Source organism: Sarcophilus harrisii, chromosome 1, assembly GCF_902635505.1.
Source record: "Sarcophilus harrisii chromosome 1, mSarHar1.11, whole genome shotgun sequence".
Classification (NCBI taxonomy): Eukaryota; Metazoa; Chordata; class Mammalia; order Dasyuromorphia; family Dasyuridae; genus Sarcophilus; species Sarcophilus harrisii.
Window position 1 is genome coordinate 218,926,558 of NC_045426.1, and position 72,089 is coordinate 218,998,646.

Below are 72,089 nucleotides of genomic sequence, written 5' to 3' on the forward strand. Positions count from 1 at the left end.
GGCCTCTGTTCCATAATTCACTACTTCTACCTGACCCCTTTCCTTCTCTTTGAAAACATTTCATGAAGACATTAAGAGTGGACATCACTATAAACAACTAAGCTTACCTTATGGCGACTTAAAATTATTTCAGTACATTAAATATAACTTTCATACACTTACTTCCCCTGGGGCCTCCTTTGCATTCTTTGCCTTCTTCACTATTCCCCTTCTAACGCCAAGTTAGTGTATGCTCTATTATTCTTCTGCCCACTTCTCTGCTCTTTGACATCAGACTTCATAGTTGCCAATGACACTTAGAAGTCCTGGGGTCATCTTTGTACTAATGTGAATTGCAATATCAGCCCTGGGAGAAAATGCCATGGGATCCCTTCCTGCTACTCACCTCAGATGCCCATCCCAAGCCCCTGAGATGTGGGAGGGAAAATGGAAAGGTTTTACAATAAGATCCCTAATTCTAAGCAACTTAGGATAGGGATGTAGACCAGTTATAAGTGAAAGTCATCTCCCTTATCTGGCAGTAACAGCAGCAGAGATGTATGATGACATAGACTCCTCTGAGAATGAATACAAGTTGATAAGTTATTTCTATTGCTTCAGATGATACTAGAGATATCAGTAATATCTAATCTATATCTAAAAGCATAATTATAAACTGTATTCAGGTTTTCTACAAGTCAGATTTGGGGAAAATACAATCGGCATTTGTACTGATATGATATTTATAATCAATTCCAAAGTTCTACTTAGAAAATGAGTTAGCTAGTTATCAGGGCATTCCTTGATTTTCACCACATTGTCTTCTCAGAAACAATATTTTATTATTTTTAAACTTGCATGATGTGAAGACCGAGTTAGCACCCTTGGATACCTTAGAATCAGCTGGATTAGATAAATAGCTGGATAAGCAAAAGTTCTTGGTCTTTTGGGATAGCAGTCAGGGATGGACACAGGAATGAACACACCTTCTTTCTTTCTCCCCACAGCCAAAAAGTCACTCTCACTTGTCTTACTCCACCCTCTAATTTCCTCTTACAATTCTCTATCTACACCAACAGATAGAGCCAGCACCAAATAGTGGAATGGGCCATTTTCCAAGCATATGCCAACAGAGTATTGTCCAATAAGTAATTAGCCGTAAGTGCTTGGTTGTCCAAGTGCATCTGCTCGGAGTTTTCAGGCCTTTACAAAATGATTGCTATTTTATTTTTTTTATTACCTTCATTTCTTAATATTCACCTTCTACCTCCCTCTATCCAACAAGCCATCCCTTGTAACAAATATTAGAAAAGGAAAAGTGGCAATTCAGCAAAACCAATCAATATATAAATCAATTGTCTTATAGTGTATGTAATATTGCATAACCATTGTTCCATACCTTTGCAAAGAGAAGTTGTCTTTTCTCAACTTCTCTAAGATCTAGTTAAGTCATTATAATTACAGAATGTTTAATTTTATTTTTTCATTTACATCATTGTAGTCATGGTATATATTATTTTCCTGGCACTGCTAACTTAATTCTTCATTAATTCATCCAAGTCTTCTGATTGTCAATTCAGAGCTTCATTGGATGTATTTTCTCCATGCTAACAGTAAGGATCAAGGCAATATAATATAGTGGACAGAAGACCCACAAGATTTGAGTTCAAGTCATATTCCTGACACATACTGCCTTTATGATCCTGGGCAAATCACTAAAATTATAAATTATAAAACAGGTGACAATCTGTATTAGTAGAGGGAACTTCTTTATTAGGAATTTCTTATGCCAATGAAATCACATATCTGTACCAATTTGAGGCATAGAAGAGCCAGGCATTAAGTTGGGAGAAATTTGAGGAAGAAGAGGCAAGTAGATTAGTGTTATAGTAGAGTAGTAGGCAAGAGATCAGGGCTTAAACTAATCAAGTTAATTTAATTAAACAAGCATTTATTGAGTATTTGTTGAGTGTCAGACACATGATCAAAACCTCATAGCCTCTGTCCTTAAGGAACTTACAATCTAGTTGGTTGAGGACAAGAGAGGATTTTACTAGGATTGGGGTTGTTTCAATAGGAGTAAAGAATGGGTCAAATGCAAAAGACTGTGGAAGTACAAATGACAGAATTTTTTCCATATACTTTATATGTGGAGTTTTAGGGGAAAGTGAAAGAGGAGCATTAAAGTTAAAAGCTAAATAAATCCCTGAGGTAAAAAAACCAGAAACTTCCCATAGCAGCATTTTTGTGGTAGCAAAGAATTGGAAACAAATTAGGTGTCCATCATTAGGAAGAGAGAGAAATGTTGTATTTACATACAATGTAATAAATTATGTAACATAAATGATGGGTATGAAAAATTCAAAAAAGCATAGGATTATTTATATTTATTTATGGTTTTCATACACATTTCTTCATAAATCATGTTGGGAGAGAAAAATCAGAACAAAAGGGAAAAACTATGGGAGAGGAAAAAACCAAAAATAAAAAAGAAGTGAACATAAGAGATTTACATTCAATCTCCATAGTTCTTTTTCTGGATGTAGATGGTATTTTCTATCCAAAGAAATATTTGCACATGTGGGTCCTTTTCCCTCCTTTATGATTTCCTTGAAATACAGACTCAGTAGTGGCCCTATAGGGGTCAAAGGTATGCACAGTTTGATAGCCCTTTGGGCATAGTTCCATATTGCTCTCCAGAATGGTTGGAACAGTTCACAACTCCACCAACAATGTATCAGTGTCCCAGTTTTCCCTCATCCCCTCCAACATTTATCATTATCTTTCCTGTCATCTTAGCTAATCCGAGAGGTGTGAGGTGGTACCTCAAAATTGTTTTAATTTGCATTTTTCTAATCACTACTGATTTAGAGCATTTTTTCATGTGATTATAGATGGATTGAATTTCATCATCTGAAAATTGGCTTTTCATATACTTTGACTATTTATCAACTGGGGAATGATGTCACATTTCTTTTATATATTGTAGAAGGAGACCTTTATCAGAAACACTAGCTGTAAAAAAAAATTTTTTCCCCAACTTTGTACTTCCTTTTAATCTTGTTTCTGTTGGTTTCCTTTGTGCAAAAACTTTTTAATTTAATGTAATCAAAATTGTATTTTACATTTCTGTAGTTCTTCTTTGGTCATAAGTTGTTTACTTCCTCAAAGATCTGATAAGTAAGTTATCCCTTGCTTTCCTAATTTGCTTATAGTACCAACCTTTATGCCCAAATCATGTATCCATTTTTACCTTATTTTGGTATGGTGTGTGAGATGTAGGTCCATGCTGAGTTTCTGACATATTATTTTCCAGTTTTACCAGAAATTTTTGTGAAATAGTGAATATCCAGAAGATAGAGTTTGGGGGTTTATCAAATACTAGATTACCATAATGATTTTGTTGTATAGGGGAATATTCCATTGATCCACCACTTCTTAGCCAGTACCAAATGGTTTTGACTACTGCTGCTTTATAATAGAGTTTTAGATCTGGTACTGCTAGGCCACCATCCTTTGTATTTTCCCCCCAATAATTCCCTTGATATTCTTGATTTTTTTGTTCTTCCAGGTGAATTTTATTATTTTTTCTAGTTCTATAAAACAATGTTTTGGCAGTTTGACTAGTATGGCCCTGACAAGTAGACCAATTTAGGCAGAATTGTCATTTTTTATTATATTAGCTCAGCCTATCCATAAGCAATTGATATTTTCCAGATATTAGATATTACTTTGTTTGAGAAGTGTTTTGCAATTTTGTTCATATAGTTCCTGAGTTTCTCTTGACATGTAGACTCCCAAATATTTTTATATTATCATCAGTTATTTTAAATGGAATTTTTCTTTCTATCTCTTGCTATTGGGCTTTGTTAGTAACATATAGAAATGCTGATGATTTATGTGGTTTTATTTTGTATCCTGCAACTTTGCTAAAGCTGTGAATTGTTTCAAGTAGATTTTGGATGATTTTCTAGTATTCTCTAAGTTTATCATCATATCATCTGCACAGAGTGATAGTTTTATTTCCTCATTGCCTATTCTAATTCCTTTAATTTCCTTTTATTTTCTTATTGTTAAAGCCAACATTTTTAGTACAATATTGAATAATAGTGGTGATAAAGGGCATCTTTGTTTCACCCCGATCTTATTGGGAATGCATCCAGCTTCTGTCCATAACAAATAATGCTTGATGTAGGTTTTAGATAGACACTGCTTATTATTTTAAGGAAAATTCCCTTTATCTCTAACATAGAAGGATTTATATGAATTAATGCAGATTACAGTTAGCATTTACAGCACAACAATATATACAATGTGATGGAGTTATTATTGTGCTGTAAGAAATGATGAGGGGGATGTTTTCAGAAGAACCTGGGAAGACATATATGAACTGATACAAAGTGAGCAGCAGCATAGTAATTAATATTGTAAGGGTGATCAACTGTGAAAGACTTAGCTACCCTGATGAAAACAATTATAAGATTCTCATGATAAAAAAAATGCTATCCACTCCAAAGAGAGAACTAATGAATTCTATATACAGTTTGAAGCATATTGTTTTTTACTTTATTTTTTTGCCCTTTTTTTGGTACAACATATACATATGAAGTCATGCAAAACCTATTTCTTTTTTGGCTAATGGGTGTCATATTGCTTGCCTTTTCAAAGTAGAGGCCAAGGTTACAGGGAGAGAGAGAATTTGGAATTCAAAACTTTTATAATTTTTTTGAAAATTCAAAAACCAATATATACTATGTAAACAGAAGTAATAATACATTGAAACCAGATGATGTGTAATTATAATGGCAAGTTACACTTGAAGAAAACCTAAGAAAATGTATTTCCTCTCCTTCAGGACAAAGGTAGGGAACTATGGGTGTGTAATATTACCTATACTGATAGATGTAGTTGATGTATTGATTGGTTTTACTGAACTGCCTTTTTCCCCCTTTCTTTTCTAATTTTTATTGGCCTTCTGAATTATAAGGGAGGGAAGAATATATCCAGAAATGAATGTGATAAAACAACAAAAGGCATCAATAAAAATTCAATTTTAAAAGAGGTAATAAATTGTATACTTGGGAAGATGATAGTACTAATAATAAAAGGAAAAAAGGGTTAAGTTTAAGTGGAAAAATGACAATTCAATCTTAAGATGTCACTACAGATTTATTAATACTATATATCTTCCTTCTCTCTGTCTCCGTCTCTCGCTTTCTCTTATCCCCACCTTCCACCTTTTTTTCTACTCTCTTTTCTTTTCTCTTTTCCCTCTCTTTCTCCTCTCTTTTTTGTGTCTCCCAAAATAGAAGACCTTCTCTTAGTGGAAGGAATGTCAATGAAAAAAGAAGAAACTGTTAGTGCTCATCATCTCATTCAGGCAGCTAAACTTGGCAATGCAAAAGCTGCTAGTATTCTTAGAACAGGTAAGAGGCTATACATCTTATTGGGAAAGGTCTTCAAAATATTGCTGCACAAGTTAATATTTTTATAAAGTGTAAGGCATGGTTTTTAAATTCAAGTTAATGTCCTTAAGAAATAGTCAGTTTTGATTCTGTAACTAACTTTGAATTTCTCACATTTTTTTTTTTACTATTTCTTGACTATGATTTATTTTTGTTTCTCAAATCAACTTGTGATTTTGTCTTTGCATTTTTTAAAATTGTGGTATTTTGCTTTTTTTATAGCAGGGACAGCTTTGGGCCTCGGTGTTGTGAATATTCTTCACACAATGAATCCTTCGCTTGTGATCCTCTCTGGAGTCCTAGCAAGTCACTACATTAACATTGTCAAAGATGTGATCCGACAACAAGCTTTGTTTTCAGTTCAAACTGTGGATGTTGTTGTTTCAGACTTGGTAGATCCTGCCTTGCTTGGTGCTGCAAGTATGGTGTTAGATTATACCACACGCCGAGTACAGTGATGGACTTAGAGCTATGGAATTGAAGGAAGATCTTAAATTTAATAGTCTGTTGATTGTCTTTTTAAAGTGAAATTTTAAATGAATAATTTTAGCTACCAGTAATTTTGGCATACAAATGTGCACCTTTGTTCTTGCCTTCTATTTCTTGTCTACATTTATTGTCCTTGTATTTATAGAGCTAGATCTCAGAATATTTAGAAACCAGTCTCCTCTCTCTGTGCCAAAGAAAGCAGCATAATAGATTTGGACTCATTTTTATATCATAGTCCATAATGTCTTTTTTAAGTTCTATATTTTGATATGGTAGCATAGATGTAGGTAACCCATTACTTTTCAGACCTGCTATCCTCAGATATTTTAGTATAATAAAATCTTGCTTAAGGCTTAAGCAATTCTGAATCAACAAATCTCTTCTTTAAAATTTATATGACCTGCCTTCTAATTTTTTTGTTTTTCAGTTACATACATTTGTTTTCTCCCCTTTGCCCTCATGTAAAAGGAAAAAAGGAAAAAAAAAACACACAAAGCCTTCATTACAATTATGTATAGTCAAGCAAAACAAATTAATTTTGAATAACTTTTTTCTTTTACTTATTTTTTAAATTATCAGATATTAGTGGTTTATTTTTATTGTATTTTTAAATGAAATGAAGTTTCAAGAAACATGGGAAATGTTCATGTGTGATTGTGTGAGTTAATTGTATATTAAGAGCATTACTTAAATAAGGTATGAAGGGAAGTTTCTGCCTTCTTAGATTGCAGTGAGCACAACAAAACAAGATGCTGCCTAGCCTGAGAATTAAGTCCTTATTTGCCTCAATTTTTTGGACTCCTTTATCTCTATCTTTGGGCGGGGTCATATAAAATAAATGGAAATTTGTCCATCAAATTATATAACTTTGTGAAATCATGAGCCTCAGTGGTTCATTTCAGCCACAATTTTAGTATTTGAAACTTTAAGTGTAACAAAGCAACAAAAGAAATCAGATCTAAATCTATGTGAATCAGATCTAAATCCATATGATGATACTTATGTTTCTATAGCACTTTGAAATTTTTATTGAGAAGATGTAACATCAGTTTGGGGATGGCTCAACTTTTGTAGCACTTGGAATAAGATTGTATCTTTACTTGGAGAATATACTTATCTCCTATTAACATCAGAGAGGTAAATAATTTAATGAACTATATAATTCCCAAATCAATTGCAAGGCTTAAAATGCATTGTTATATGGTCGATGTTATACCTGCCTAATAATGTTTTATTAGATGGACATTCCCAGAATGTCTGGGTAATAAGGAGATGTGGCCCGTGAGCATTCTGAGTGTCAAATACAAAGTTCAGGTCAAACACAACACTGTCTTATAGAGGAATAAGATAAATACATAATAAATGTATTAGAGAAATGCAAAACAAAGTGTGATGGAAATGAGGGCTGGTACATTTAATGAGTGAAATTGAGGCATTTCACTTAGAATTATGGTTTTTCTCAAAATATAACATCTGGGTTAAAACAAATGATTGATTTGAAGAGTAGAAAGCTAACTGATTTGTGAATCCAATAGTTTCCCTCTTGTGGAAATCAGTTAGTTTTTTTAAATATAACATATATAAAACAGTTATTTGCATTTTATCAGTTCTCTTATTTTTTTAATAAGTGCAAACTTTTTGTCAAATTATGTTTATTTCAAGTTTAGGATAATGTTAATGTCTGAACCTATCAGTTCTGTACTGTTTTCTGTATTGAATGAAGATAATATTTTACCTTTAATCTTGTTTTATATTTAATAATATGTAGTTAGATGATATTATAAAATGGTACTTTGAAAAATCTTAGGTCTTATTTTTATGACATTCCATGGTGGCTTTGTACTGGAAATGAAGACCCAGTAGTGACACCATTTGTGCAAAACATGAGCAATTTATACCTGCTGCATACACCAAATGATTAGGTCTAATTTAGTCAATCAAATATTTATTAAGTGCTTATTATGTGCCAAATACAGTTGACAGATAAGAAACATTGAATTCAAAAGTGATTTTGAATAGTGCTCCGATGCATATATGTACATTAATTCTGATCAATTTAATTTATTCTTAAATATCATTATTTTAAAAATATCTGTACAATGCATTTAATTTATTTTAATATGACCAGTTTTGTTTTAATAGGCTGACCTAAATTCTAAATAAATGACACTCTTTATATGTAGTCTTGTTTCAATCCTGTTTTCTTGTTCTTTTTTTCCCTCATTCCAGTCATTCCAGTAATGACTTATATTTTACATTTGTCACATTTGAAATGTTATTTCTCTAAAGCTAAATATTTCTTGCTGTTTTGAGGTTTTTTTAAGTATCAAAAAGAAGACATCTTGTTTGGTGTAATATTTAGGCTGAGATCAATTTTAAAAATCCTAATATCATAAAGTAGTCCAGAAATGTTTATTTTTGAAACTACATTGTTTTATTTTAGCATTGTGAAATTGAGGGGACTCATGTATTTACTTGTATTAATTTACTTGTCTTCATTGTTTACTTTGATTATTCAACATACATACCCATACATTTAATTAATCTATCATTAATTTTTGTATAGAGCATTTTGCTTGGTCCTGGGAAAAATACTAAACATAGATAATAATCTAATAATCTCAGAAAGGACCAAAATACTAACACAATTAAAATGAGTTGTCCATAAGTATAAGGGGCTATATCAAAAAAGATGGTGGGTTTTCCTCCTCATTATAAATCGTATAGGGGGGAAGGGAAGGGATTATGCATTTACATAATACTTACATGATAGGGACTTCTGGCCAAGATGGTGGAGAGGACACACACATCTATTTAAGCTCCTTCTTGCTCTCAGACTACTTTTTTTCATAATACAGCCTCGGAATTAGGACTTGACTGAAAAAGCCTACAAATACATTACCAGCAGAAGATATCCTCAAAATTCACCAGAAAAAATCTGGTTTTGCTCACAGGCGGGGACAGTTAGATCAGGCGCAGACTGAAGGCAGGCAGCGAGAGCACAGCAGGCAGCTCACACTGAGCAGACTAAAGGGGGGTGGGATGTGATCTCAGCCATTTCAATGGAGAGAACTTTACCACAGTGTGGCTACTTTGCCCTGGCAGCAAACCAGTAGATCAGCAGAGAAGTTATAAACACAGGGGGTAAAGACTATAACCCTGAAAAGGTAGTGTCTCTTGGGACCTGGCTACACCCACCCGGAGTGACTCAGCCCACTCTCAGTGTCTCAGAGCTCAGATGCAGCGCAGCCATTGCTGTCCTGCTAGTGCCTTGCCGCTGCCCCCACAGTCTGTAGAGGAAGCTCGGTAAAACTGTCCAGCCTCTCCCACCCCCAAAAAAAACAGACTGCATTTGTTTTTGTTTGTTTTCTTTGATTCTTTTTTGTCAAAATAAGCAAAAAATTTAAACGGACCTTAACCATTGATAGCTTCTATACAGATAGAGAGCAGACTTCAAACCCTAGGGAGACTAAAACCAGACCGTCTCCAGATGAATTCCAAAGCGGGATATGATCTGGTTCTCAACACACAAGACTCTCACAGAAGAAATTTAAAAGGCTCTCACAAGAGAGCTAAATGGGAAAAGGAAAAGGAAGCTTGGCAAGAGGGTCTGGATAAGTCATCCCACTCATTTAAAGATAGAGTGAATAAAGAAATCAAATCCTTGAAAAACAGAATTAGTGAGTTGGAAAAAGAAAATATCTTTCTAAAAAATAAAATTGGTGAAATGGAAAAAAATTCCATAGAACAAAACAACTCACTTAAAAAATTGGACAATTAGAAAAAGAAATTTAAAGAGTGAGTGAAGAAAATAATTCATTAAAAATCAGAATTGGACAAATGGAATTGAATGACTCAAGGAGACACCAAGAATCAGTCAAACAAAACCAAAAAAATGAAACAATGGGAAAAAAAAGTCAAATACCTTCTTGGGAAAACAACAGAGCTGGAAAATAGATCTAGGAGAGACAATTTCAGAATTATTAGACTCCCTGAAAAATATGATGAAAAAAAGCCTGGACACCATTTTCGAGGAAATCATCAAAGAGAACTGTCCAGATGTTATAGAAACAGAGGGTAAAATAGACATTGAAAGAATTCATTGATCACCTACTGAAAGAGACCCCAAAATCAAAACTCCAAGAAATATTGTGGCTAAATTCCAGAACTATTAGACCAAGCTAAAAATACTACAAGCTGCTAGAAAAAATCAATTCAAATAGAGAGGAGCCACAATAAGGATAATACAGGATCTAGCAGCATCCACATTAAAGGATCAAAGGGCCTGGAATCTAATGTAAGGAACTTGATATGCAGTGAAGAATAACTTACCCAGCCAAAATGAGCATTTTTTTCCAGGGAAGAAGATGGACATTCAATGAAATAGGTGAATTTCATCTATTTCTGATGAAAAAAAATGGAACTAAACAAAAAGTTTGATCTCCAAATATAGGACTCAAAAGAAACCTAAAAATGTAAAAAGAAATCTTGGGAACTATATTTCTATTATGAATATACATAAAGAACACATGTATAATTTGGTTTTACAGTTATAATATAAAAAAGAATCTAAAGGTGGAAAGGAAATTGTACCAGAAAAAGGGTAAAGTGGGGGCACTACATCTCATGAAGAGGCAAAGGAAACCTATTATATCTAAGGGTAAGAAGGAGGGGTGATGAACATAGAATATTTACTCATCAGAATTGGCATAAAGAGAAAAATATTAGACATATTCAGTTTACAGAGAAACTTCTCCCACCTCATTGAAAAGTTGGAGGGGAAAAGCGAAAATGGAAGGATTAGGGTAAATGGAAGGGAATACAGAAATAGTAAGGAAAAGGGGTAAGAAAAGGGGAAGAACTCCAAGGTGGGGGGAGGGATCCTAAAAAGGGAGAACTGTGAGAGGCAAGTGGTGCTCACAAGTTTAATACTGCAGAGGGGAGAAAAAGGGAAGAAAAGGAGAAAAGCATAAGCAGGGGTTAATAAGATGGCAAGAAATACAGAATTAGTCATTTTCACCATAAATGTGAATGGGGTAAACTCTTCCATAAAGTGGAAGCAGATAGCAGACTGGATTAAAAGTCAGAATCCTACAATATGTTGTTTACAGGAAATACACTTGGAGCAGGGCGATACATACACAGTAAAGGTAAAAGGCTGGAGCAGAGTCTACTATGCCTCAGGTGAAGTCAAAAAAGCAAGGGTAGCCATCCTGATCTCAGATCAAGTAAAAGGAAAAATTGATCTAATTAAAAGAGATAAGGAAGGGCAGTATATCTTGCTAAAGGGGAGCATAGATAATGAAGCAATATCAATATTAAACATATACACCAAGTGATGTAGCATCTAAATTCTTAAAAGAGAAATTAAGAGAGCTGCATGAAGAAATAGACAGCAAAACTATAATAGTGGGAGATCTCAACCTTGCACTCTCAGAATTAGATAAATCAAACCACAAAACAAATAAGAAAGAAGTCAAAGAGGTAAATAGAATACTAGAAAAGTTAGATATGATAGACCTTTGGAGAAAACTAAATGGTGACAGAAAGGAGCACACTTTCTTCTCAGCAGTTCATGGAACCTATATAAAAATTGACCATATACTAGGACACAAAAACCTCAAATTCAAATGCAGAAATGCAAATCCTTTAAATGCATCCTTTTTAGATCACAATGCAATGAAAATTACATTCAATAAAAAGCCAGAGGAAAATAGACCAAAAATAATTGGAAACTAAATAATCTCATAATAAAGAATGATTGGGTGAAACAACAAATCATAGACATAATAATTTTAGCCAAGAAAATGACAATAATGAGACATCATACCAAAATGTGTGGAATGCAGCCAAAATGGTAATAGGGAAATTTCATATCTCTATGGAGGCCTACTTGCATATAAAATAGAGAAAGAGAAGGTCAATGAATTGGGCTTGCAACTAAAAAAGCTAGAAAAGTAAATTAAAAACCCCAGTCAAATATTAAACTTGAAATTCTAAAAATAAAAGGAGAGATTAATAAAATTTAAAGTAAAAAAAACTATTGAATTAATAAATAAAACTAAGAGTTGGTTTTATAAAAAAAAAATAGATAAACCCTTAGTAAAAAGGAAAGAGGGAAACCAAAGTTGTCTTAAAAATGAAAAAGGAAAACTCGCCACTAATGAGGAGGAACTTAGAGCAATAATTAGGAGTTACTTTGCTCAATTTTATGCCAATAAATTCAATAATTTAAATGAAATGGAAGAATACCTTCAAAACTATAGCTTGCCCAGATTAACAGAGGAAGAACTAAATTGGTTAAACAGTCCCATTTTAGAAAAAGAAATAGAACAAGCTATTAATCAACTCCCTAAGAAAAAATCCCCAGGACCAGATGGATTTACATGTGACTTCTACCAAACATTTAAAGAACAATAAACTCCAATGCTATATAAAGTATTTGAAAAAATAGGGATTGAAGGAATCCTACCAAATTCCTTTTATGACACAGACATAGAACTGATACCTAAACCAGGTAGGTTGAAAACAAAATTATAGACCAATCTCCCTAATGAGTATTGATACAAAAATCTTAAATAAAATATTAGCAGAAATATTACAGAAAATCATCCCCAAGATAATACACCATGACCAAGTAGGATTTATGACAGGAATGCAGGACTGGTTCAATATTAGGAAAGCTATTAGCATAATTGACTATATCAATAACCAAATTAACAAAAAACATATGATCATCTCAATAAATGCAGAAAAAGCATTTGATAAAATCCAACATCCATTGCTATTAAAACACTTGAGAGTATAGGAATAAATGGGCTTTTCCTTAAAATAGTCAGGAGAATCTATTTAAAAACCATCAGAAAACATCATATATAATGGGGATAAACTGGAACCATTCCCAATAAGATCAGGAGTGAAATAAGGTTGCCCACTCTCACCATTACTATTCAATATTATATTAGAAATGCTAGCTTCAGCAATAAGAGAAAGAGATTAAAGGAATTAGAATAGGTAATGAGGAAACCAAATTATCACTCTTTGCAGATGATATGATGGTATACTTAAAGAACCCCAAAGATTCTACTAAAAAGGTATTAGAAATAATCTACAACTTTAGCAAAGTTGCAGGATACAAAATAAATCCATATTAATCCTCAGCATTTTTATACATCACCAACAAAATCCAACAGCAAGAGATACAAAGAGAAATTCCATTCAAAATAACTGTCAATAGCATAAAATATTTGGGAATCTATCTGCCAAAGGAAAGTCAGGAATTATATGAGCAAAACTACAAAATACTTTCCACACAAAGTCAGATCTAACCAATCAGAATAATATTGAATGTTCCTGGATAGGTCAAGCGAATATAATAAAGATGACAATACTACCTAAGCTAATCTATTTATTTAGTGCTATACCAATCAGACTCCCAAGAAATTATTTTAATGACCTAGAAAAAAATAACAAAATTCATCTGGAAGAACAAAAGGTCAAGAATTTCAAAAGAACTAATGAAAAAAAAATGAAGGCATCCTAGCTGTACCTGATCTAAAACTGTATTATAAAGCGTGAATCATCAAAACCATTAGGTATTGGCTAAGAAATAGACTAATTGATCAGTGGACTAGGTTAGGTTCACAAGACAAAATAGTCCATAACTATAGCAATCTAGTGTTTGACAAACCCAAAGATCCCAACTTTTGGGATAAGAATTCATTATTTGACAAAAACTGCTGGAAAACCAGAAATTAATATGGCAGAAACTAGGCATGGACCCACACTTAACACTGTACACCAAACCAAGATAAAGTCAAAATGGGTTCATGACTTAGGCATAAAGAACGAGATTATAAATAAATTAGAGGAACGTAGGGTAGTTTACCTCTCAGACTTGTGGAAGAGGAAGGAATTTGTGACCAAAGAAGAACTAGAGATCATTATTGATCACAAAATAGAAAATTTTGATTATATCAAATTAAAAGGCTTTTGTACAAACAAAACTAATGCAGACAAGATTAGAAGGGAAGCAACAAGGTGGGAAAACATTTTTACAGCTAAAGGTTCTGATAAAAGCCTTATCTTCAAAATAGAACTGACTCTAATTTATAAGAAATCAAGCCATTCTCCAATTGATAAATGGTCAAAAGATATGAACAGACAATTTTCAGATGATGAAATTGAAACTATTTCTACTCATATAAAAGGGTGTTCTGAATCATTATTGATCAGAGAATGCAAATTAAGACAACTCTGAGATACCACTACACACCTGTCAGATTGTTAAGATGACAGGGAAAGATAATGATGAATGTTGGAGGTGATGCAGGAAAACTGGGGCACTGATGCATTGTTGATGGAGTTGTGAACGGAGCCAACCATTCTGGAGAGCAATTTGGAACTATGCCCAAAAATTTATCAAACTGTGCATACCCTTTGTTCCAGCAGTGCTATTACTGGGCTTATACCCCAAAGAGATACTAAAGAAGGGAAAGGGACCTATATGTGCCAAAATGTTTGTGGTTGCTCTGTTTGTAGTGGCTAGAAACTGGAAAATGAATGGATGGCCATCAGTTGGAGAATAGTTGGGTAAATTGTGGTATATGAATGTTATGGAATATTATTGTTCTGTAAGAAATGACCAGCAGGATGAATACAGAGAGGCTTGGAGAGACTTATATGAACTGATGCTGAGTGAAATGAGCAGAACCAGGAGAATCATTATATACTTCAAAAACAATACTATATTGTGAAGACCGCGTATTTTAACATCAGCCGGAGTCAGGAATTCAGGTTAGGGGAAAATCATCAGTCTTTATTCTCAGTGAAGAAAGATCGGAGGTGGAAGAGAATGGGCAATAGCAATGTGTGCAGCTGAGTCAAGAAGCTAGTTAGACCAGCAGCCACATGACCAGCAGCTAGGAGTATTGAACCCAGGCTCAATCTCTCCCAGCTTCTCTTCCTGTCTCTCTCTGCCTCCACCCACCAAAATCGTCATTTCCTATACAACACATCAGGACTTATTCGGAGAGTGGGAGGGGGGCCATTCTTTATCCAATCATGTATATTAATAGAGTATAGCCCAATTACTATTTAGCCTCACGTACTTGGGACCTCAGTGCATCAACTCAAACCTCAGCCCATTACACTATATGATGATCAATTCTGATGGACATGGATATCTTCAACAAAGAAAAGATCCAATTCAGTTTCCAATTGATCAATGATGGACAGAACCAGCTACACCCAGAGAAGGAACACTGGGAAATGAGTGAGGACTACTTACATTTTTGTTTTTCTTCCCAGGTTATTTTTACCTTCTGAATCTGATTTTTCTTGTGCAACAAGAGAATTTTATAAATACATACACATATATTGTATTTAAGATATACTTTAACATGTTTAACATGCTTAAGACTGCTTGCCATCTAGGGGAGGGAGTGGAGAGAGGGAAGGGAAAAGTTGGAACAGAAGTGAGTGCAAGGGACAATGTTGTAAAAAATTACCCATGCCTATGTTCTGTCAATAAAAAGCTATAATAATAATAAAAAAAGAAAATAAATTGTCTCATTTATATTTCCCCAACTTATGCTTTGGTAGCTAAGTTATTTTTAATCTAAGTTTTAATATTATATTTTTTGAATAAAGTTCAATTGTAACAGCAAAAAAAATACTTACATGATAATATAGGCCTTTACAAATATTATCTTACTTGATCCTCACAACAACCCTGTGGTCTAGGTGCTATTATTATCTCCATTTGATTGTGGCAAACAAATAACTTGCCCAGGATCACACAAGTAGCAAAGAGCTGAGGCCCCTCTCTGTGCACTGGGCCATCTGCTGCAGAGACTGGATCATTGCTGATTCATTTCAGGTATGAGTTGGACCAAATGGCCAATGAACTCAAAACTTTTCAACTCACAAATTCTGTGAAAATAACTTGTGAAACTATGGGGGAAAATTTGAGAAAGATAAAACAGTTAGAAAGACCCTGAAGTAATGTAGGCAACAGATATATTTTGGTACCTAGATGGCCCAGTAGACAGAGCCCAGGGCCTGGAGTCAAGAAGACCTGAGTTCAAAAGTAGTCTCAGGTACTTAATAGCTGTGTGATCATGGACAAGTCACTTAACTATGCGCCTCAGTTTCTTCATCTGTAAAATAAACTATAAACGGAAATGGCAAAACCCTTTGCCAAGAAAACTCCCCAAAAGGCACAGAAATGGAATAATAACATGACCTGAACTGAAGAGGCTGTTTGAGTGATGAAAAGAAGAGATATGGAGGTGAAACTGATATGATTTGGCAAATGAAATATGTAGCATAAAGAAGTGAGGAGTAAAAGTAATTTGAAGGTTGTAAATTTGGGTGACCAGAAGGAAAAGGGTATACCTGATAGGGAACTCGGAAAAGGGTTGGATTGAGAGGGAAAGATGAATCCTTTTTTTGGGGGGGGGGAAATAAATTGAATTGGAAATTATCTATGGGACATCCAGCTCGAAATTCCCAATAGGCAGGTTGGTGATCTGGTGAAGGAGCTTAAGAAAGTGACTAGGACTGAAAATAATGTAGGTGTTCTCCACATAAAGATGGTTATTTGCCTAAAGAGAATTAATCTATGGGAATTGATGAAGTCACCAAAAGAATAGGGCCCAGGAGGAGAGCTTTGGGTTATACCCACAAGGTATAGGAAAACGTGGAGAGGTCAGACAGGTAGAAGAAATAAGAGAGGGGTATCACAAAATCCCAGAAAGGAGTGATCAGCTGTGTCAAGTGGTGAAAGGAATGAAGAAAAGGCCACTGGACCTGGCAATTGCTAAGGTGATCAGTTTTTATTGGTAGGTAATGTGGAGCTATTGAAGGATTTTGAGCAAAGGAATAACAAGATCAAAAGACTATGTTAGGAAGGTTTAACTAGGGAGCATCCTGAGGACGAAAGCAGCTGCACAAGGGATCCGGATGGCATGGAGAAAACATTCCTGAATCTTAAATATCTGAAGGGTTGGGAATGGGGTGGACAGACCATCAGGCCGGACCTTAGCCATGCTTATTCTCCCATCCAAAAAAATGAGAGAGCCCATTTGCTTTTTCACAGAAGATTCACTCCTTCCCTAGAGAGAGCTGCTTTACTGGCTTAGTCAAAAAAAGAGATGAAAAACAAAGCATCTCCTTCCCACCATATTTTTGGGAAGTGGGGGATATGGGGGTAGAACATGGCCCACTCTGGCTCATATCAGTTAAGCTTTGTGGACCTGCTTTCCCTCCAATTAAAAAATTTTAACTATAAGTCAGGGTTTGCCAGTCGGGTGGGTAGGTTGGGATTGTATATAATCAGAAGTGAAGATATCATGAATAACAGATCAACTTTCAGATAAGATTGTGATATGAAACATCACCAAGGGGCCCAGTTCTCTGACATCATAGACATAAATAAAGATCTAAAAAGGGTACCCCTTGGAAACCATAGAGAAAATAGCATGAAGCTCTTCTAGGACCTTCAGAATCTCTAAGAAGGGTCACATTCAGCATAAGCTCCAATAATAGAGGCCTAAAACAAGCAGTATCTTAACCACAGTCTGTCAAAGCACAGGTCACTGCACAGGGAGAAGGGGCAGTTCATGCTCAAAGCCATGGCAGCCCCAGCTAACTGACAGACAGGAAGCCCTGGGGCTGGGGGGCTGGGGAAGGGAGCCTTGACAGAGGCCTGAGACCAATGCAGTCTCCCACATCTGATTAAGGCTCATCAGGGAAACCGAAGAGGACAAAACCAATTCCCAATTGGGAATCGTGCAAGGAGTTAGAGACAGAAAACAGAAAGAAAGGTGGCAAAGGGCAGAGCTGTCTCAGGCTTCCGGAATGGCAGAAGCAGAGCGCCCAGAGCACAGAGGGGGCAGGCCCAAGCAGGGCCTGTCCCGTCCAACCAAGAAGTGACACAAGGCAGAGCTTGGTCCTGCCATGAAGCCCCAGTCCAGAAATAGGCCCCAGAGAGTAAAGAAAACAGTAAACACAATGGAGAAATGCTCCAGATTAAGAAAAGCTCAACAGGCAAATACAGAGAGTGACCCAACCCTTTAGTAAACAAATATATGTCAACTTGGCCACGAGAACTAACATCGTCTAGAAGATATAAAGCAAAAAGTTTCCTAAAAGAACATGAAAATTAAAATAAATTTCTCTGGAGAAAAAAAAATTGGAATAAAAAGAGCCGAGTTTGATAAAAGTTGGATGGTACAGTGAATAGAGTGCTGGGTCTGGAGTCATCAAGAAGACTTGAGTTCAAATCCAGCCTCACACACTTTACTAGCTGTGTGACACAGCCAAATCACTTACCTATTCTTGGTCTAAAAATCTATATATTTGTAAAGTGCTTGCTTAGCATGGTAGAAAACATATAAATCCTAATAATAAAAATAATTATAATTACTGTTGCTATTACTATTATTTTTTAGAACAGAAGGTGGAAAGACTTATCTGAGTAATGAACTCTCTAAAAACAGAATGGAAGAGATATATTTCTAACAAAATTACAAAAGACAGAAAAAATTAGGAGAACATGGAAGGTATCTAAATCTGAAGCTTCTTAATTAAAAACAAACAAAACCTTCAGGATTCCAGAAAGCAAGAGTGCAAAAACCAAGAAGTCAGAATTAGGATCACATAAAAGTAACTCTAATAAAAGAAAGTAAATCTTAGAATACAAAATTCCCAAATGCAAAAGGGCTTATAACTAAGAACTTTCCTTGGAAAAAACTGAATACATAATTTTACAGTGGAAAAAAATGAACTTTTGGTAGAAAAGACCAGTTCTGGGTACAATCTATCATCAACAAAAAAGACTCTATAAAGGTAAATATATTTGAATTGTTGGAATAAGTACAAAATTCTTAAAATAAGGGCGAGGAAAGGAGAAACATAATGTTTGCATGTGGTTTACAACATAGGAGAAGGGTATACAACCTGGAGGAAGTAGTGGGGAAATGGATATCTTAAGATACCTTACTCTTATCTGAACTAGAAAAAGGAAGATGAATCACTGTCCTCTCCTCCAACATATTTGGTATAAAAATATATTAAAGTCAAGAGGAAAACTAGCAAAGACAGGGAAGAGGGAGAAGAGATTTAAGAAGATTTGTAGAGGGAATAATCAAATTACCCACCTTCTAAAGGTAAGTCAGAAAAAAAAAAAGATTTAATAGAAAGAGAAAGTAACAACCAGTGATTGGACCTTAGTTGAGAGGAGAAAAAAAGGAGGAGAAACAGATTACTTCAATTATTGATTAGCAATGTTGATCACATTTCTGTTCTTTCAATCCCTTCTTTGTAAAGATAGAGATATGAGGTAAAGAGAGAAAAAAAAAGTATGAGGATGAAGAGAAATGATAATTAAAAACTGCTGTAAAATAGCAGGATATAAGATAAACCCACAAAAACATTAGCCCTTCTCTACATATTCTTCACAAAATCCAATAGGAAGAGACCAAAAAAATTTCATTAAAAATATTTGTTTAGTATTGATATTACATCATTATCTATGATACCCTTTAGCAAGATGTAGTTTCCTTCCTTATTTCTTTTCATTAGAGCGATTTTTGCTTTTGCCTTGTCTGAGATCAGGATCACTACCCCTGCTTTTTTTTTTTTTTTTTCCACCGGAAGGATAATAGATTTTGCTCCAGCTTTTTACCTTTATTCTGTATGTATCACTCTGCTTTACATGTGTTTCTTATAAACAACATATTGTTCCTGGCTTTTAATCTATGTTTCTGTTTTATGAAAGAGTTCATCCCATTCACAGTTAAATGACTATTTTCCACCATTTTATTTTCCCCAAGTTATACTTTCCTTTCCCTCTTTCCCTCCTCAGTATTTTGCTTCTGATCCCCCCCACCAGTCCCTCCTTCCTTTCTTATACCTTTCCCCTTCTACTTCTGTTCTTTCTATTCCCTCCTTTCCTTTCCTTTCCCCTTTCCTCTCCTGCTTCCCTTTAGGCTCAAAATATTTATTGTTGATGTCATTTCAATCAAGTCCCCTCTTTGCAACTATTTGGAATTTTCTTGGCCAAGACCCTGGAGTGATTTGCCAGTTCCTTCTCCAGCTCATTTTACAGAAAAGGAAACTGAGGCAAACAGGGTTAAGAGATTTGTTTAGGGTAACACAGGCCATTATTTGAACTCAAGAAGTCTTCCGGGCACTGGGGGTTGTGCCTCTGTGCCACCTACCTCAACATAACTATAGAATGTATAAACTACCAAGACATTTATGAATATGACCACACTTATTTAATGAATTGGAGAAACATTACTTCTCATGGCTTGGTCATGTCAATGTAATAAAAATGACAATACCATTTAAATGAACGGATTTGATGCTGTACCTCTCAAACTAACAAAAGAGTACTTTATAAACCAGATGGAGATATTTGCAAAGCGCTGGCACAATGCTCGGCACATAGGTGCTTAATAAATGCTTGTCTCTTCCTCTTCATTAGATTTTTGGGCAGTTAAGTGGTACAGTGGTTAAGGTGCTAACAATGGAATCAGGAGATTTGAATGGAAATCCATCCTAACACTTCAGATCTCTGAATTTAGAGGCAACCTGAGTTGGAATTTCATTTCTGCCATCCAATGATTCTTGCCTCTGTCTTTGGACTAGTTATTGAAACTCCCTAAGTTTTGCTCTCCTCATTTATAAAATGGCAGTGGTACTTATATTACCTACTTCCCCAGGAGGTTTTAATTTATCAACTTGGATACTGTTTGTAGAGTACTGTGATAGCTTATAGGTGTGTGAGCTGCTATTATTGTTGCTTCTGTCTCTTCCTCAAGGAAGTTAATTTAATCAGAGAAGTTTCTCAGATGAATGTGTCACCATATGTAAAAATGTTTCAAATCGCTAATAGTACAGGAAATCAAAAGAACTTGCAGATTATGTCACAGGAATAGACTCATATGAAAACAAATTAAACTCAACAGAGAAACAAGCAGGGGCAAAGAAAGAAGAGAAGGAAGTTTAAGAAGAAAAATAAGAGTAATGGGAGGCATATCACAGTTTTGTAAGATGTCTAAAGTAGATAATACCAATTGGGAGAATTGCTGTGGAGAGTGTAGAAAACAGTCTGTGTTATTATCATATAGTATTGATAAATCTGTGAATTGATCCATTCTGGAAACCAATTTAGAATTATACCCCCAAAATCTGTGAATTCCCTTTACACAATCACTGCTGAAAAGGAAAACAATTGTGATTAGATTGGTCATTATGTTGATCATAATTCTCCAATCACAATTTCAAAACACTGATGATGAAGCACTTTGCATCTCTCAGAAGAGAGGTGGGCAATAAAAGTTGCAGAATCAGACATGTTTTGGGAGACGTGTTAAAAGTGAGGGCTTTTTTGGAGGGAATAGTTAAGGAAAACTAAGAGAATAATGATCAAGCAATGTGGGGGGGGGGGGCGGGAAAGGAAGAAAAGATTGTTGATAAATTAAACAGAGTAAATGGAAGTTTCAGAAAGTACATAAACTATAGCAGGGCTGTTAGAACTACTTTTGTTAAAATATATACTTAAAAAAACAAAAGCTGCACTTAATGGAGATTAAAATTACTATAGAGTAAAAAAACTTATCAGGCAGCTGGATGGCACCATGAGCACCAGGTCTGGAGTCAGGAAGACTTATTTTCACTAGATTGTTCAAATCTAGTCTTACTTAGCTGTGTGACTCTGGACAAGTCACTTAACTCTATTTTTCTCAGTTTTCTCAGCTGTGAAATGAGAAGGAAATGGCATATCAAGTGTTTTTGCCAAGAAATTCTCAATAGAATCAGGAAGAGCTGGACCAGAACAAGGGATTACCAGAAGACTGAAAAAGACTAGTTCTGCAATAACTATAACTAGAACGGATGGAAGGCCCAATAGAATAACAAATAAGAGAGGAAAGGTATCAGAGCTTTTATTAAGATACTTGGAAGAATCTGAACATACTGAAAAATGAAATTAAATAAACAGAATTTAAAAATTCAATATATAGCACTTTGAGGCTTACAAAGTTTACAAGTGTATCATTTTATCTTCACAGAGTAGGCAGTGTTATTAATCTCCATTTTGTGGATAAGGAAACTAAGGTTAAGTGATTTGCTTAGAGTCCCACAGCTAATAAAAGATGGGCTGGATTTGAACTCAGATCTTCCTGACTCCAAAACCAGTTCCCTGTAGTAATTAGTAGCCCGATTTCCAAATCATGCCAGAGGGCAGACAAGTTTTCTATCCAAATTGCAGAAGGTCCCAAACCCATCTTTCGACAGAAAGTTCTGGTCCTGTTAGTTCCTGCAACTTATGAGATCCACCCACAGTAAATAAATCAAGAGTCTGCTCTTGTTCATAAGTGCAACAGCAAAGCTTCCTTCTGAAAAACATTTAGCCTGCCAAAAAACTCTTTTCCGAATATACACTAATCTCTCCCAATCCACCATCCCCAATGAGCCACTCAACGGTTCTGTGGGGTGGTTAACTAGATATGCCCTCCAAACCCTAATCTTTGGGAAAATGTAAGGCTAGGGCCAAGATGAACTGGAGGACTAGCACAAGTATTATCTTCTTCACCACAGTGTCTACTCTTCTTCAATATTTCTAATAACCTGGTTATCCTAGAGCAAACAGTTTACAGTTAAGACCAATGAAAGCCTAGGACACAGAAGGAATAAATAGTAACATTTATATAGTGCCTATGTGCTATTATGCTAAGCACTATACAAATATTATTTCATTTGATAAAACCTCTCCCACCTTCAATAAAATCACCACAAGGTGGCCTTGTTTTCTGTGCAGGTCTAATCAATTGTCTCAATTAATTCAAGGTTGAGTTATCCAGTAACAATTTGCAAGAGTGTTTTCATTTAGTTAACCCTGTAAGCAGGGGGCCCCAAGTTTATCCTTTGATGGGATCCTTTAAGATCCATTAATTCCCATGCAAATAAAAGAGACCAATCTCAGTGTATTCCAGAATCAAAGAGCCCCACTTTTCCCACACCACTGCCATGCCTCCTCCTGGCAAGTCAAGAGCCTATAGGCAAGTCAGTTTTGTTTTTTTAAAAAAACAACTACACAGAAACACTGAGGTGTTTTAGTGAACTAAAGTTAAACATCTTGCAAGGCAAGGAAAGAATACAACAGTAGCCTTAAATTCCAATTGCATTATATGAATTCAAGCTAAACATTTCTCTCTCTCAGCTTCCTTGGCTGTAAAGCAGCAAAGAACTTGCTTGGACTGTCTTGCTCTGGGTGATTGTGAAGGTGCTTTGCAAGCCTAAGACAGGTAAATGAGTTTGGGGTATATGATCCAATCTACTTTAGTACACCTATATTTAGAATATAAACCTATCTTAAAACAATAAGGTGATGGTTGTGAGTGGGTGGGATGGAAATGAAATCTCAGAACCCTTTCAACTCAACTTCTACTCAAAACACAAGTCCCTTCTACAAATATAACAATGGCCATCAAGTCTCTGCTCTGAGCACCAAAGAAAAAGGAAACAATACTATATGCTATTTGAAAGAGAATTTTATTATCAGTACAGTTGAAAATGACAATGCACAAAAGCACAAGTGGCTATTGTCCTGGAGGTTCTCACTTCCCTCCCACTCAGAATGCCAGGGAGAAAACAATTGAAGAAAACATGCAATCACAAACAATGATCAACTCTAAAGACAAGAGGTTTGGTCCAAAAGAACCCAACATAATTAATCCAATGACTGTGAACAGCTTCGCTGAGTAAGATTAAGATATTGCAATCATAGTGTTTTCATTGGGCTTCCCTTCAGTGAACCAGCGGGGCCTGCTTGAGGGAGATGAGGACTGAGCGCATGCGGGACACATCCTTGGCCTGCTTGCTAGACTTGGGGTTAAAGTCACACAGTCGAGCCACACGTTCCCATTCAGTGCCAGGAGAAGTCTCTTCAACATCATTTACAAAAGCTTCTTCTGCTGCCCTGCAAACAAAGAGACAAGAGTTATCTTACTGGCCGAAGCAGGACCAGAGAGCCAGCTCGTCGCCTTACCACAAAAGCATCTCACCGCCTAGGCCTGCCAAGCGGCACTCCATTTTGCCCCCCCAAGTATAAGAAGTCCTTTCCTTTGGCAGAAGACATGTGCCGCATCACACCACCCCCCTGTGCACACGGAGTGCCAAGAACCGCTGTGTAAAATGTTGGAATACAGGTGTTTGGTTTAGGATTGCTCTCTTTCAATCTTGACCTGTCCCATATTGTCACAGCTACGGATTGATTTTGTTACTGAGAGTCAAAGACTGGTACCTGTGTATTCAAGCAGGTATTAAGTATATTTGGTTTTGCTGACCTGTACTGAATTCAAATAAAATTTAGGAATGTCTGCAGACCCAATAGGTCATCATAAAAAATAGCAAGCTAAATCCTAAGGCTGTAGAGAACAAGCCAGTCTGAATGGAACTTAAGTCAGAGCCTCCATGCTGGATAAGCTACAGGCTTAAGCCATCCTCCTGCCAAGATCAGGCTGTTTTAAGGTGAACAAAAGAGATAACACTGGCTCTTCCGTAAAGGTCTCTGCTTCACAAGGCAAACCAACCTAGAAGAGAAAGTGTTATCTTTTTGCAAAACACTGCCTGAAGCCTTCTTTTAAGTTAGGTAAAGTCCCTTGTTACTTCAATCAGGATTTGAATGGTGGGGGTGAACTCACTCCAGCCCAGGAAGCAGTGGTGGGGAAACAGACAGGACACAATCTAGAAGGGAAAACCAAATTCATCTACTCCAACAAGCAATAAAGGAAAAGCCAAAGCAATGGAGATGGAAATTCCATGGAAAAGTTTTTGCACTATTCACAGTAATGATTATGTGAAACACCACTGCAGACCAAGCTCACTACAACACTGCTACTTCATGGGACAGACACTGAGGGGCAGTGAGAAAATTTTACTTAACTGTTCTAGGCTGTAGCAAGGATGATTTATGTTTGTGCTTAAAGGTGAAGAGAAGAAAAGAAACAAGGAGAGAAAGTTTAAGTCAGATATAGGAAATGAAAATGAGCTTAATGCGATGACAAGTAAGCTAGACATGCCCTTACTACTCAGGCTACATTCAAGAAACATGCTGCTAATTTCATTGTGCAATTTTACTGCACAGTTGTTCTGTATTATCTACATAATGAACACAGTAAACCAAAACCCATCCTTGCCATTCTTTTTTTTTTTTTCCAATGTCAGAAATATTTTCAAAGGCAAATCAAACACCACCTGTAAATCCAGCATTTCACAAGTCTTGTTTCAAAATCCGTTTAGAAGTTCACTTATAGAAGAAATCTACCTACACTCACCATTATTTTAAAGTTCCAGAAAATGGGGGGAAATTCAATTATTGTATTTCTATTGTTGTCCCAAGATACTAAGATAACAAAGGAGGAATTTATAGCTTTGAAACACAAAGAAAAAAGTCCAACAATTAAAGCCAAACAAACCATAAGACTCAATTTTCTTTGGTGAAAAAAAATACCTAAAATTAACCTGCTGCTTATAGTTGTGACCATCTCATCCTTTGATTTGGGCAAGGGTAGGGGCAAGAGAATGGAGATCATCTAGGGGAGAAAGGAAGCTCAGCAACAATCAGGTGGAAACACAGTCATTCATGCTACATCACAGAAAACAATTACACATTCATCTGAGAAACTTCTCTGATTAAATTAACTTCTTCCCTGAGGAAGAGACAGGAAGCAACAATAATAGTAGCTCACATCTATAAGCTATCACAATACTCTACAAATAGTATCCAAGTTGATAAATTAAAACCTCCTGGGGAAGTAGGTAGTGTTAAGTACCACTGCATTTTATAAAAGAAGAGAGCAAAACTTAGGGAGTTTCAATAACTAGAGTAAAGACATAGAGGCAAGAATCATTAGATGGCAGAAATCAAATTCCAACTCTAGGTTGGCTCCAAATCCAGGGATCTATTCCTCCAAGAGAATGACCACCTTTCTTTTATTCCCAATACCACTCCACCCCCAGGCTGAAATACCTTTCTCCCTGTCCAAGGGTGAGGGATCAATGGGGAAAGAAGGCAGAAGCAGGTGTTAGGGCCACATAACCCAATGTATCCCCCTACCATCTCCATTCCCACCCATCAAGAACCTTTGAAAGGAAAAACTTTTAAGATTATGCAAAATACCCATATTTTTATATTGCCTTTTACCAAAATTGCTAAAAGGCAACTGACAGGATCAATCTGAAATAGCTTAAAAGCAAGATAACTATTTTTACAAAAGAAATCTAGTATCAGACAAAAAGTTTAGAAGAGGAAAAGAATTAGTTTTGCAACATACACATAACCAATCACGTCAGCGAAGGGTTGTTTGTAGAAAGCTTCATCTGCCACCCTAGACAGCAAGAAGTCCAAAAGGCAGGCAAGCAGGCAGGAAAAAAGAGAGAACATTGAAAAGCAGAAAAATCTAATTATCAGTATCAGCCTAGTGACAATGGAATTATATTAAGATCGCATACAAACTATTAAGTTTGCCATCCAAACTTGTTTCTAAAGTTCTGTTCTAACACTATATATTATTTTGGTAGAGTAGTTCCTCAATTTTTTGCCAAATCTTTGAACTGGAATCAAGGAATGATGAATTATGTTATCAAGTTAGATTATCTTCTCTACTTAGACACTGAAAATGACTAATGAAACCAAACTTTTGGTAACAGCCTAAGCAAACAATAAAAGCTAAATTTATAGTAGCTCACACATTCAAAATGCTAAGTTTTACAATTTACAAAGTATTTCACAACAACCCTGTGAAGTAAAGGCAGAATATATGTAATTCTTATTTTACAAATGGATAAACTAAGGTTTAAAGGTCACTAGGATTAAATATCAAAGCAGAAACTTGTACTCTGCTTTCTGACTCCTAATAGTATTTCTTCCAATAACAGCCTTCAACTCTAATTTTAACCTTTTAAAAATTATCCATATTACCACACCTTTCCAAATAATCCAGCTGACTATTATCATGCCATAATATACTAGTTCACTCAAGCAATCAATTTAAGAATCTATACATGCTACAAAAAGAAAAAATATGAACACTAAACTCATTGACTTGATTATGAAAGAGCCAATGGATACCAAATTTAACTATCACATGGTTACTGAAAAGAAAAAAAAAGTGTGAAAATGCTAGGTCTTTAAATAAAGGGTTTGGGATAAGGGTAGAAAGAGGCTTATATTCCAACGAACCCCTTATTTTAAGATTAACATGGACTAGTCGTATACTAATGCTAATTAATCTATCACTCCTTACATCAAAGGAGTTTGTCAAGCACTCAGTTTTAAGTTAAATGTAATACAGACAGATCAATAACTTATAATATTAAAATATCTAAGCCTAGTCAATATAATATATTCACATTATTTTTTAATGCTTATTCCCCATGCATCTTACAAGGTTTAGATATTATTACACTCAGCTAAAAGAATAACTCTGACATGACAATAATAATTGGGTTTTGTTTCCTTAAATTCTTACTTTTATATTCCACAGGTGATTTTTTTTAAATCACCAAAGCTATTAAAATAATCCTTCCGTCCTGCCTTGCTTTAAAAAGGCAAGTGTTATTAGAATTCAAACAAAAATAAAAGAAGTAAAATGTAATTTTATGCAAGAAACAGTCTGGTAAGACAATATATGAAGCATTTTCAAGGAGTTTTCAAATGGATAGCAAAACAATCATAAACTCATTATCCTTTAGAGAAAAGAACATCAGTGGACTGATTTCAACCAAAATTCGTAATTTCTTATCAACAAGTAATGAAATAGGTAAATGCTATCATCTGATCTCAAAGTCTCAATGTTAGATATCTAACACACATGAGTGTGCGCACACAAACACACACATAAGATGTGGAATTAGAACTTAAATCTAGTTCTCCTATTTCCCAAAACAAGGTTCCTTCCACTAATAAAGAAAAATAATTTATCAAAATTGGAGATACATTTCTGAATGTCTTTTATGAAAAAATTCATAAATGAAAGCCACAGAGTTTAGAGAATGAAAACATACATTCTTCAGTTGAGGAGACCACCATATCATCTCCCTAATGAGTTTAATCATGGATAATCCTAAATATTTATTAAACTTTCACTAATTTAATACGTAATAGGGATAGAATGACAAGAGGGAAAACAGTCCCTGAATTTACATATGTATATACCTTTTTGAACATTACCTCTCCTCCCCCCATCTCTCTCAAGACTTTCCCTGGAAAAGCAACTTTCTTGCAAACACATAGGTCAGTTTTTTTCTTCAACTTAGGTCAGGACCCAGAGGACTTAAAATAGGAGAAATGAGAAATAACAGAATAGCAAAACTAAGAATAAGTTGATAGATGAAGAATCAAACTTGGTGCAGTCAATTAAAGAACTGGTTTGGTTTGGGGGTGGCCAATACAAAACCTACATTCATTCAGCTCTTCCAGAGTGCTACATGTAGTCCTTCAAGCACAGGTTAAGAAAAAAAAAATTGTCATTACAAATTATATTAATATTGTTGCTTCCTCAGTATTTCAAGAAAATGTGATTTCATTCATGCATATCATTCCTCCACCAAAATATATCACAATTTCACTATAACTTAGTGGAGATGGCCCTTAAGAGTTTTTTGTGATAGAAAAATTCATCACTCTGCAGCCAACTTGGTGATATGTGATTACAGAGGATGAGTTAGTTCCCAATTTTTATAATTTGAAATTCTTTATAGTTATTTAGAACAAGAAACTCATAGGCATAATTTCTAATCTTATTACTACAATGTCCATGGGGTATTGACATTTTCTTAGCTATAGAAAAGTTTCAGTGTAAAACAAAACAAAACACAAGTTTGTATTGTAATGCAAATAGGTACTGAAATATTCCTTGATAGATCTAAACCTACTTTTAAGATCCTTTCCTGTTGCCTGCAAGAAAAAACTCAATGGTATAAGTAGATAATGGGCAAGACTTAGGCACAACTTCATATGAAAGCTCGAAGGCTTTAGCTCAAATAAGCTTTATCAACCATCCTTCAGTTAAGAAGGACATAACACTTTGTGTGGAATAAGCAGTGCAACCATGTTTGATTCTGAAAGAATACTTTAAAGAAGAAATCATGTCACATGATGAACTCAAAGACCTAGGAATCTTTAATCTAAAGAAGGAAAGACTGAGGGGGAAGGAAGGGGAGAAGAAAAAAAAAAAAAGAGGAAAAATAACATTTTTAAGGTTTTTATGAAAAGAGGCAAAAGATTGCCTCAAATAGGAACAAATCCCTGAAGGGAGCACACATTGACAAACCAATATTATCTATGTAACATTGTATTTTATGAAATTTACTAAATATTTCCAAATTCTATTTTAATTTAGTCAGCCCCCCTTATCTAGATTTTGACATCTCTGTAGTAGATGACAGAAACAAAACCAATGGATAGTAGTTACAAGGAAAATGATTAAGGACTCTGGTAATTGAAGATATCCAATGATGAAATTTTGAGGCCAATTATTATGGGCTCCCTCTTTCATTAGAAATATTTTAATCAAGGTTGGGTGACCATTTATCAAGCAGATTACAGAAGAGATTTCTGCATTAGACAGATTTGTCTCAATGAACTGGGTTCCTAAAATTTTATGTATAATCATCATAAAATATATTCCCAGTCTGCCTTTCCATGAAAGCTGACCAACAGAAGGAAATTAATTAGCCAATGAACATTTTGAAAGAAAACATTATTTTCAACGTAAGTGACAGCATACTCCCTTTTCCTCTTCTTTTCATTTCATAAATCTTAATGTTTAAGCAGTTTGAGAATTTATTTTCTAGTGAAGATTAGACTAATTGATATAGAAATGGGAGAATTAAAGAAAAAAAATTTTAATAGAGAACAAAAATACTAAGTTTCCATATTTTCTTCCCCTTTAAAAGATTAAACAAAGATGGCATAAATCCCAAGTTGCCAAAATTCCCTAGAAAAGATGAATGGAACCTCAGAAAAAAACTATAAAGAAAAATTTATAGAACTAGATGTATTGTGTAGAGGATGTTATGATAAATAAAAATAAAATTTATAGCATGCAACCTCTAAAGCTAGTGCAAGAGAACAGATTTAATGATCACACTAATAGTTTAATTCAAAGTCTTTATTATTTATACTTGTCACAGGATCATAGAGTTACAGATGGGAGAGACGCCAGAGACCCCAACTAGTATAATAGTCTCCTATAGGTAAGGAATTGTGGCCCAACAAGGTTAAATTACTTAGCCAATATGACATAGGAATAAGTAGTACAGCCAGGATTTAAATTTAGGTCCTGACTCTAAATAGCCTAAAACAGCTATGTACTCGATGATGAAATTAAAACATTCAAACCTAAGCACTCACATATTTCTTGTGAGCATTTCAATAATCTTAATATACAAGGTAAGTTGGAGGCAAGAAAGAACATCAAAATATAGAAATTAGCATGACAAGCTCAAGAGAAATCTGAATATGTGACAATTTTTGCTTCAAGTTGGAGTCCTATTGTTTTAATCTCTATGAACTTACCTGTTATTTACTTTTGTTTTTTGTAGCTGTTCATCTTGCCTTGCATACCATTCTTCCAACTCTTTTATTGCTTTTTCTTTCCATTCTGCTTCCTGCTTTTGAGAATTGGCATCTTTGGAGAAAGAATACAGTAGAATTTTTGTACATTAGTTTATTTATAATTTTATTTAAAAATTTAGTTTAGTTATGGGAAAAAAAGCGACCAGTCTCTATTATGAGCTATCTTAAGAACCACTCTGCTTAACATTATTTATTAGAAATTAGAAATTAGAGGAACATAGGATAGTTTACCTCTCAGACCTGTGGAAGGGGAAGGTTTTTATGATCAAAGCAGAACTAGAGATCATTACTGATCACAAAATAGAAAATTTCGATTATACCAAACTGAAAAGTTTTTGTACAAACAAAACTAATGCAGACAAGATTAGAAGGGAAGCAATAAACTGGGAAAATATTTTTACAGTCAAAGGTTCTGATAAAGGCCTCATTTCCAAAATATATAGAGAATTAACTCTAATTTATAAAAAATCAAGCCATTCTCCAATTGAAAAATGGTCAAAGGATATGAACAGACAATTCTCAGATGAAGAAATTGAAACTATTTCTAGTCATATGAAAAGATGCTCCAAGTCATTATTAATCAGAGAAATGCAAATTAAGACAACTCTAAGATACCACTACACACCTGTCAGATTGGCTAAGATGACAGGAAAAATAATGATGATTGTTGGAGGGATGTGGAAAACTGGGACATTGATTCATTGTTGGTGGAGTTGTGAACGAATCCAACCATTTTGGAGAGTAGTTTGAACTATGCTCAAAAAGTTATCAAACTGTGCATACCCTTTGATCCAGCAGTGTTACTACTGGGATTATATCCCAAAGAGATTATAAAGAAGGAAAGGACCTGTATGTGCACGAATGTTTGTGGCAGCCCTTTTGTAGTGGCTAGAAACTGGAAAATGAGTGGATGTCCATCAGGTGGAAATGGCTGAATAAATTGTGGTATATGAAAATTATGGAATATTACTGTTCTGTAAGAAATGACCAACAGGATGATTTCAGAAAGGCCTGAGAGACTTACACAACTGATGCTAAGTGAAATGAGCAGGACCAGGAGATCATTATATACTTCAACAAAATACTAGATGATGACCAGTCCTGATGGATCAGGCCATCCTCAGCAACAGATCAACCAAATCATTTCTAATGGAGCAGTAATGAACTGAACTAGCTATACCCAGAAAAAGAACTCTGGGAGATGACTAAAAACCATTACATTGAATTCCCAGTCCCTATATTTATGCACACCTGCATCTTTGATTTCCTTCACAAGCTAATTGTACAATAATTCAGAGTCTGATTCTTTTTGTACAGCAAAATAATGTTTTGGTCATGTATACTTATTGTGTATCTAAGTTATATTTTAATATATTTAACATCTACTGGTCATCCTGCCATTTAGGGGAGGGGGTGGGGGGGTAAGAGGTGAAAAATTGGAACAAGAGGTTTGGCAATTGTTAATGCTGTAAAGTTACCCATGTATATATCCTGTAAATTAAAGGCTATTAAATTTAAAAAAAAAAAAACATTATTTATTAGTTCTATGATTGCAGCCTAACATTAGGGAAGAATGAGAAGGGAAAGAGCTTTATTACTTCTTTGTCCCATACCAAGAAAAAAGTTTAAATTGAAACAATCCCAACCTGACTTGACAATTCCCTAGAAAATCAGAAAGAACTTTTGGTAAATTTGTTGTTTGAATACAAAAAATTACAACACTGAATTTATGCTACAGGTCAGGTATAAGCATTCACTATATGTAATTAGTACAGGAAACAGGAAGCTGGATGGAAAGGAGTAGGGGGTTAGTATGAGAGAAAGTGTCCAAGTTGAATTTTCATAATCTTAATATTCTGACTGCCCAAATCAGATTCTAAATTAGTGGAGAAATAAATTCCAAAGACAAATACAATTTCTGGATTGTAAATGCCACTGTTTCCTTCCATTTGCCAGAGGTAATGTGATATACTGAGAAGGAATACTGGGTTGAAAATCAGAAGACCTGGATTCTAATTCTGGCTCTGTCACTTACTAACCATGTGATTTTGGATAAACTCACAATTCCTACAAGTCTTCATTTCCTTTAAAAAAAAAAAAAAAAGAGGGCAGGGGATGGAGTAAAGGGTCAATAACGCTTCCTGGACTTACCTCACAAGATTTTTATGAGTATCAACATATTGTAATAGAAAGAACAGCTAACTAGGAGACCTGTATTCCAGGCCCAGCTGAACAAGCCACTAAATTTTTAGACTTCAATTTCTTAAATCCATAAAAGGAAGTGATTCAACTTAAAAATTTAAGTATCCATTATAATTCTAATATTCTATAAATATATATGAAAATAGTATAATAATACAAAAACAAGTGACACTGACTGAATGTAGATTATAAATTTAAAAAACCACAAAATTATTGGAAATGTCTTCATTTCAAAACAAAGTCTAAATGACAACTTTTAGGAAAACAAAGGAAGGAGGTAGGGTAAGGGCAGATGTTAGGAAACCTAGTAGTGTAGTAATGTCAAAGCTAGTAAAACTATTCATATTTATACTGAAAGGTAATGTTAAGCAACCTATTTCTCTCTTTACATTTTTCTGAAAGTCCACTTCATGCCTTGGATTATTTAAACAAGATCTTCCAAAGCACATTTCACAGTCAGAAATTTTGTTAAGAGGTAAAAATAATCCAGGGAGAACAGGATATATGCTAGGACATAAGAGAAATGAGGAATAATAGTACAAAAGATAGTAAATAGTAAATATGACAGAATATGTCATGGGGGAAGGAGGGCAGAGCAAAGATCTCCAAATGAAAATAGATCATTTGTGTGTCCAATTCATCAAAAAAAAAAAAATCGCATAGAAATATAATATCAGGATCCTTTTGGAAAATAAGAAATGCGAAGTGGGGAAAGTAGGAGCTTAGAGGCTTCTCTTTTCAATAATTTGTGTGTCCAATTCATCAAAAAAAAAAAAATCACATGGAAATATAACATCAGGATCCTTTTGGAAAATAAGAAATGTGAGGTGGGGAAAGTGGGAGCTTAGAGGCTTCCCTTTTCAGATTGCTGACTGAAATGACCACTAATTTTCTTTTATTATAAGTTGTGCCTATATAAAAGTATTTGTGTTACTGTTCTCTCTTCTTGAATGAATTTCACTAGAGAAAAATGGATGACTAAGAATTACATTTTAGAGAGGACCATAGAAAGGACCCCAAGTGATGGTTTGGTGAAGAGAAATTAAAAATTCAATTACAGAGAAAGGAAGTTAGAAATATCTATCTTTTTAAGAGATGGAATTTGACTATCACTTAAGAAGTATGATCTCATAAGGGTAGAAGAAATACAGAAGCTACCATACAATATAGGAAAGTTATGTACTAATGCCTTCTAGGAAGTAGTTAATTATTTTCAAGAGGTCAGAGGGCAAGTAAGTAATGGGGTCAACTAATCCTACAAATTTCACAATGTAAAGGAATGAAGATAAAAAGCTTCACTGAATACACCTGTTTTCCCCAAAAAACTAATAAAATATGGTGACAATTTTGTTTTCTGAGATACAGATTACGAATTGTAAACATCTCATTTGACTTATATAGGGGTGAAGAACTAGAACAGTTTTACTAAAATGGATCATTCAGATATGGGATCATTTTACCAAATAACTCAAATGACTGAAGTAGAACAACATACTTATACCAAAAACTTCTAGTAAAAAAGTCTTTTTACTTCAAAAAATGATAGTGTACTCAAATTATACTCAGGATTTGAACAATTAAATTAAAACTTTTAAATTCAGCTTTGGATGTGTTTTTAAAAATGTAATTTAAAGATTTACTATTAACTCTGGGGTTTTCCTTCCTTTTCAGTTTGACTTTCTGTATGCCATTTTTTCTTTTGACATAAAAGCTCTAAATTATAGTTTTTCCATGCTCAGGATTTTTCCTGTAGAGGCTAATTTCAGAAGGTGATTGGTAAACTCTCTACTTTGCTTTTAATAAATCTGAGCAATTGTCATCTATTTCTTGAAGTAGCACCCAGGTTGTTGTGGTTTTTTAATCATAGTTTTCAGCGACTTCAATTCTCTCTTCTTGCCTGGTTTTCTAGGTCAGTTGTTTTTGGCATGAGATCTTATATTTATTTACTCTTTTTTCCCCCCCAATCTTTTGAGACTTTAATATTTTTTGATGTCTCATGAAGTCCTTGACTTTCATTTGGCCTATTCTAATTTTCAAGGAGTACATTATTTGGATGAGAGTTACTACTACTTTTCAGTTTTCTTTCAATCCTTTCTTCCCCAAAATTTAATTTCATTTTTATTTCTTTGTTTCATTTCTTTTAGTAACTGTGAAATGTAAGTGAAAAATTCATTTTCATCTTCAAGTTACCTTTAGCTTGGTACCAAGGCCAGGCTCTGCCCCCTGCTCTATTTTTAGGTGAGGTGGGCAATCCCACTTGGACTTGGGTTCCTGAGCTGACCTCCTGGAGTTGAGCTCTCGCTGAATCTGAGAACTAGAATGCTAGTAAGGTCATGACAAATCTCAGGACAAAATACTAGAGACTGCAGATCCCTGGGCTGTCCTGATGAAAGCAGGGATGACCACCCCTGAGGTTTTAAATATTCTACCCCATGGGTTCCTAACCATTCTGGGATTTTCTCATGGGAAGACCCTGTTTTAAGTTCCTCCTGGATAAAGTCCTACAGATCACACATGACCTTGGTCTATCACTAATTATGTGAAAGGCTGCTGGTTTATATGTCTATGCAGGCAGCTCCTTTCCTATTGTCCAAGGGCTTCTGAACTGTCTTGAGCATTTCTGTGGGGTGGAAGAAATCTCTTACTGTGTAATTTCTTCTTGAGTTTCCTGATCAATATTTGGCCTGTTGTTAATTTTTAGATTTTTGCTGGAGGACTTGGTCAGTCTGGCTCTGTTCAACAGGCAGCCCTCTTAGTCAGAAGTCCTCTTCTCATTGATAACTCTGAAGGGAGTAATTTCAAGTCAATGAAGAGTTTGGAAGCTAGACTGCAAAGGTTGAAAAGTAAGAGGAAAGAAACTGTTGGCAATGAGAGTGAACAGGTTTTTTTTTTTTTTTTAAATCAGTTTTGATAAGGGAAGAGATAAAAGATAATAGTTTGGGGGGGGGGGGGGGGTTCAGAATGTAAGGAAGTTTTTTTTCCTTTCTCCAATATGGGGGTAACAGGCATATTTAAAGGGAGGGAACCATCTGAGTCCCTCTTCTGTCTTCTCTGTCTGACACACACACACACACACACACACACACAAAACACGTGTGCACACGCACATTACCTCTACCTCCTCCTTTCCCCTCCCCACAGCAAGGGTGGTAGTATATAAGTTAAGAGAGAGAATGATAACTGAGATGAATGTCTATCATCTATTGGAGGAAATAAGGGTGGGATTATTCTAGGGTTCTAGAAAGACTGCCCCTGGCCAAGAAGGAATATGTCACTGTCAGAGGCTAGAGGAAAAGAGGAGAGAGTGAAAAATATCAAGGAAAATGAAGAGAAGGGAAAAAGAGGGGGTTCATAGTGAGGGGTTACAATTTTCTCAATAATGTAAGTGGTGATTTCCTTAATGAGAGGCTTGCATAGCAAGGGCCTAAGTGAAATCAGACAGCAAATCTACTACAATATGTGATTAAATACAACTTTATAATTTCCTCTAGCTTCATTATGATTATGAGAACAATTCAGGTCTGTGTTTGTCAAGAAAAAAATGGCAACAGAACAATGGGAAGAGAACTATGATAGCTTATGAAAGTGAAGTATTCATTTGGTTGGCTATAGAGATGAACCTAGGAAGGTAAATCAAGTCAGGGAAGTAGATTAAGATCTGTAAAAACAGAGGGGCTGGAAGGACTGGAAATCATGATAAGGATATAGAAAAGGTTTAGGAAGTTAAGGCAGAGGCAAAGAGATAAAAAGATAGATTATGGTCTGACAGAAGAATGTCAGTTTTTGATTAAGTTCCACCCTGTGGGTAATAGGAAGACACAAGGTGTGGCCATCCTTCACATGTAAATTAGGTGGAGTAAAGTAGTAGGTCAAGGGATTAAGGAGATTATGGGATTATATCTTGAGGGTGTTTGGGAGATCAACAAGAATTTTAAAGTCCCCTAATAAATGATAGGATTTGGGGAGAAAAGACAAGTGAGCCAGGAGCAATAAAGTTTGAGAAAGTCTGGTTGGCAGATAACTCATTATCTGAACAGAGAGCAAAGTTCTGATACCAATTTTTTTTTTTTTTTTAAAAGAAAAGGGTTTCTTCCAGCAATAGCAGCCAAAGAAAAGTGAAAGTGGCAGTGAAAAGTAAGGAACATTCCAACAATCTTAAATCCTGTGAGTGTGTGTGTGAGAGAGGGAGGAAAAAAGAGGGAGAGAGAAAAGGAGGATAGGAAGGAAAGAGTGAGAAGCCAAGGGGAGAGGTTGAGAAGGAAGGCATATCCAGATGTAGTATCTCAGTAAGAACAAGGAAACAGAAGAATGAAAGAAAAAAGTCCATGGTGGAGAGTTTGTTCCCTAAGGCACACCAAAAGGGGCAAGCAGGGTTGGAGCAGGACATAAGTGGGTTAATGTTGAGGAGCACTGGGACAAAAGCACAGATTAGGGTTTAGAAAGAAAGAAACAACTAGATGGCTGGTTTTTTTTTTTTTTTTTTTGATCTTTTCATTTTCTTTTTTTATTCTGGTTCCAAAATGCCAAAAGAAAAAAAATGTAACAATTTGATATAATATTAGATTGTTAGCTCCTTGTGAGAAAAGACCATCCTTATAACCCCAGTACCAGACAGTATTGGGTCCTTACTAAATGTTAATTGAATAACTGATGAAAGAGGGTCGTTTTAGCTCCTTGCCATGACTAGATAGATGGCTGTTGATTAAGCAATCATAAGATAAGACAAAAGAAACAGATGGTAGGAGCTTATTAGCCACAGGAATAGTAGTGGGTGGCAGATGAATAATAATACTTTTTTAGATTTCAAATATCATACACTTTTATGTCAAAAACAGATTGGGTGACTGGTAAATAATTACTAGAATACTATGCTCTCAGGTATATATGAATGGATGAAACATTCATAAAATTGTAACAAAATTATATTGTTATCAAATGGAAGATAAAATATAAGAAATTAAAATTTCTTATGAAATTCAAGGTTATATCCACCCAACCTCAACAATGCAATCTGCTTAATTTGTGTTTCATCTCCCAGACAATTCTGATTATCAACACAGTCAATAATGAACTGGAGGAAAATTGAAAAATAGGGCTAGGTCTTTTGGCAAGAATGCACTGGCAACTGTTAGCTAGATTAGCAATACTAATACTGACAACCTTGGGGGATAAGAATAAAAATGAGACAAGGGAGAAAATAAAACATGCATCACAATAATTAAACATTTATAATGGAGCAAAGAATTCAATGCAAAAATGACATCACAATATTTTCCTTTTGATCCTTCTATGTCTTGACTCTGTCATAAAAACAATAATTTAAAAATCCCCTTTCTTTTATCTTCCTATTAATTTGTAGGTGATCAAATATAATCAAAGAGAAGCTCTCAAGCATAAGCCAAAATATATCACCTCAAATATTCTGACAAAAAGGAAACAGGCAGAAGGAGACTAATCTACTTTGAGCTAAAATCTCTTAACAAATTTTGTATCTCTGATTTGGCCTTTATAACAAATAAGTGTACGCAATAAATGTGCATAAGATTTTACAGCAAACCATATACTTTTTAACAGTTTTCTCATGCGCCTCTTCTTTCCCATATCTCATTATCTTCAATACATAGCAAACCAAGATATTAGTTACATACAATTATGCATTGCCCTTCCAATGGGAGAATACATCAAGCTAAAGCCAAGAGTCAAACAAGATAAATGCTTCAAAGATGTGAACAATTAGCATTAGAAACTATTGTATAAGGCTAAATATAGAGTACTATATGAACTTGAATTAAATAAGAGAAACATTACATTGGTTTTGCTAATGTAAATTTCGAAAAAAAGAATTGTAAAAGGATTACCAAGGACTTCCAGACGTTTCATTTGTTCTTCTCTCCATTTACGGATACTTTCTGGTTCTGACTGTAATCGATCCACTTGTGAAATAGCTGCATAATTATCAGTTGGACCATTACTCTCCTTTATACACACAAAAATACAATGTTAGATTAGTTTAAAGTATCAATGGAATCAGTTCAAATTTAAATTGCCTTGTCCTACATGACAGTGCTGACAGTTAATAACAACAAAGAACATGCAATAATACTCAGGGCAGATCACTAACAGAAGTAGAGAGTGATTATTTTAGTGTAAACTATATGAAAAAGAAGAGAAATCTGAATAAAATGGTTAATTCCAGAAAAGATGAGTCTAAGGCACATCTGAGAAACAAAAAAAGAGGTAGGAACTTCCTTTTAATAATCCAAATTTGTTCAAGTTATTAAAAACTAATAACTAAAAATATCCAAGTAGCCAGAAAGCCCTAAAGATTGATCAATGTTGAGAAAAACATACACACATATAGGAATTAAATGTAAAAAACTAGCTAATGAGCAAATGTAATTAAAACAGACCCTTTTGAATTCTTCTAAGTAGCACATTAAAGAGGAGCAGCTTAGTGGATCGGGCACCAGCCCTGAAGTCAATAAGACCTGAGATCAAATCTGGTCTCAGATACTTAACACCTCCTAGCTGTGTGACCCTGGGCAAGTCATTTAACCCCAATTGTCTCAGCAAAAACAAAAGTCAGGTATAGGACAAGAATATTGGGGGGGGGGAGGGGGGGCCAGGAAATGAAATCATTAAACAAACACCAACCAACTCAGTTGATTTCTGAATATTTTAGACTTAATCGTGTTTTATATATATATGTAAAACTTGTCTTCTAAATAAGTAAATAAATGTATTATGGGGCAATAGATTTACAGTGAGAAGAGACCTTAAAAGTCACAGAATTTAAGAGGTGGCAGGCTATAATTTTACCAACAAGTGGTTACCCAGCTTCTTAAAGACCTGAAAGAATGAGAAACCCATTTCTTGATGAAGCTCATTCATCTTCTGGAAGGCACTAATCATTAGGAAGTTTTCCCTAATATCTAACTGAATTATGCCTCACTTCAAATTTAACTGATTCAGTTTCCTGTGGTTCTGCCCTCTGGGCCAAAGAGAATAACCGTTAATCCTCTTCCGCATTAACAACTCCTCAAAATACATGAAAACAGTTCTCCTTTCCTCTGTCTTGTCTTCTTCTAGATAAACATTCTAGCCTCCTTCAGTCACAATAGACTGGCCTAGTCTAAGCCCCTCATTTTGCAGGTTTTGAGGGGTTAAGTGTCTTGCCCAAGGTCATACAGACAGTAAGAGAAACAGAGCTAAGATACAAATCCAGGTCCTCTGACTCCAAGAAAAGGACTTCCAACTGTACCACACTGTCCACTAAAGAGAGAAAAATATCAATATATACATACTTATTCCAAAGGAACAAGTGTACCAGAAGTCAAATTGGACTACAACAATGCAATAAAATGGCCCCAATATTTGACTATTTCTATTCTGTTACAGAATCATGTGATAATGGGCTCTTCCAGTTGTTATTGTGAACCTGGGGAATCTCAAGTTTTTCATGCCATAAACAGGTGGAAAGGCTGAAAAGTATCATTAGTATTAACAGGAATATATAACACAGACCCTTAAAAGCAGAGATTCTCAATTTAACATCTTGAGATAAATGTGGTCAGTCTCACTTCCCTTCCAAGAACTGAGGCACCAGAGCAGAACATATAATAAAACTGTTTTCAGTATGGCTGGCTTTTAAAAAGTTATGTTTCCACTGAAAAGGCAAAAGCCTCATGAATGTAATAAAGAAATTTATTCTAATATAAGCAGTAAATAGCTTTTTGATTGGGTTCACAGAACTCTTAAGAAAGAAGATTATGGAGAATGAACATAAATTAAAGAATGACTATAATTCCAAGAGCTGACCATATTTATATAACAAATACTTTTCTAATAGAGGGCAGAGAGGGAGGAAGAGAGTGTTAGTTCAGAACATTTTTTTCCCTTTTTCGTTAAATAGAAATATACAATTGTATCACAAAATTATGCTAATTCCTTTAGTATCTATTATTTGAACCAGTTCAGTTTTAGAATTAAATTTGATGTTTTATGGGAATAATTTCATCTAAATATATTTAAAATCCTCAACCTTCATTTGAAAAGGAAGAGAGACAATACCATTACCAAAATGTATACACATTCACTGCTCTCTTTATTTCTGAGTATAACAGGTTGTGTTCTGGTTATTGGGGGAGGAGGGAGAGTCTTGTTTCAATTTATTGTTTTTAAAAGGAGAATTTTGCTCCTTTAAATCTTCTCTGACTTCACTCCAATCTTAACACCTAGAAAGCATTCTGATACGAAGGCACTAGTAATACCTATTAAATTCTGAATGCTCATGGATTGGAATCTCGGGAGTACATAACTATGAATCTTAAATTATTGTCTTATGGAAATTTATATATTACTGAAAAGGAACACTTAAACAGATTTAGTACTTAGAAGATATACTTATTTAAGATAAATGTGGAAAAAGTAAATAATTACAAGGGGAGATAGAAGAAGTAAGCAAAATTTCTTTGGTTTGAGATGAAGTGAAGAAATGAACCAGTACATATATCCCATGCAAAAATACTAAACACTTTATTAACCAATAATTTTTCCCCTATTCAGCTGTATCATCTCCCCTAGAATTTCTGAGCAGAAAGAAAAATTGAGATCTCGTCCCTGCCCTCTTATTCTACACACAAAAATATTAAAGCCCACTAGAAATCGTGACTTATCTTAAATCAATAAAGCTAATTAGTGGCAGTGCCTTAGTTTCACATCCTTTCCCCTTTATAAGTAATTATAAATCTAAAAATGCTGTATGTGTAACCTATCATTACTACAACTTGTTCTCAAAATCTTTCCCCTGCTATTTTTTTTCCTGAGACAATTGGGGCTAAGTAACTTGCCCAGGGTCACACAGCTAGAAGTGTTAAGTGTCTGAGGCCAAATTTGAATTCAGATCTTCCTAACTTCAGGGCTGGTGCTCTAACCACTGAGCCACCTAGCTGCCCCTTTTCACTGTTAATTTGCTCTTCTAAGCAAATCAAAAAAGCAAAGTTAACAAGAGATAAAGAATACTCTATGATTCTATTACAACACATACAAGGGAATTTTAAACTTTGTTACCTGGTAGTATTCTCCATTCATCACTGCATCAATAGTATCTGTAAGAAAGAGGATTACAGTCAATATCAAGGCTGATCACATATGGAATCATAAGGAATAATTGAATCAATTTGCAATAAAAAATGAGATAAAAAGCTCATGGGATTACCAACTGTTATGGAAAGGAAAATGAATTATATAAAACCCTGAAACACAATTTACTTAATAAAAGAAATTCAAAAGTACTTACATAAGGAATGCTACACTGAAATCTCTGAACTCAACAATACACTGTTTCTATATAGTCATAATGTTTGAATATTCAAGAAGTACATTCCAGACTGTCTTTACCATCTTCTTTTCTACCTTACTTCTTTTTATAGACACCATTATTTAAAATGGACTCACTACACTTCCTAGTATAACACTTTTGCCCTTTTGCTCTAGGCTTAGAATATATAGACCAATTACACCTGCCCACTTTAGCTTCCTTTCTCTACCTTTGAAAATCCAACCCATCCTTTGAGGTCCAGCTCCAATGCTACTACCTCTGCAAAGGCTTCTGTTATGTTCTCTCTTATCCCAGGAACAAGCAATCTTTCCTGCCTCTGACTTTTAATAATGCTTTGTAACTCTAATGTTCTTATTCTGTTTTGCAGAATACAGGAATGTACTCTAGTTACTAGTTAGTCTATTTTCTATTTAAAAATAAAATTTAGGTCTTCCAGTTAAGATGGTACAATAAATGGTCAAATATATTTAAACATATTTAACATGTATTGGACTGCCTGCATCTAAGGGAGGGGATAATTTGAAACAGAAGGCTTTGCAAGAGTCAATGTTGAAAAATTACCCATGCAAAACAAAACAAAACAATAAAGGCCAAAAGGTCCGAGAAGATCTTAATCTCCCAGCAAACATCAAAAAAGGTGCCAGATATAGCAATCAAAAAACAAACAAAAAAAACAAAAACAAAAAAAAAAACAAAGAAAAACAATAAGGATCATGCCAAAAATACATATCCCAAATGTGTAGAAGTTTAAAAATGGGTGATAATTCAAAGAACAAAGAGCCTGTTCAAGATGCTCATGCTACAATACAAGGGGGTTGGAAACTAATAATTAACTTGGTTAACTGGGGGTGAAACCTTATTGTCTTTGAACAGAATTGGTGACATAACAACCCTGTTAAGCCACAGTGTAGATACAGAGACAAAAGTATCAACTGAATGTTTCTCCGAGCACAACAGGAGGGACTATCTCCAACTAGGAGAATGTCCTATCTCCTCATTTACTAGGAGTTAGCGAGACTGCAGCAGGAGATGAAACCAACTTCCAACTGGTGATTAGACAAGAACAAAGAACATGTATGGACCAAGGCTGTTAAGCATATTAGACCTCCAGGAGAACTGAGACACAAAAAAGAAACTGAGATGGGGGTGGGGGAGAGAAGAGGTTGGGGAGATTAGCAGTTAACTAGCCATCCCATTCATATCAGGAACATCTAGCATACAGAGAACAGAGAACCAAATAAGATACAACCAAATAAAGCCAAAATGCCAGACAGGCTGAGGATGGCTTTGGAATAAAGTCTCAAATCAGGCAGTAAGGCCAAAAACAAAAGGTCATAAAGACCTTTTATATCAACTATAAAAAAAAAAAAAAAAAATGACTTGACCATTAAGAAAACTAAAATATGTGAAAGTTTTTAAGAGATTAAAGAGTAAAATTAAAATTGAAATAAGAATTGAGGGAGAAAAAAAATCGGAATAGGCTAGACTAAAAGGTGAAAACTTTATCCAAGTGGTGGATTTTATGAAAAAAGTAGAAAATGTTTAAGGTATCTATTAAAGGTAAGAATACTAGGGATGTGAAAACAAAAACATCCCTCTGGATACTGTATTTCAAGAAAACTATAAAACAAAACTGCAAAGATGTATTCAAACTAGAGGGCAAAGTGAAAAAATAATTCTTTTCTTTTTCCAAAGTGGTCACATTTATACTTTAAGAAAAATCACTTTGGCAGAGAATGGATTGAAGAGGTGAGAAGTAATGTCGCCAGAAAGAAATCCCAAAGTGGAAATACTCAGAAATGTCATAAACAAAATCTAAGCGTATTCAAATAAAAATGAATAAATGAACTATTACTGCAAGGAAGCATAAAACAAGAGTTAAAGTACAAAGCAAAATCACATACCACAAAGAAATAAAGAGCTTCATACACACAAAAGTATTTGTAGCTGTAATTTTTATTACAGTAAAAAACTAAAAACAGTGAATTTCCATCAAGTGGTAAAAGGATAAACAAATTGTGAATTTAACAGAGTATTACTGTGCTATAAGAAGTAGTGAAAAGGATAGATTCAGAAAAACTTGAAGAATTTATATAACTGAAGAGAATAAGAACAGTTAATAAACATTTTCTTTAAGCATTTACAATGTGCCAGAAGCTGTAGATTAAAAACATAAGGCAAAAAGAGAGTACCTGGCTTCAAGGTAAAAAATGGGACTCAATACACAAATAAATAACTTTACATACAGGACAAGGTATTGGGGAAGGGAGAGGGAGGAGTGTGCCAACACAGAAGGGAAGACCTCGAGTAGGAAGAAAAGTTTAAACTATCTTTAACGAGCCCAGGCAATCTAGGAGGAATGGGTGAAAAGGGCAGCAGCTAGGAGGAGATGGAGTTTCATATGGGAAGAAAGCAGGTAAGACAGCATAGCTAGATCGAAATATATAAAGCGGAGTAAGATATATGAAGACTGGCAAGGTAAGAAGGAACTAGACTGTAAAACACTTTAAATGTCAAGTAGATAATTTTATATTTGAACACAGAAGTAACAGAACAGTTTATTATACTGGGGCACGGGAAAGGAGATAAAATGCAGAGGGAGTGGTTATTTCTATACTTCTAAGAAACTCATGTTGCAAGAAAAGTAGTGGATGGAATGGAAAGGCAACAAACTTGGAACAGGGAGACTACTAGACAGATTATACGAGGGTTATGGCTGTTTAAGTGGAAAGAAAATACACACACATGAATAAATAAAATGTTCTAAAGGTATAAACAACTGTAATTGGACAAGATTTGCTATGTAAGATGATTATGAATAAGGAGTTGAAGATGATACTGAAGTTGCTAGCCTAGATGACTGGGAGAAGAGTGATATACTCCAGTAATCTGGCAATTAAGATATTATTGAATAATCTAATATTTGACAAAAATTACTGGGAAAAATTGGAAAACAGTATGGCAGGAACTAGGCACTGACCAACACCTAACACCTCATACCAAAATAAGGTTGAAATGGGTTCATGATTTATACATAAAGGATGATACTATCAGCAAATGAGGAGAATGAGAGAGTTTACCTCTCAGATCTGCAGAGAAGGAAGGAATCTATAGCCAAAGAAGTAGAGAACGTTATGAAATACAAAAATGAACAATTTTGATTATATTAAATTTAAAAGGTTTTGTCCAAACAATCTTGTAGCCAAGATTAGAAGGGAAGGAGAAAACAGGAAATTTTTTTTTTACATTCAAGGGTTCTGATAAAGACCTCATTTTTAAAATATGTAGAGAATTGACTCAAATGTATAAAAATATAAGCCATTCTCCAATTGATAAATGTTCAAAGATATGAATAGACAATTTTCAGACAAGAAATTAAAACTTTCTAGTCATATGAAAATTTCTCTAAATCACTATTGATTATGCAAATTAATACAACTCTGAGGTACTACCACACACCTCTCAGATTGGCTAACATGACAGGAAATGATAATGATAAATGTTGGAGGGGACGTAGGAAAACTGGGACATTAGTACATTGTTGGTGGAGTTATGGGCTGATCCAACCATTCTGGAGAGCAATTTGGAACTATACCCAAGACTATCAAACTGTGCATACCCTTTGACCCAGCAGTGTTTCTACTGGGTTTATATCCCAAAGAGATCTTGAACGAGTAAAAGAGACCCACATGTGCAAAAATGTTTTGGAGCCCTTTTTGTAATGGCAAAAAACTAGAAACTGAGTGGATGCCCATCAGTTGGAGAATGTTGAATAAGCTATGGTATTATGAATGTTACTGAACAATAATATTCTATAACAATCAGCAGGATGATTTCAGAGAGGCCTGGAGAGATTTACATGAACTGATGCTAAGTGAAATGAGTAAAACCAAAAGAACAATGTACACAGCAACAAGATTATGTGATGTAATCAAAAATAAAAATAAAAAATAAATTATGTGATGATCAATTCTGATGAACTTGGCTCTTTTCAATAATGAGGTGATTTTCAAGCCAATTCCAATAGACTTGTGACGGAGAGAGCCATCTGCATCCAGAAAGAGATCTATGGGTACTGAATGTGGAACACAACCTAGTATTTTCATCTTTTTCTGTTGTTTTTGCTTGTTTTGTTTTTCTTTGCCATTTTTTTTCTTTTTGATCTCATTTTTCTTGGGTAGCACAACTGTGGAAATATGTTAAGAAGAACTGCACATGTTTAATGGATTATTGATGTCTAGGGCAGGGAGGGGGAACAATTTTGAACACAAGGTTTTGTGAAAGTAAATGTTGAAAACTATCTTTGCATGTATTTTGAAAATAAAAAGCTATTATCAAAGTGTTAAAAAAAATTAAAAGTATAGTCAAGAAGGGAATAAAAGGTATAAAATGATGTTTATTTTATATATAACTAGGTTATGTAGGTGGGAATAGATTGAAGACAGTTTACAGGCTGCAGGAAAAGGAGCCAGTGGGTAGGGAGATTAAAGATTAGCCAAACAGTGAGGATGACAGAGAAAACAATCTGCTAGAGGAAAAGAGATTAAGTGAGTAAGGGTTAAAGTTGCAGGTTGGCTTTGGTGACAAAGGCCATCTCATCATTTGAGGCAAGAGTAAAGGACATAGTGGGGAAAGATATCTGAGTGACATAATTAATATTTACACAGTTCTTACTACATCTATGTCCCTATCCCATCACTGTGCCAAGTGTTTTACCCTTACTATTTCATTTGATCCTCTAAATAATCCTGGAGATAGGTGCTATTAATATCATTCTCAATTTACAGATAAGAGTAACTTGACCAGGGTCACATTACTAGTTATTGTCTGAAATGGATTTGAACTCAGGTCATCCTGAATCTGGAGTAGAACTTTGTCCATTGTGCCATCTTGTTAAGATGAAAGAAAAAGCAGAAGTAGGAGCTCTGGGTGAAAGAATATTCTCAATTTTTATTAGTTGTACGAATACTAATTTCGCTCTTTGTGATTTAAATATTCAGTCTTTTTTTTTAAATTAAAGCTTTTTATTTACAAAACATATACATGGGCAATTTTTCAATCCTTGCAAAACCTTCTGTTCCAAATTTTTCCCTCTTTCCCTCCCATCCCCTCCCCTAGATGGCAGGTAATAATATGGAGTCTTCCAAACCATTATTAAACCAATAAGCAATTATTAAGCACCTGCTATGTGTAAGAAACTATGCTAGGATATTATGGATCCAAACAGAAGTTTACTAGTCCCTATCTTCTAGGAAATTACAAATACATTTATACAAAAGAAATAATAAGTTTTTATGAGACAAAATATGAGCAATGGGAGGTGAGGGACAATTAGAATGAAGAAAGTGGTATTTGGAGGAACTAGGGATATTAAGAGGCAGAGGTAAGTAGGGAATATATTCTAGCTATGGATTGCAGTATAAAAGTACCAAGATATTAGACTAAGTGCCAAGTGTATAAAAAGGAAAAATGTATAATTTTGGAAAGGTAGATTGGGGCGAGTTGTTTAGGATTCTAAATGTCAAGCAAAGGGGTTGATGTTTTATCCTACACATACTAGGGAACCATTAGAATTTAGTGAATAGAAAAATGTAGCCAGATTTGATTTCCAGAAAATCATTTTGATATCTATGTGGAATAAAAACTGGTGAGGTAAAAGTAGGAAAGCTGTGGAATAACTTAGGTGAGATGATAAGGGCCTGACATATGGGGTGGTTATGAGAGTTAGGAAGAACAGGTATGAGTTATTACAAAAGTACAAAGAACAAGACTAGGTAAAAGATTAGATATATGAAGTAAACAGTGAAGATTTGAAGACAACTATTAAGGTGACATACTATTAGAAGAATTAACCAAATACATGTTGATAATTCTCTTGATACCTTTAGGGCTCTTAATCCATGAATTTGTTAACTTAATCCATGACATTCAAGTCCATGAACTTGTTTCTTTTCTTTCTTTCTTTTTTAAACATTTTCAATTCTGAATTTTCTTGCTCCTTTCCCTCTACCATCCACCAAAATATTCATTATATATATGAAGTCATAGAAATTAGGTATGTTGTGAAGGAAAAAAATACAAGACAGTAGTGAATGAAAATTGGATTCAATATGCTCTCACTCACTCTCTGTGTATGTGGGTAGGGTTAGGGTTTCATTGTAAGTCTTTTAGAATGATCATGGATCACTGCCAAGGCTTTCACAGTTATTTTTTACAATATTGCTGTTATTGTGTACAATACCCTATTAGTTCTGCTCACTTCACTTTGCAACAGCTTAGAAAAATCTTCTCAGGTTTTTTTGAAACCATTCACTTCATCATTTCTTCTAGCATAATAGAATTCCATCACAATCAAATATCACAACTTGTTCAGTCATTATCCAACTGCCAGGTATCCCTTTAATGTCCAATTCCTTGCACCCACAAAAAAGATCATCTATAAATATTTTATAAATGAGTCCTTTTCCTTTTTCTTTGACCTCTTTGGGATACATAACATATTATCAGATATTTATGTACCAAATGATATGAACAATTTTATAGTCCTCTGGCCAAAGTTCTAAATTGTTCTCCAAAATGGTTGGTTGAGTTCACAGCTCCATCAACAGTGATCATGAATTTGTTTCTATTTCATAACTTGTTTCAGCAGAATTGGTTTAATTCATAATTCTGGGTATTTTATTTTATGAATTTTAAAAAGGTTCTAAAAGCTGGAACAAGATGGTCAGAGGATCCACAACACATACAAAAATTAAAAACACCTGCTATAAATGAACTTGGAAAACAAAGTAGTAGATTAATGGAAGGATAGTTCAAGAAATACCACTAACAGATCTGGTGTGTGTTCATCAGCGTAAGAAGAAACTCTGTGATTACTTCATTACCAATAGTATGGTGATGAAGTAATACAAGACAGAGATAGCATCCAACATGTTTGGTAGAGCTGTAAAACATGAAGTTACACTACACAGGATAACAAAGTATTAAGTGAAAGGAAAACTCAGGTCAAGGAGATCATAGCTCAAACTATTTAGAGCTCTGTTAAAATTCATACTATGACTTTAGTAATGCATTTCACATGCTTTATTCTTGCCCTATAAAAGTATGTCCTTTTATTTTGCCCTAAAAGTTTTAAATCCTTCCTTCCTTCTCCTCCTTCTCTTCCTCTGTTCATATAGAGAAACTCTTACTTGTGGGGCCTCTGTCCAAAGAAATATAAATTTTGATTATTTAAAGCTCACAAATATTTTTATCTTGGGGTTTAGAGGCTAGATTGCTTTTTTCCTTACTTTTTCTGTCATTTTGTTTTCGACAAACTGGAACAATATTCTTTTTTTTTTCTTATGTAGTTTTTATTTATGATTTTTTTGGGATATAGTTCTGAAAAACTAGGCTATGATAAAGTATACCGAGTTTCAAATGGAGCTATTACATTATGCCTTAAAACCAAATCACTCTCACTTTCACTGAGTGGCCAATAATAATAGCTCCCAGCCTTACTAACTCATATTTTGGGTTTTGAAAGCTCAAAGTGAATTTTATAGCAATAGTTTCTATTCAGAAACTCTAAGGGTCTTTCCCTCCCAGGCTGATTCGTTTGAGAAGGAAAACTAAGCTAGTTTTTAATCACTGAATGGGTGCTGCCTAAGAAAAACTGTGACCTTAGCATTAAAAAATCCAAGATTTCCTACAGTATCCTCTGACCATTAGAGTCTGAATGATTCTGGAAGAAAGGAGGCTAATGATTTTGCACAGCCCAACCTCACTTAAATCCAATTCATGTACAAGTCATGACAGGGAAGTCTAGAAATTATTGGTCCTCTCAGAGACAAGGACCAAAAAGAATATTTTTACATTTAAAAAGGTACTACTTTAGTTCTAGTCTTCAGGTTTTATCATGTCCTTTAAAATTTTATAAATTATATCATCACTTGACCTTCATCTTTTTTTTTTTTTACGGAGTCCATCCATCTAGTAATCCATCTGAAAGCATAGTTTTTTGTTTTTTTTTGGTGGGGGGATGGGATAAAGAAAGGGAAATTTTATCAAAAATCTTCAGTTAAAAAAAAGGGCATTTAAATGAAATGGCATAATAAAATAAAGGGCATTAAATGAAAAAACTCAAGGTCAAAAGTTGAATTAAATAAAGTATTATCCCTGATCCTTAGCAACTACTCAGAATTAAATTGGCTGACTTTACTACCTCCTACAGGAAAAAGCAAACCAGATCAATTCTAAAAGGAATTGGGTTTATTTGGTTTGCTAAAAGTATTTTAGGAAAGATTTTTATGAGAGCAGAGATTGTGACAGATGTTCAGGAGAGGAAAAAAAAAAAAAGAGGTAACTTTGCAATGAAGATATATCTCTATTATCACAAACAAATTCACATTAATTTATTGAAGAATAATTTTTTAGGATCATAAACAGACCATGCTGAGAATATTAGAATAAAACAATGTGCTAAGGTTTAAAAAGAACTTGAGGGGCAGCTAGTTAGCAAGGGTCCTCAAACTTTTTAAATAGGGGGCCAGTTCACTGTCCCTCAGACTGTTGGAGGGCCTGACTATAGTAAAAACAAAAACTTTGTTTTGTGGGCCTTTAAATAAAGAAACATCATAGCCCTGGGTGAGGGGGATAATCGTCCTCAGCTGCCACATCTGGCCGCAGGCCGTAGTTTGAGGACCCCTGGTGTAGTGGATAGAACACCAGCCCGAAAGTCAGGAGGACCTGAGTTCAAATGTGACCTCACACACTTAACACTTCCTGGCCGTGTGACCTTGGGCAAGTCACTTAACTCCAATTGCCTCAGGAGGTGGGGAAAAAAAAGAACTTGAACTCTTAAGGCACTTTCCTGACTAACATTCCTGTGCAGTTCAACTTTCTTACTTGATGTAATTCAATTTCCTCTAGGTAATTTTTTTTTTTTTTTTGAAAAGGCAAAAGTTATCAAAAGTCATTCTTGAAATACTTATTAAAAAATATCAACCTCAAAGTCCCCATTTCTCAGATCATATCTGGAAATTTCTTTTGTTGAACCTTCTCCCAATTCTGCCTTATACATTCTTTAAAAATAAAAAAAATTCAAACTGGAAATTTGGTTCAGTTTTTGTGCTAAATTCAAGGTAACATATACTAATTAGTTGTTAATGCTTACTAATCTAAGATTATCCAACATCATCATACTGAACTTTTCACAGCACTTCAATCCATGCTGAATCATCTAGTAAATGGAAAACTTAAAAGCTTGTCAAGGTAAAGGTGCTATGGCTTTGGAAGAGATCAAAATAAATCTGGAACCTTGGCCTTAAAAAACCTTGTGTTCTAACAACAAAGACGAATAACAAGATACCATAATATGAAATTCTTCATAGGTGAGCTCTGAGACTGAACAAACAAGACAATAATGAACATAGTTTAAAGTTCAGAAATCTTCTCCCCAGTCTTTTTACAACTACTTCAACCTTTACTTGAAGTAGTCCAAACTACTCCAAAGCTTTGGATCAGGAATCACATGTTTGAATCCAAACTCTGTTTCTCACTATTTGTGCAGCCCTGGATTCACTGGAGTCATTTAGTTTCTCTCTGAGTCTTGGTTTCCTATGTTGAAATGGATAACTTCTAAAGTTCCTTTGCACACAATAATTCTCGAATGTTCTCTATAGGGAAAGAAGGCTTTTCTTCAAATCAAAGATTTTAAATTTCTTCTCTCAAAGGAGAAACTTCTCATGTCAATTACCTTTATTTCCTCATCTTAGCATTGAGTCTCACTGTTGAGGATGAGAGGTAGGGGAAGAGTGCTGAATGAATTAAGGATCAATTGGCATCAGTTCATGGGTTTTGGTAGTTCTTTTTAACTATTTCTGGTTCCTGGGTGTTCTAGATCATAAAAATAGTGGAACATAGGTTATCTTTAGGATACAAATTTCTATTTTTTTAAGGTTTAATCCTCTACCATGTGGCTCATATGCCCCAGAAGTCCCCACTTAATCCTGCTTTATCAACAACGCTATCTTTTATCACACAATTCTAATTGCTAAACTTACAAATTTTCATGAGCCTCCTTTAATTCTACTATCGATCTATTGGAAACTAACCTCCTCTTATAAGGTAACATACCTTCTAAGTCATTTCTTGTCTTTTTCCTTTTGGGAAAAGGAATAATCCTTATTCTTGTCTAATTCTTCTGTTCATTTTTCATTTTCATTTGTGTCTAACTCTTCATTTGGAGTTTTCCTGGTAAAGATACTGGAGCAACTTTGTAATTTCCTTCTCCAGTTCATTTTACAGATGAGGCAATGGGGTTAAGTGATTTGCCCAGGGATACACAAAACAGTATCTGAGACCCAATTTGCTCTCTGGAAGATGAGTTTTCTTGACTCCAGGATCAGTACCCTAGCCAATTTGAAACCTCAATGTCCAGTTACTTCTTCAATGTATACCAATTATGAGTATTAACCAAGTCTCAATACAGACCCCTATCTCTCTCTACTCCTCACAAAATTTCTGTAATCTACAAAATCTGTTCAAGCAACATTTTGAACATCAGAGATTACTAACGTGTGTGTTAACAAGCTTTAAAACAGTGATAATTGTTTTCTTTTGTAATTTTATTTTACGTTCTTAAAAACATTTGAGAAGAGGTTTATAAATTTCACCAAATACATAAAAAGCAAGCTTAAGAATTTCTATTCTATATGAATCCTTTGAATCCCTCCAGATACTAGTGCCACCTACCCCCCTAAAATTCATTGCACATCTATTTTGTATATATTTATGTATATGTCTCTCCTGATAGAATTTAAACCCCTCAAGGGCAAGGACTGTTCCATTTAGGATTGTTTCATTTTTGTCATCAGATCCTCAGTACCTGACAACACAGGGAGTACTTAATAATTATCTTTAATTGAGAAGAGTCAAGTCATTATTAATTTTTCAACCCATTGCTTCCAAACCTCACTACACACCAATTCCCCAAAAGCTAATCCTGCAACTACACTACAAAAGTTGACAACCATGACTAATTAAATTTGATAAGTCTTTTCTCAGTCCTCATCCTCCTTGACCTTGCTGCAAATTAGAATGGTTGACTCCTCTCTTTTAGCTCCCACTGCCCTCTCTTGTTTTCTGCCTACTCATACAACTAATCCTCAGTATCCTTAGCTAGGTCATCATCTATATCCAATCTTTTCAGCATGAATGCTCCCCAGGGCTTTTTCCTAGATCTTGTTTTGTCTTTATATTCTATCCCCTGGAAGTGTCACCAGATTCTAAAGATTCAAAGATAATTTCTGTGACTCCCCAAACTACCTAACCTCGATGTTTTGAATATCTATCTTCTATCTTTAATTAGTTACTTGCAAGATAACACAAATTAGAATTCTTAACTTCCCTCTTTGTTTTGAAGGTATCACAGTTTTTTCACTAGTCTAAGACTGAAACCTTAGACTCATCCTCAAGTCCTCTGGCATCTTAACTTCATTCAGTCAGTTGTCAAGTTGCATCTGCTCCCTCTCTTTCCCCTAACATTCAGATACTCATCACCTTTGGCAATGAGGGTATGGTGGAAATGATGGGATTGTCATTGACGGAGAGAACTTTTGGAAAAAGATACTTCCTTGAAAAGATGGCTGTCCTGCTTTCAGAGTCTGGGCTCTCCAATCAATCTTCCATATAAGTTTTTCAAAGAAACTGGTCTTTGCTCACATTATTCCCCGGCTCAAAATCGTTCAGTGGTTCTTTCCATCTAAGATAAAACATGAACTCCTCTTTTTGATATTTAAAGTTCTCTACAATCTTGTTCTAACCTACTTTTCCAGTCTTGTTTCACACTTTTTTACTTAATGCACTTTATATTCCAAACTGATTTACTAGCACTTTCCTCAACTGAACATTCCATCTCCTGCTTCCATGCATTTCCATAAACAGTCCTCCACATACAGGATGTACTTTCTATTCTTTTCTCTGAGGCTAATTTTCTTTCAAGATTCAGCACATTCAAATTACAGTACATTCTGTTTACCTATGTGCTTACAACTTTTAATTCCCACTGGAAAGTTAGCTTCTTGATCATCAGTTTTTACTTTTTGGCCCCATTCTGTAGCACACAGCTTTATTATTCTAGAGCATCACTCTTCCTTCTCCCATAGGTAAGTTCTTCCTGGGACTCCCATTTTGGGAATGGAGCCAGACTGGCCATACTTCATATCCCCCCTGGATTTGCTTCTGATTGACATTATTTTATCTGTTATTTTCTTTATTTTCCTCCTCCTTTTTGTGTTGCCTTCTCCCATTAGATTGCAAGATCTTTATGAACAGTGACTGTCTTTTTAGTTATATTTTTATCCCTGATGCTTAGAGGAGTATTTGGCACATGACAATTGCCAAAATGTTTGTTGCACTGCCTCTATGTATGGAGCTCCATGGAGAGCTCTGAGATTTCAATTAGATAGCTACTGCAAAAGTCCAAACAAATGTAATGGGGATCAATGAGTGAAAAGAGAATGATGAAAAGATACTGAGAAAGTAGAATGGAAAGAATTTGATAACTGCATTAAAGGGTAAGCATAAAATCAAGGATGATTCAGAGATTGAGAACTTGAATGTCAGGAATCCCCAATCTAAAACACTTCCAGCCTTCTCTAGAATATCCGTATGATAATTAGCTTAACAACTTTCTTTATGGATTGTAAAATCCATTAAGATAAAGACCACAACTCATCTAAATGTGTTATCATTATCTGTGCATTGCTTTTCATATGCTAAGTTATGGGACTAAGCTAAGTATCTCGCAAAACTGCATTTTTCAAGATGTTTGAAACTCTTCTAAACAACCTTACCATACCATTAATTTTAAACAGTACGCACAGGAATACCTGCCAAAAATTCTGGAGGCGTTCTCCCTCATTCTTTTAATATCTTGGATGGTAATAAGCTACTTAATATTCTCCTGCCTAACCTCTTCCCCGGCTCTCCACCAAAGGGGAGCATGAAACTGTCCTTTCCAGATAACATTCCCAAAGTAGATACACAAGTAGCTGCGGACTCGAGTCAAAAATCTTTATTTCTTAGTCCCGGCTTCTCTAGGAGCCAGCCGCATAACTTTTGACCTGGTCACAATTTCTCTAGATCTTAATTTTCTCTTCAGGTAAACAGACAAGATTACCATTGTCCTTTGTAGTTCTATACATTCAGGTTTCATGGCTCCAAATGTATTAAAAATCCTCCAGCCCCTTAAAATTAACTTCATCTCTGAGTTACAACCCATTTCAGCCCAGCCTGTGTGTCATTTCCTGCTAAAAGAATGCCACTTTCCTCAAAATCCTGTGGTCAGCTCGCTAAGAAATGATCCTTAGTTAGCACCAAGCAGGAACAACCTCCTCCCAGTGAGCGCTCTGCCAGGCTGGCATGAGTTTGTGTTCTTTCCTCCCTTCCTCGGGTTTTTCGTGCTCTGGCCTCCCCCGCTCTCCCGTACCAGCCTCGGCCAGACCCGGGCGGGCACTCCCAGATTGCTCGCCTCCCCTCCCCCGCCCGCCCGCCCCACAGCAGCACGGGGAGGCGGAAGGGGGTGAAATCCCCGGCCAGGACAGGTAGCCCCCTCCCCCTCGTTCGGCTTGCCGTCGTGCCCACGGGCTCCGGACGGGCCGGCCTCCTGCTTCCCCGGGGAGAACCCGGCCCTTACCCGGGCCCCCAGGGGGCTCTCCTTGCAGAGAAGCGGGCACACTGCCGCTGTCGAGGATGCTGAAGCCCTCGTCGTTCTCGATGCCCGCGATCTCGCTTTCCTGCTGGGCGAGGAAGGCCGCGGCCGGATCTTCCTCGCTGCTGCCGCCGCTCCCTACCCCGTTACCCACAGCGGGACCCCCCGGGGCAGAGGCCGGGACGGCGGCCGCGCCGAATGGGTCAACCTCAGCCATGGCGCACAGGGCCGGAGCGGACGGACGGGAAGGGAGCAGGATCGGGGAAGGGAAAGCAGTCAGGGACGGAGGTCAGCGGCCACTGTGGTGGTGGTGGTAGTGGGGGGCGAGGGGCGGAAGCGGAAACCCCGCCCCTATAAGGTGAAGGGAGGAGAGGGAGAAGGAAGGACTGCCAATCGGCAGCTTCGTTGCTCCGAGCCGTGGCCCAATCGGTTGGGAAGCGGGGGCGGGCCCTGGGAAAACTCGTGACTCTAGGAGCCGAGGGTGGGGCTAGAGACGAGACCAATCAGATTAGTGAACCCCGAGCAGGGGACCTCCCCAGAATAAGGCGGAAAGGGCCTGGCACGTGATTGTGAATTTCCCGGGGAAAAGTTGGGGAGTTGTTGAGTCTGGGCATAGCAGACTTTGCGTCAGTTTCCTCCCGCCCCCGCTTCGCGAGCTGTTGTTACATTTTTTTTTAGAAGCTCAGATCATCACTTTACTTTATTCGTTCTTATGGGATTCTTCCAGAAGCTTCCGACAGGTCAATTTCCCCCAGCATCTTTCACCCCGCCCTATCCGTTTTCCTCTCTGCACACCTTCCCAAAACAAAAACACCACCTCGCCCTGCGGGGCAGCGCAGCGCAGCGCAGCGCGATAGAGCAATCGCCCGCTGGCCCCTGTTAGCAGTACGTCACGTTCCTGGCAGAGGGCTTGGGAGTCAGTCGGAGGGCCCTAGTTCAAATCCTGCCACTCTGACAATCGCTGGGAGTACAGAGGCGAGTCATTCAGCCACCCTGCCCCCCCTTGAGCAGACCCCCTGTAAACTCTAAATCTAATATCCTGCTTGGTGATGCAGACAGTGACAGGTTGAACTATTTGGATTCCATTGAACTATTTTCTGTGCTAATCAAAATTCGAATTGTGAGCGGGAGGGAAAAGGGACTAATAAATGAATGGGATTTTGAAGTTGGGGGGATTTTAGTAGTTTAATCCGGTCCCTACCCAAAGTACAGTTCTTAACCAGTGGCTGTCCAGAATCTTGATGAACTCTCTCCGTTTTTAGTCTAATTATTGGAAAGTTCTTTTCATATCAAGCCTAAGCTTGTTAGCAGAGGTCATTTATATTATTTAAGACCACAAGCTGAAATATTTTTGATATTTTTCTTTAATAGTTTTTTTTTTAATAAAATGAAGATGTAGATATTTTCACCTGGTTTTGTCCAAATTTAAAGCCTTTGAAGTGTGTGTGTGTGTTTTAAATGGGGTCTGGGAGTGAGGGAGAGAAGGCAGCATATTGTCATGGGGAAAGCGCTCGATTTGGAGTCAGTCCTTGACCTCACATTCTCACTCTTTCCTCTAGAGTTGTTATTCCTGATATTACTAAACCTCAGTTTCCTAACCTGTAAAATAAGGAATGTGGTTAAAATTATGACTTTGGTCTCCTCCCAATCTCGCATCTATGGATAACATAAGAAATTTGAAATTGTAGCTTATGCAGCTAAAACATTGTTTTACAGCTAATTCAGTCTCGTGTCTCTTCCTGTTTCTGTACAAATTCACAGAAAATGATGACGTTTCCTGATTTCTCAGTTTTCATTTTGCTAACTTAGAAGAATTTAGTTCAAAGGAAGATTTTTTTTTTCTTCAACTGCAACTATGGTTAAAAGCTAAATTATTAATATGTTATTTTTCTCTGTATTTCTCCTTACCCCCATCCCCACCCAGCACAATAAATGGAGCATAGCTGTTTTTAAAATGTATGTTGAAGGATTGATTTAATGACAGCAGACACTTTTAGTACCCTTATTTTGTTTAAAATTGTTTCAGTAATAGAATGAGGGTCAGCAAGGTAAAGGAGATGGAAGACCAGTGTTGGAGAGCTGTTTTCTTTGTTTCGGGGTTTTTTTTTTGGTGGGGAGGTTAATACTTGTATAAAACCAGATTTGAATTCAGGTGCTCCTACTCCAAGAGCTCGTTTTTTATCTGCCTAGCTGCCCAAGATTTAGGTTTTGTCATTTCCCTCTCCAGTCAGATGAGGAAATTAACTTGCCTCCGATCTCACATAACAACTAAGAGTCTGAGACTGGATTTGAATTCAGGGAGATGATTCTTCCTGACTCTAGGCCTGTACTCTATCCACTATGCCACCTAGTTTTCTATCATGCAAAGGTACCAAGAATTACCTAAGTACTGGGAAATGTTTGAACTCTATGGGATTTTTTTCACCTCTCTAGGCAACATCATTTTGTCCTGAGGGATACATGACGATAATGCTACTAAATTTTATCCTAAAATGTTTGAGTTTTCAGATATGACTGTGAATTCTTGACCAGACAAGGAATAAAAGCAGTTATAAATGAGGGAAGGAGTGTGCCAAATCACAATCTCCAGTGCATAGAGCTTGAAAACAGTGAGATCTTAGCCTCAAACTGTTGGAATCACAGCCAAAAATCAAACCAGTTCCCCACAGAAATGTAAAAGTCTCCTGGTGAAGGGACAGAAAAGCCTCGGCAGTGCTGAGACCATGAGTAGGGGCCCAACCAATACTAGTCTGATAGCTTATAGCTTGAATTGGAGTAGTCGACAAAGATCTCCGAGGAAATTGGGCAAGGAGATGAAAAGTCAGAAGCTCTCAGGAACCCTTCAAGAGAAGACAAAATCATGGCCTCCAATATTTATTTTTGGGCTTATCAGGGTTGTAAAGGTGGCTTCTACCTGTCGATTTCAGAAGGAAGAAATCATGAGAGGACTATGACCAAGATCAATGTTAGGGGCCAGCAGGAATTGGAAGAAAGGGTGGTGTGCTTTTGTCATATTTATGGACCTAACTCCTTGATCCCCTGCTAAGGCTGTGGAAGAGAATAGGGAGGGGGACCAGGACCAAGTCACCCCATCAAGAACTGGGGAAGAGCAGTGGTAACAACATCTGATGAATCTGGGGACAAAATCAGGAACTGAGGCTAAAGTCATGAGCAAACAGGAAACTCCCCCCACTTCCACAAAAAACAGAAACAAAAACAAGTCTTCTAATATACTGATGAAATACTATGGCTTAAGAGAAGCCCAAGAAGTAAAATGGAATTCCTCAAAAAATACAATTAGAAATTATTTTTTTAAAAAAGAATTATTTAGCTACTGCAAGAATAGAAGATAGAAATGAGGTAAGAGTTTTAAAACAACCACAACAATAAAAAGGTAGAAATTAGGCAAGAGATTTAAAACAACAATAGCAAAACCCAACAAAATTAAAGTTCTTGAGCTAAAAGTTGGAATAAAAATAAGTGGCTTAGCCCTGAAAGTGGAAAATGTGAACCAAACAGTGAAATTGCAGAGAAACAGAATAAACTCAGTGCAATGAACAAAAACAATTAGGAAAAAGTCAAAAGTCCAAAAAATTGGAAGATCATGTGAAGTCAAGAAGAGAGGATTTAAGAATCACTAGATTTCCTGAAAACAATGGCCAAACAAAAACTTGGATACCATATTTTAAGAAATTATAAAAAGATACTGCTTAGGTCTATTATAATCAGAAAGCAAAGTTTAAATAGAAAGATTCCATCAATACCCTCCTGAAGGAAACCCTTAAATTGTATAACATCCAGGAATCTCATGGCCCAAATTCAGAGCCTCCAAATGAAAGAAAAACTACCACAGTCCAGAATTTAATTTAAAAAAAAATTCAAGTACCAAAAGAAATACCGGAATTGCAGCATGACAATGTTACAACAGGAAAAGAATTAAAGGAATACACTATAACAAAAGGGGGAAAAAAAGACTACAACCAAGAATAACATTCTATAAACCTGATAATCTTACAGGGAAAAATATTCATGATGAAAAGAGAAGAGGGTATAATTGAAACAAAAACACAAGAGATGAGTACTTTAGTGACCACTCCAGATTACTGTATTATTATTTATGTGAGCAGGCAGGCTGATTCCTAGAGAAATGACTGTTCATTTCAGAGTTCTAAGGGGAAACCAGATTTCCAGTATTGTCACTTAGAAGCCCTCACCAATGTGTTCCCTATCAACTATCAGCCTATTAAACCTTTTATAAGATATTTCTAAAATAGATTAATAAGAACAGTTGGTATAAAAGTATGAATCCTCTCCCAAACCTCTCCCCCCTTCACTCCCAAACCTCTCTCCCTACACTCTCCCCTTCCTCTCTGTGTCAAGTCCTTGGGAAAGTGGGGTCATACTTAAAGAACAAATGTAATGAACATATTTAGAGAAAATGTATGGCAAAGAGGTACCTCTTAACTCCTGGTTCTCAAAATTCTTTTCTCCTTTCATTGAGTCCTTATGACATTTTTCTTAGATGTAGCTCCCTCCTGAGCGGTTAATGCCCTGGTATGTACAATAGCAGATTTTCCTTCTGCTCTAAGGCACATGCTCTATGTCCCTGGAGTTCCTTTCCTTTGGGATAGCTCTCCACTCCCAAAGTGAATCAATCTCCACTGCTATTCGACAACATTGTTCCAGTGGAAATACTTCAAATACTGATAGGACCTTCAGAAATTTTGACCCTTTGCAGCACAAGATCCTAATCTGGTCAATTCTGTCACAAGTTATTCAGTTGCCTAAGATCAGGAAATAAAACCATACCAGACAGTGGTTGCCATTTATTCACAACTTACATGGCTGGGGAAGTGGGGGTGAGGATGGGATGTAGATGGGGTGAGTCAGGGTAGCTACCTTTGACCTTAAACTCCCTTAGAATATCTGCTCTGAAGTTTATCTTCTCCAAGACCCAAGATAGAAAAGAAGTGTTGCTTTTTCCTTTGGGAGGAGACATTCGATATTCCCTTGGTATTTCTCTGTTTCCAAATGGATGTCTTTTCTCTTATTGGTTGAGTTTCTTCAATAACCTAGTCATTTGTGGGAATAAGGGGAATGGAACAAAAGAAAAACTCTTTTCTTCCCCTCCCACTTCCCAAGTGTAATTACCTCTGAACTTGGAATCCCTCAAGTCTGATCTAATCCACCATTTGACTGGCTCTTACTTTTATACATCAGTGATGGCTGGCTATGTAAGCTCTGGAAATCATTTGCATAATCAATCATGGGCAGTGATAAGCTGAAAGCTAAATACAACAACCTAGAACTGCTTTAGTTCTATAAATTATTAATTTTGTATGATCCTTGAATGATGTTGTAAATATCTAAATGGCCTTTGGGAGAAAAAAAGGTTCCCCAGCTCTGTTTTCTATAGACCAAGACTTTGTGATATGAACTTCTCCAGACTCCTGACTTCCAGAGCCAGTCCTCTATTCACCTAGTTGCCCCTAAACTTTTCAACCAAACACTAAGTGCTTTCCATGTCTTGTCATCTGCCTTTCTTCCCATAGCCCAAAGTCCTAAGCTTTTTTAAAAATTAAGCATTTATCCATACCATTGTGATAAAGTTATAGGAAAATTCCTTAATATCTAGTTTATTAGGTTGATTGATTGGTAGCAGAGTATAGTAGCTAGAACACTGCACTTAAGAATTAGGAAGGGGCGGCTAGGTGGTGCAGTAGATACAGCACCAGTCCTGAAGTCAAGAAGACATGAGTTCAAATCTGGCCTCAGATACATGATAACTTTCTAGCTATGTGACCCTGACAAGTCATTTAATCCCAATTGCCTTAGGAAAAACTAAAAAAAAAAAAAAAAGAATCAGGAAGATCTGAATTCAGATCCTATCTCAGATATGGTTCTTTTTTCTTTCTTTCTTTTTTTCTTCTGAGGCAATTGGGGTTAAGTGACTTGCCCAGGGTCACATAGCTAGAAAGTATCATGTATCTGAGGTTAGATTTGAACTCGGGTCCTCCTGACTTCAGGACTGGGACTCTATCCGCTGCCCATCTAGCTGCCCTCAGATATGTTTGATAAGGGCAAATTTCTTAACCTCTCTGGTTCTCACTTTCCTCATCTACAAAATGAGGGGATTAGATTCAAAGACGTCTCAAGCTTACACGAACTGATGCTGAGTGAAATGAGCAGGACCAGGAGATCATTATATACTTCAACAACAATACTAGATGATGACCAGTTCTGATGGATCAGGCCATCCTCAGCAACGAGATCAACCAAATCATTTCTAATGGAGCAGTAATGAACTGAACTAGCTATACCCAGAAAAAGAACTCTGGGAGATGACTAAAAACCATTACATTGAATTCCCAATCCCTATATTTATGCACACCTGCATTTTTGATTTCCTTCACAAGCTAATTGTACAATAATTCAGAGTCTGATTCTTTTTGTACAGCAAAATAATGTTTTGGTCATGTATACTTATTGTGTATCTAAGTTATATTTTAATATATTTAACATCTACTGGTCATCCTGCCATTTAGGGGAGGGGGTGGGGGGGGTAAGAGGTGAAAAATTGGAAGAAGAGCTTTGGCAATTGTTAATGCTGTAAAGTTACCCATGTATATATCCTGTAAATAAAAGGCTATTAAATTAAAAAAAAAAAAAAAAAAAAAAACAAAGACGTCTCAAGTTCCTTCCAGCTCTAAAAATGATCTTAAGATTCTGTGATTGATTCATTCATTAATTTAAGGTTTCTTTGTCTTCTGTGATTACTCCCTCATCTTAATAATGCTATAAACTATATTTTTATATGAGACTTTTCTCAGTATTAGAAACTGATTATTCAGTGCTCTATGACCCTATAAGGGGCAAATTTGGTAAGGTCTTGAGAGAGGACAAATTTTGATCTTCTTTCTGGCTCCTAGATTCGAGAGAGAAGACACAGCCTATCTTTAAGTCCCTAAAGAGAAAGAAATTCTATGGGAAGAAACTGACATATAAACAAATTAGCATGTTGACCATGTTCTTATGTCCAGCTTACTTTAGGAACCTTTGTGGGAGATCTGAGACTTGTTTTCTTTTTGATTATCTCCCTCACAGTGAGAGTTCATTTATTGAGTATTCCTTGGGTTTATTCTCATATATATATATACCTTTTTCTGATTTGTTTTGGTAATAATTTGGATGGATGAATTTATTTGCTTCCTGCCTTCATCAAGGAATTGACATTTGTTGGAAAAGTTGTCAAGCTAAGGCTAAATAATAATAGATATTTAAGGGCATACCTTTATTAAGGGATGGTGATTAGTAGAGGATCTTGAACCAAAAAACTGTTTCTTCTAGACTAACAGTATTGAGGGAGATGGATAGATTATAACCCCAGCCTTTTGTCTCCCTTCTCCCAGGAAAGCAGAGTGGCCAGCTTCTGATTCTGAGCTTTTTCTTCCCCTTCTCTCAAGAATCAAAGTGCCCCTTGGAAAAGGATGGGGAGACTCTAGAGATATCTCATCTTCTCTTTCTGAAAGCCATCTAGACAGACCCCTGTGGACACATAATCTACTTAGGCAAAACACATAGACCACTCATACCTCTTATAATAGAAAAATAAATATATTTAAGCAACTAGAAGAGGATAAATGATGATAAGATATTTATATTCAAATAGGTGAAAGGAACAGCTTGGTAGCACAGTGGATAGAGTGCCAAATCTGGAGTCAATCCTGAATTCAAATCCAGTCTCAGATACTGACTAGCTATGGGACCCTGGGCAAGTCACTTAACCCTATTTGCCTCAGGTTCTTCATCTGTAAGATGAGCTAGAAAAGGAAAATGCTCCAGTATCTGGAAAACAACTGAACATCATGAACAATGGGTGAAAAAAGACAAATGTCCCTTCAGAATGCTGTTTTCAAGAATCACAGAGGGACTAAGACAAGCATCACCAGAGTATGGTTTTATTTTGTTTTGTTGGTTTTAAGAGAAGAAGAAAAGAGAGAGGGAAAGGATTATATCAGGGAAGAAATAAAGAAAGAAAAATAACTTACTTTTTCTGTACACAATCTGAAGAAAAGAAAGGAAGGTTGTTCAACCTTCAAAGAATTCCATAAAAAATATCTTAAATTCAACAGGAAAATAAAGAAGACAGGAAGAGAGGGATTTAAAAGGAAGGATATTGTTGGGCAAGGTATACTCCAACAAATTTTCACTATGAATGGTGGATCATAAAGACCAAATTAAAAAGGGGGCAAAAAAATTAAAACTAAAAGTATCAATGATTGGGGTCTGTGCTGGGTAAGGACAGAGGAATGGAAACTTCAAAACTTCAGCAGTTACTAGTATTGATCATAGATTCTCTTTCTCCTTACAAAAAAGGGAAAGGAGAAGAGGGGAAATAATGAGATATGAAGGGGGAGGAATAGTAAACATGAATGGGTAGCATAACAGTTTAGAAAGAAGAACCCATTATTGTTTATAAAAAAACATTTAAATCATAGTCACATAGTCAAAATGAGGGGCCAGAGCAGAATTTATTGTACCTCAGCTAAATTCAGTAACATAGAGATGGCAATCATGATTTTAGACAACAGTAAAACAAATATATACACTGAATGGCCAACTTTTTAAAGAAAAAACTAATCAAACCACAGGGAAAAATAAACCACAAAGCTATAATTGTTGGGATCTTAGTTTGCCCTTTTCATACTGACACAAATCTAACAAAAAGATAAAGAAGAAAGAAATTAAGGACCTGAATAGAATTTTAGAAACTTGGTTTTTGATATATTTCTGTCAATTATTTAATCAGGATTGAAAGGAATAAACATATTCCTTCCTTTGTGTGTAACTTGAAATATATTGGACAGTCCTGTATCAAACCAAGTTGGTAGCTTGGTAAGAGATTGGTGCTAAACACACAGATTGAAAAAAAAAAAAAAGGCCTTTTTTAGCTACAGTATGAAAGAGATATAATCTTGATTCAGATGAGCACAGCTTCTCTGACTAGGTATTAACCATCATGGACCTAAATCAAAAAGCCCAGGGAGCAGAGGGAACTCCTCATACTCTGCATTAGAAAAGTACATTGAGCCTTATTCCCTAAAGGCAATTAATTTGTAAAGATACTTTCAATGCTATTTAAGGAAATAGTAGTTTAGCCTGCATGCAGTAAAGGCCTTAGGAAAAGCTAGTCCAATCTATGTGTCAAGGCTGTAGAAAATATTGCTCCTGTCATAGAACCTTTATAAAAACTGATTAATTATTAGCTCATTAAAAATTAGTAAGTGTGGAAAAGAAGAAATAGTACACATATCCTCTCTTTACTATAATAAAAGACCCTTAAGAAGTATTCAAATTTAAATGGAGATACTTAATAATTTAATTCTAAAGAATATATATGTTTAAAAAAAAGGGCATAGAAACAATACATAATTTTGTTAAAGAAAATGATAGCCAAACTGTGCATACCCTTTGATCCAGCAGTGTTACTACTGGGATTATATCCCAAAGAGATTATAAAGAAGGGAAAGGGACCTGTATGTGCACGAATGTTTGTGGCAGCCCTTTTTGTAGTGGCTAGAAACTGGAAACTGAATGGATGTCCATCAGTTGGAGAATGGCTGAATAAATTGTGGTATATGAAAATTATGGAATATTACTGTTCTGTAAGAAATGACCAACAGGATGATTTCAGAAAGGCCTGGAGAGACTTACACGAACTGATGCTAAGTGAAATGAGCAGGACCAGGAGATCATTATATACTTCAACAACAATACTAGATGATGACCAGTTCTGATGGAGCAGGCCATCCTCAGCAACGAGATCAACCAAATCATTTCTAATGGAGCAGTAATGAACTGAACTAGCTATACCCAGAAAAAGAACTCTGGGAGATGACTAAAAACCATTACATTGAATTCCCAATCCCTATATTTATGCACACCTGCATTTTTGATTTCCTTCACAAGCTAATTGTACAATAATTCAGAGTCTGATTCTTTTTGTACAGCAAAATAATGTTTTGGTCATGTATACTTATTGTGTATCTAAGTTATATTTTAATATATTTAACATCTACTGGTCATCCTGCCATTTAGGGGAGGGGGTGGGGGGGGTAAGAGGTGAAAAATTGGAACAAGAGGTTTGGCAATTGTTAATGCTGTAAAGTTACCCATGTATATATCCTGTAAATTAAAGGCTATTAAATAAAAAAAAAAAAAAAAAAAAAGAAAATGATAGCAATGAGATAGCATATTAGAACCTTTGCTCTCATGCCTGAAATTCCCTTCTCATCTCTACTTACTGGCTTTCTCTAAGTTAAAGTCTCACTTTCTGCAGGAAGCCTTTCCTGGACCTCTTGAATTTTAGTGACTTCCCTCTGAGATACCTCTAAGTTATCCCATTTATATCTTGTTTGTGATTGTTGATTGAATGTTGTCTTCCCCATGAGACTATGAACTCCTTCACAACGGGGACTGTCTAGTGTCATTCTTCATTTCCTCATCATTTAGCATAGAACCTAGTAGTCACTTAATCAATTGCTTGTTGATTGACTGATTGAATGGTATGTAGTCAAATCAGCCTAGAAGGAAAATTTGTAATAATAAACATTTTCATCAACAAATGAGAAAAAGAACTTTTTTGGAGGGTGTGCATGCAAGTGAAAAAAAAAAAAAAAAAGTCCAGAAAAGCAACAAATCTAAAAATTCCAAATAATGGGAATGAGAATAATGGGGAATACTATTATTTTCTTCACAGGGATGTCACCTCAATTTTCCTACTAATCCACCTGAAACATAATTCTTATTTGGAACCCTAGGCAATATTCCTTATTAGTTGATTATTATCATTTTCTTCTTGCAGAATGGGGTGCTAACTTTTCAGCATAAACACTCTTATCAAGATCAAAGTAATATTGGAGATAATAGATAAACCATACTTAGATATCCAAAAAATTCCACCTCATATAGCAAGTTCCTCTTACTTACAATTAAAGTACAGTTATTTTTAAGGTGGCATTAATACTGATAATAGGATTGTTTTTCAGCTGTAGCATCATACATGGCAATCATTTAGAATATTCATCTTCTGTACCTATTAAATTCATACAAGGTCTTTCTAAAAAGCTTCTGGCTCTTGTCATCTTAGTCTAATACATTCTGAAGTCTTTATTTTATATTCTTATATTTTATTGACATTTCTTTCAATTAATTTTTAATTGACACTAGAGTTCTTTAGAGCCCATTATCATAACATCTACAGAAGAAGATGATTTATTACTTCAATTTCTTTGTCTAAATGCTGTAGACAACATTTCTAAAAACTTGATCAAATAATAGTGGTTATTCCAGACATCCTTGCTTATATCTCCTATTAGTGGAAAGGTCTCTAGTATTTCTTCATTAGAGATAATGCTGGTAGGGACCTGTATGTGCACGAATGTTTGTGGCAACCTTCTTTGTAGTGACTAGAAACTGGAAACTGAGTGGATGCCCATCAGTTGGAGAATGGCTGAATAAATTGTGGCATATGAATATTATGGAATATTATTGTTCTGTAAGAAATGACCAACAGGATGATTTCAGAAAGGCCTGGAGAGACTTACACGAACTGATGCTGAATGAAACAATACTTCAACAATACTATATGACGACCAATTCTGATGGACTTGGCCATCCTCAGCAATGAGATCAACCAAATCATTTCCAATGGAGCAGTAATGAACTGAACCAGCTACGCCCAGCAAGATAACTCTGGGAGATGACTAAAAACCATTGCATTGAATTCCCAATCCCTATGTTTTTGCCTGCCTGCATTTGTGATTTCCTTCACAGGCTAATTGTACAATATTTCAGAGTCTGATTCTTTTTGTACAGCAAAATAACGGTTTGGTCATGTATACTTATTGTATATCTAATTTATATTTTAATATATTTAACATCTACTGGTCATCCTGCCATCTGGGGGAGAGGGTGGAGGGAAGGAGGAGAAGGATTGGAACGAGAGGTTTGGCAATTGTCAATGCTGTAAAGTTACCCATACATATAACCTGTAAATAAAAGGCTATTAAAAAAAAAAGAGAGATAATGCTGGTGCTTGGTATAGTATCTATATACTGCATTTAGGAACAGTCTTTATTCCTAAGCTTTTTAATGTTTTTGACATAAAGGGTTATTGACTTTTTTCCCCAAAAGTTTTAAAATCCATTGACATGGTTGAATGATTATTTTTGTATTAATATGGTTTAGTATGATGGTCTAATATTAAATCAACTTTGTATTCCTAGTATGAATGTAATTTGCTAGTAGTTTTTGAACTTTTAAATATGTTATGTAGCCTTGTTGCTAATTTTTATTTAATATTTAATATTTTTGAATCAGTAACATTGACATTTGTTTTTCTTCGATGCTTTATTTCTCTCTCAGAAATAAATACTGAGGTAATTTTTTTCTCACATGGCTTTCTATTTTTGCAAACAATTGGTATAATATTGAAAATTTTTTTCAATGCTTGATAGAATTTATTTGTAAATTAATCTGGTCTGATAGTTTTTGGAGATGTTCTTTTATGGCTTATATAACTTCTTTTTTTTTTTGAAATTGTGTTATTTAAATTATTTATTTTTTATTCTGTTATTCTGGATACTCTATATTTTGTATATATTTGCTCCAATTCACTTTAAAATATAGGTTTTTGGGGACATACGTATAGGCAATATATTGTCTAATAATTTATTTCCTTTTCTTTTGTTATTAATGTTTTCTTATTTTTCTCATATTGGCAATTTGTTTCTTCTTTTAAAAATCAGATTAGCTAGCAAACTTTCCATTTTATTAGTTTTTTCCCAATCAACCATCACTTAGTTTTATTTATCAATTCAATTTTTTTTTCAGTTTTAATCCTTTGAATAAATTCTGCTCTTGCCCATCATTTTAACTGCCTATGAATCTTTATTTTTCTTGTAAACAATATCTTGTTAGATTCTTCATCCTACTCCGTTCTGCAACCATTTTGTCTTTTATGGATTCATCCTTTTCACTTTCATGTCTGTGATTGTTATGCAGTTGCCTCCTTAATAAGCACTTATACTTTTTCTTCTCTTCAATTATGTCCCTCTTTATTTTGCCTTTTTGTATATTACTTTTCAAGATTTCCTTTCCTGTAGTAGCAGTAGAATCATAATAATCTTAACTGCATGCTTTGGTATTTTAACTCTTGCTTTGTGAGTGATACATTTTTTCTTTGATCTAGAAGTAACTTTGTTTTAACTAAGATATTCTTGGGAATTTTCAAGTTTGGGATTTTTAATAAGAGGTTATGTGAATTCTCTCTAGTTTCACTTTGCTCTCTAATATTAATGTTCCTGGGCAGTTTTCTTTTATGATTTTTTTTGAAATATAATGATCAGTTTTTCAATTTTGTCCAACGATTTAAATTCTATCCCCTTAAGATGTTTTCAAAGTGAATTATTTTTGTCAGTAGATATTACACTTCTCTCTCTTCCTCCCTCCCTCCTTTCTTTTCTCTCTCTCCTTTCCTTCTCTCTCTGTACATATATATGCATATATATGTATATATATATACACACACACACATATAATTTTTGTCTTTTGTTCTAATTTTCTTGTTGTTTCATGGAGTCTTTGAGTTCTCATTGGTCTGTGCCATTTTAGAGACTCTGTTACTTGACTAAGGTTTTCCATTTGTTCTAGCTATTTCTTCTTACAATTTTTCCCTCCAGAGTTCTTTTAATTCTAATTTAATTTTTCTCTCTCATTTCTTTTCTTCTAGCTATTCTGTTGTTGGGTTACTTTTTTTTCTGGGTTTATTTCTTGTTCTTCTCTTAACCTATAATATTTCTTCATCATTTTTGGTATTTATATCTAAATATAAATTCCAGCTTCAGATCTTGGATTGAGACTTTGTACAAAGCTAAACTCTAACCCCCTTGGGTTAGTTGAGTGAGCCCTATTTGGTGGGCTTCTCTATGTGATTTGCATACTGCTACTACCATTATAAATTCAGTGGTTAGTGCTTGGTCTCAGTGTCTCACTTCTACTTCACTCTCCTGTTAGTCCACATTGGATTCTGCCCTTGGACATTTGTCTCCTTTTCCTCACACAATCCCCAACTAAGAGTTGATTCTCTCCCCTGCTGTGATCCTGAGAGATTCCATTCAAATGCCAGGCCCTCCCCAGCATTCCTAAACACCAAATAGGTAGGCTCCCAGGCCTCTGAGAAGCACATAGTTAAGTCTTATCAACTCTGGGAACTGCAAAAGTTTCCTGCTTCTGTAAAGAAAGGCCAGCGCCAGGATTCTCAGCATCAGACTCCAGTTAGACCAGTGCCCCCTGTAGTGACAACCCTACTAGTGACCTGTTCACAATGCCTACCAGCTTCGGGCTCATTTACTGGAAAAGAGCTATCTTTTCTCCTGTATCCCTTGTCCCACCTTCTGCCAGATTCTGTCCTTTTTGTTTAATATTGAATGAAATGGAAGAATTTACTCCAGTTTCTCTTTGGTTTTCTTTATGCTTACTCTATCTGAGACCCTTTTCATATGTTACTGAGGTGTATATGAAAGAACTCTATTCTTATATGACATTTTAGATTGTCATCTTAACTGGAAGTCCAGCTCCTCTTTCTTGGTAGTCTTCCTACTTTGTTCCACAATTTTTCCTTCTCTCTTCTCTCTTCTGTTTTAATTTCTGATACTTTCTCTTTCTCCTATCCCCTAAAATGAGTCTTCCTAAAGATTCTGTCTTTGGCCCTCTTTTCTGTATATATTTCCCCTCTTTGTAATTTCTATAGATTTATTTCTATTTTCTATAGATTTCTATAGATTTATTTACCACCTTTATACAATTGGCTGACAAATTTTTTTTTTTTTTTTTTTTTATTTAATAGCCTTTAATTTACAGGATATATACATGGGTAACTTTACAGCATTAACAATTGCCAAACCTCTTGTTCCAATTTTTCACCTCTTACCCCCCCCCACCCCCTCCCCTAAATGGCAGGATGACCAGTAGATGTTAAATATATTAAAAATATAACTTAGATACACAATAAGTATACATGACCAAAACATTATTTTGCTGTACAAAAAGAATCAGACTCTGAATTATTGTACAATTAGCTTGTGAAGGAAATCAAAAATGCAGGTGTGCATAAATATAGGGATTGGGAATTCAATGTAATGGTTTTTAGTCATCTCCCAGAGTTCTTTTTCTGGGTATAGCTAGTTCAGTTCATTACTGCTCCATTAGAAATGATTTGGTTGATCTCGTTGCTGAGGATGGCCTGATCCATCAGAACTGGTCATCATCTAGTATTGTTGTTGAAGTATATAATGATCTCCTGGTCCTGCTCATTTCACTCAGCATCAGTTCGTGTAAGTCTCTCCAGGCCTTTCTGAAATCATCCTGTTGGTCATTTCTTACAGAACAGTAATATTCCATAATTTTCATATACCACAATTTATTCAGCCATTCTCCAACTGATGGACATCCATTCAGTTTCCAGTTTCTAGCCACTACAAAAAGGGCTGCCACAAACATTCGTGCACATACAGGTCCCTTTCCCTTCTTTATAATCTCTTTGGGATATAATCCCAGTAGTAACACTGCTGGATCAAAGGGTATGCACAGTTTGATAACTTTTTGAGCATAGTTCCAAACTACTCTCCAAAATGGTTGGATTCGTTCACAACTCCACCAACAATGCATCAATGTCCCAGTTTTCCCGCATCCCCTCCAACAATCATCATTATTTTTTCCTGTCATCTTCGCCAATCTGACAGGTGTGTAGTGGTATCTTAGAGTTGTCTTAATTTGCATTTCTCTGATTAATAATGACTTGGAGCATCTTTTCATATGACTAGAAATAGTTTCAATTTCTTCATCTGAGAATTGTCTGTTCATATCCTTTGACCATTTTTCAATTGGAGAATGGCTTGATTTTTTATAAATTAGAGTTAATTCTCTATATATTTTGGAAATGAGGCCTTTATCAGAACCTTTGACTGTAAAAATATTTTCCCAGTTTATTGCTTCCCTTCTAATCTTGTCTGCATTAGTTTTGTTTGTACAAAAACTTTTCAGTTTGGTATAATCGAAATTTTCTATTTTGTGATCAGTAATGATCTCTAGTTCTGCTTTGGTCATAAAGACCTTCCCCTTCCACAGGTCTGAGAGGTAAACTATCCTATGTTCCTCTAATTTATTAATAATTTCATTCTTTATGCCTAGGTCATGAACCCATTT

General features: G+C 35.5%; 2 protein-coding genes across 8 annotated transcripts in view; one reads left to right on the top strand and one right to left on the bottom strand.

The window, feature by feature from the left end:
- Positions 1-6,469, top strand: part of GNE (glucosamine (UDP-N-acetyl)-2-epimerase/N-acetylmannosamine kinase) — a 75,968-nt gene extending 69,499 nt beyond the window's left edge. For all 4 annotated transcript variants that reach the window (XM_012542687.3, XM_012542690.3, XM_012542688.3 and 1 more), the window contains exons 11-12: positions 5,289-5,405; positions 5,667-6,469. In XM_012542687.3, coding sequence (XP_012398141.1) covers positions 5,289-5,405; positions 5,667-5,902 — 353 coding nt within the window. In that variant the 3' untranslated portion in view covers positions 5,903-6,469. The remainder of the gene's footprint in view (positions 1-5,288; positions 5,406-5,666) is intronic.
- Positions 6,470-23,475: 17,006 nt separating this feature from the next.
- CLTA (clathrin light chain A) lies at positions 23,476-56,174 on the bottom strand. 4 transcript variants are annotated; one of them, XM_031937248.1, is made up of 7 exons: positions 55,809-56,174; positions 41,860-41,897; positions 38,649-38,766; positions 30,529-30,640; positions 26,282-26,335; positions 24,892-24,927; positions 23,476-23,925 (listed from the first exon to the last, which is right to left on the bottom strand). In XM_031937248.1, the coding sequence occupies exons 1-7, from the start codon at positions 56,038-56,040 to the stop codon at positions 23,754-23,756; spliced, it is 762 nt and encodes a 253-aa protein (XP_031793108.1). In that variant the 5' UTR covers positions 56,041-56,174; the 3' UTR covers positions 23,476-23,753. The 4 variants fall into 4 exon arrangements, with proteins under 4 accessions (XP_031793108.1, XP_031793117.1, XP_031793116.1 ...); XM_031937257.1 differs by lacking the exon at positions 26,282-26,335 and having other exon boundaries at positions 55,809-56,172; XM_031937256.1 differs by lacking the exon at positions 24,892-24,927 and having other exon boundaries at positions 55,809-56,172.
- Between the last annotated feature and the right edge of the window lie 15,915 nt (positions 56,175-72,089).

Bases quoted from the DNA above. Each gene is read 5' to 3' on its own strand.
- CLTA (XM_031937248.1), bottom strand. From the start codon at position 56,040: ATGGCTGAGGTTGACCCATTCGGCGCGGCCGCCGTCCCGGCCTCTGCC. The intron at 41,898-55,808 runs GTAAGGGCCGGG...TCTTTCTTACAG, and splicing joins AGAGCCCCCTGGGGGCCCGG to ATACTATTGATGCAGTGATG. The intron at 38,767-41,859 runs GTAACAAAGTTT...GTGTGTATAAAG, and splicing joins TGAATGGAGAATACTACCAG to GAGAGTAATGGTCCAACTGA.